The sequence below is a fragment of the Amblyomma americanum genome, chromosome 4 (assembly GCF_052857255.1).
Source record: "Amblyomma americanum isolate KBUSLIRL-KWMA chromosome 4, ASM5285725v1, whole genome shotgun sequence".
Classification (NCBI taxonomy): domain Eukaryota; kingdom Metazoa; phylum Arthropoda; class Arachnida; order Ixodida; family Ixodidae; genus Amblyomma; species Amblyomma americanum.
The window spans coordinates 36,453,146-36,514,093 of NC_135500.1; the positions used below are offsets into that span (position 1 = coordinate 36,453,146).

Genomic DNA, 60,948 nt, shown 5'->3' on the forward strand with positions numbered 1-60,948 from the left:
TTAAGAGACAGGTAGACGGCAGAGTAGGTCAGCGAACAATCGGGGGTTAATGACATCCTAGTCGAAATCAAGAGCAAGAAATGGGCTTGGACAGTGCATGTAATGCAAAGGCAAGATAACCGCTGGTTCTTGACGGTAACGGAGTGGATTCTAAGAGGACGCAAGAAGTCAGTGGACAACAGAAGCAGTGGGTAATGGCAGTGCACGACAAAAGGTTAGTGCGTGGATGAGATTAAGAAGTTCGCGGGAATACGGTGGCCGCAGCTTGTAAAGTACCGGGTTAATTGGAGAGACCTGGGAGAGGCCTTTGTCCAGCAGTGGGTGTAGTCACGTGCCACAATTTTCTGACCTGGAAAATTCTTAAACAAGTTTTATATTCACACCGGTGCTTGGGCGAGTGAAATTCCAACGAACCGAAACGCCTGCAAATCAAAACGCAAAAGAGCACACTCAAGTGGCACGTCTGACTTTAATATTGGCCTAAATCAAATGGTGTGAATGCGCGTAAGGGTAAACTATTGCGATCAGCTTTACCATTATGACTGAACCAGGCATCCGCGGTCATATTCTTTCATTCTCAAGTTGAGTTTCAGATACGCCGATTATTTTCTCTGTCGACTGAATTCCACATGAATCACACATACATAACAGTTTAGAAGTCATGGGTTTCTAGAACATCCAGTAGAAATTCTTTTCACTCAATTCATACATTTATATATTCATTTGTAATATACAGTCACTAAACACTACACAGGAAAGCAATACAGGACAGAGAAATGCTGTTCAGCCCAATCGCAGGAACAAAAATTCGTATACAAAACCAACAAAAAGCACTGAAAACACAAGAGATAGCAAAGAAAAGAACAAAGAACAAATAAACAATCGTCGAAGTTCTTCTAGGCTGAAAATACAGGTATTCTAAATGTATTCTGCTTGGCGCCGCCGCGGTGGCTGAATGGTTATGGCGCTCGGCTGCCGGCCCGAAAGACGCGGGTTCAATCCCGGCCGCGGCGGTAGAATTTCGATGGAGGCGAAATTCTAGAGGCCCGTGTGCTGTGCGATGTCAGTGCACGTAAAAGAACCCCAGGTGGTCGAAATTTTCGGAGCCCTTCACTACGGCGTCTCTAATAGCCTGAGTCGCTTTGGGACGTTAAACCCCATAAACCAACCAACCTATTCTGCTTGGCGACAGCAATTGGGAAAAAATGAGGTCTGGAGAATAATAGTGTGGGCGAAATAAGTCACGATGTTGTGAAAATTGTTTCTTCGAGTTTGGCGAACCACACGGGGATGAATGAATCGTTTTGAATTTACATTTGGTTGGCGAGAATAAAGAAGGAACAGGAATCTCAGTCTGGCAATAGCTTTCTAATTTTGCAAAGCTGTTTGCAGCTGTGTATGATGATAGCGAATCTAGTCTACGATAGGGACCAAATATTAAGCTGACTGCTTCTTTTTAACCATGTACACTTTTTTAACATCTCTTTTAAAGAAATGATCTCAGCCGACTCAACCATGTTCGATCTAAGGGCTGATCGGGAATCCAAATTCAGCTGCTTAATATGTAGAGGAGCTGCCTTTATTTATATCGAAGAATGCCGATGTCCTGTTAAAATGTCCAGTTAACATCACCGTTTATCTTAACACTAAAGTCGTAAAATTCATGAGCTTGAACTAAAGCACATCTATTTATTTCCGTATACTGTGTTGAGTGGTTGGCCCTTACTATTCTGCTGTGGCTTACCTATGACGGGCGAGAGCTAGGTGTGGGGTTTGCGATCAATAAGCAGATAGTGCGAACGTAGGGGCAATCTTCAGTATTAACAAGAGTATAGAGCGGATAGCCAGTTATCGTAATTAAGCTTAATAAAACGCATGAGTTGAAGGTTGTGCAGGCCTCCGCGCGAATACCAGTCACGATGACGAGATTTTACAAAGGTTTTGCGAAGACGCAAAATCTGCCAGTAGTAAAGTAAAAATGCAGTCTTGTCTCAATTTTTGTGGTGTAGGTTTTTTTTTTATTGTATATGTTTCTCCAAAGGCGGGTTAAGAGTATACAGCACGTTCTTTTGTTCGTTTTTTCGTTGCCTTATGTGCTGCACTGTGAATCCTTTCGTAAAAATTCAGTAAACTGTGCTGAATGGCAACTCCCGCAGATAGTTTACTAAGTGCAGTCGAGCCCAGATATATAGATCTCGGATATTTCAAATTACTGTCTACATATCGAACAAGCAAATTATCCCCTTGAATATTTTTTGTAAAAGTATAAGCGTAACCTTTTATCACGACCTCTCTTGGCGCACACATGTTACCAATATCATCTAGGCATCTAATAAAACCTGAGGCTTTTTGAAACGTCATCTGAGAAACGCCTCGCCACATGTTGAACTACTCGCGTACAAGAAACATGTTAGGTCGAAAATATAATCCTCCTCGCCCATTATGAGCCCGCATCCATCATATCTCATTGACTCATTAGAACCTGTTCAAAACCATACTACTAGATTCATTCATTCCATATATTCGCATGACGTCAGCGTTCCATTACTAAAATCAGAATCTGGCTTGTCAACACTCCATAGTCGACGCCGCATTACCAGGCTGTCCTTGTGTCTCAAGTTCTTCGTTTCTTTCCTTAATTAAGCACCGTACATCACAGCAGCGTCCTGCACATGCCGCCGCACCGGCCTTCAGTTTCAAGTTGCGCGCCCACGGGCTCGAACTGCTACACTGGCTGCTTAATTTTGCTTCCGAACCGCCAGTCTGGAACGGCCTTCCGCCTGACATAACTGCTATTACGTGCCCACCTTATTTTTCACAGCTTTTGCTTGACCGCTTCTTTTTCAATGATTGATCAACCTTGAAATGCAGTGGCATGAGCTAACTGCGGCACAGCAGTACTAGTGCGGCTAGTGCAGAAGGAAACATGAGTCAGAACAGATTAGTTGGTTATGTGACGGTAAGGTAAGAAGTTTTAAAAACATGCAGTTTCGGCACGACATAACGAAATTGGAAGATCCACCTTTAGTGCTGTCAGATTGGAGCTTCAACAATAGTCTGAGAAAATAAAACAAGGGCTCAGATCTAATCTCATTCAAGGATTCTAGTTAAGTTAGGTTTGTGTCATTTGCCATTAGAACATCCAAGCTGATGCCCCACAGGGGATTTCAACGCAAGTAACTTGGAAGACACCGATGCTAAGTACATGTTGTGGTATAAAGGTTTTGGGCGTGGTATAAGAATTATGAGGTGAGACCATGCTACATTGTAAGCCATATTAATGTCTGAGTGTTTGAATCAGTATACAGTGAATATACTTTTCTCTGTAAGGTCTTATAAGCCGGCAAAATGTAATTATGCTGACAATAAAAAAATAATAGTGCATTCTTAAGAACATTAGCAAACAGCCATTCTAGAGCACGCGAAACATTTTGGAGAACTGAAACACTGGTACTTATTGCAAGATGGCAGACCCCATATAGTCATCAGCGAAGGCATGTAACAAAACATTGAAGGGAAAGTCATAAAGTGGGTAATAAAAAGGTGTATGCCCAAGGGCAATGCCTTCGGGGACGTCCTAGATTGCAGCAAAAGGCAGGATCCATAAGAATTGGTAAGAGATATCTGCCGACGGCTGGCTGTTTAAGCTTGGATAAGGCTGTGACATGTTGCAAGTTGCGCGTCCGCGCCAAGGGTGCTGCCACGATCGAAACGATTGCAGCGATCATGGTATCGGCGGTAAACGCGGCTGAAGTTAAGCTTAATAAATGTAATATTTCTCGACCACAATAGATAAGAAAAAGACGCTTGGGAACTAAATTATATAACGAGAACTCGGTATTAAAAATAAAATATCACAGAAATGATTTGCGAAGATGGCACACCGCGTCCGCGCCGCGAGCAGCGCAGCCGGCGCAGCTGCTGATGACCGCGCGGGCAGCGCGGGCGAAAGTAGCAGGAACGAAACTTTAACGTGTCAGACGCTGCCGACGAGACGTATACACGGGAGCCGCGCAGAGTGGTACAGCACATCCGACAAGAGTGGACAGCGCTTCTTCAGTGTTCCTGCCCACCTCAGGTATTTATGAATTCACTACATATTATATCCCTCTCGGCGTAACAAGTTCGCAAAATTGCTGCGTCCTTCGTGCCTTTGTTTTGGTCGCCGTTGACTGTTGCGATTTGATACTGCCGATGGAATACAACAAATTTCGCCCGGTTCCGTTCACTGCAGCAGCTTCGCTTTTGCGAGATGCGTTTAAAAAGTGCGTTTAGACTCATTCAAAAATAAGGGGCCGCGCTCCAGTTCTAGATTGCCTGACGCGGCATTGCCGTTCGCTACTTTGTTTTTCTTGCTTACATTTGTGCGTGTGTGCCTCACTGTCTGGCTTAATCTCAAGTGTCTCGCTGTTGCAGTTTGGCTTAGGTTTTATGGAATTTAGCGCTTGCATATACATTGTGCGTGTTCTTCGTGCGTGTTTTCTGCAGCCGCGATGTGAGCGTCGCATTCAGAATTATCGCGCCGGCCTCACTAACACCAGCAGGCTGGGCCAGCGCGCTGAAACTCGAAAGCGCCCCGTGAGCTGCATACAGCAAGGCCATTGGAGTTGTTTCTTTTTTTTTCAGATGCACAGGTAGCTTTTATTGGCGATACTCGTGCTGAACTCCCCAGTGTGCCACGCGGAAGCGTTGCTCGAAACTATTGGGTACCGTAGTGCTGCCGCTCCAGACACCGCTTTTACGTGGTACAACCTGCCGCCTGCTCTAAGCATTGTAAATTTCCCTCAGCCCTCCACTCTGGCTGTCCCCTACGTTTCTCGCTCTAAGCGCTCACGATCGACTATATAATAGAGGGCACCAAACTCCCCACAGGATTCCTATCCCGTGACGCATCGCCTATCTCGTTCCTTTCTGTCGTGTCTGCTTTCGTGAAGATCCCAGAAACAGTTTCTCCTAGTTTTTGTTATGGCTTTTTCGCGCTTTCGCGGCGCTTCCGCCGGTTGGGATAATGTGAGGCCGAAGGCGCTTTAGGTTCTTTATAAGCGAGGCAGCGCCTTTTGCGCGGGCCGTCTTTTTTAATTTTTTGTACCCATCTTCTTTCTCTCCCCTCTTGATTTTTTTTTTCGCATACGCAATGCTAAGCTAGTTTAAGAAAAATTACACCTGAGCGATAAAACACCTGGTTTCGAGCCTTCTACAGTGCATTTGTTCTTTATTCAACAGTTGCTAGCCCAAGGACACCCATCAGAGTGCCCACAACAGCACCAGGGAACTCACCCTGTGACGGTAAGTGCACAAAGAAAACATGAAAATTTACTGCAAAATGCTCATTTTTTAATTTGCATAAAATCTATGGACCGGTAGCCTTGATCTTTCGTGATGGATACCGAGAGGTCTGTAATAGTGCATCAGTTTTGCTTTAATGCAAAAAATTATTTCTTGATTCTCCTACTTGCATAACTCATGCATGTCATGAAAATGTACTTATTGATCAGGCACAGCTCTGCAAATACTTAAGCTGTTTATTGTTTTCGAAAAAAACATAGTTATATGCGTACCTTTATTCACTTTGTTCACAAAGTTTTTAAATTGCTGATAACGCAACATATATAGAGCACTCGAGATACCAGTTGTCTCGCAGCAACGTTTACATGAATGTGACCCGTCTCGACTTTCTAGCATATCAGATGAGGAAAATGCGCACCCACCCCCTGCCACCTGCACTTGATACCAGCTGCAGCTAACAAAAGCATCCTAAGCTAAAAGTGGGTGCAGCTTGCCGTTCCACAGCCTGCACTGTTCACGGCACCACCAAGCTTTATGTCGTGCATATAATCGATGACGCAGCAGCTGAACGAGATACATGAGGAAATACAATGCGCCACAGTCGCATTTTTGTAAACTTCGCTTATGTAGCCGAGTATGAACTGATACAAAAACCATTACTTTTCAAGGGTTGTTGCTTTATGTCAATGTTTCACAATATTTTCATGTTCTTTAATGAACTGCTTTCTTGCCACGTTGAATTTCTGTCAATGTGAATCTGTGGTCCATAGACTGGAAATTCTTCCGACCACTACATGATAAATTTCACCTATGAATGCTCATTTCTGCCTGAGTATATTCATGAATTCACTGTATTCATTATATTCACTATATTCATCATATATTCATCACTATATTCATTCATGGGGCCACGGCACTGCTGACGAAATGCAACACAACTCACCGTTCATGCTGTTTCAGGCGCTGGTTCTGACCGGATTCTACTATCAGCCACCCGTTTCACCGAGATGCCTACCGGATCCGCAAGCTACCGCCGCTGACTGGATTCTTGACATCTGCAACCGTTGTACAGATTACCTGTGCGCACCGCAGCCGTTTTTGAAGGCGTCCAACCTCCTGACCTGGCAACACGCAACAATATCTGCTGATCAGGACACCTACATAAGGCGTGCAGTTTTCACCGTCCCTTTCTGACACGGCACTGCTCACGAAATGCCTCGCCACTCACCGTTCATGCTGTTTCAGGTTAGACATTACAAATATTCCTGTTACCGAGATGACGATGTCTGCCTCTTAGCGGTGTCGTGCACCCCCACCCCATAATAATAATAATAATAATAATTGGTTTTGGAGGGAAACCAAGTGGCGCAGTATCTGTCTCATATATCGTTGGACACCTGAACCGCGCCGTAAGGGAAGGCTAAAGGAGGGAGTGAAAGAAGAAAGGAAGAGAGAGGTGCCATAGTGGAGGGCTCCGGAATAATTTCGACCACCTGGGGATCTTTAACGTTCACTGAAATCGCACAGCACATGGGCGCCTTAGCGTTTTTCCTCCATAAAAACGCAGCCGCCGCGGTCGGGTTCGAACCCGGGAACTCCGGATCAGTAGTCGAGCGCCCTAACCACTGAGCCACCGCGGCGGGGCCCCACCCGATGTCCTGAACCGTTTTCGCACTGTGGCAACGTATATATGGCGCTTTTTGGTTCTGGGACGGGACATTGAAATTAACCCGGGTCCTATGACAAAGGCTCAGGAGGAAAACCTTGAGCTTGTTTATAACGCTGCTCAAAGGCTCGAGGCTAGCCACGCGAACATCCTTGAAAGTGTTAATAAGATCCTCACCATTCATATCGACTTGCAAAAGGATATGCAGTCTGTAACTAAACGTGTACATGAAATTGAGCTCAAAATCCAGACAAGTTCAGACCTTCTAAATGAATTTAAGTCTATAGCTAAACGTGTGGAAGAACTTGAACTTAAGAATCAGTCAACACGTTCATCGGAGGCTTCCACGGGCTGCACTGACGATGTGTCTAACATTCAGGTTAAAATTGATGATCTGGAAAACCTATCGCGCCGGTCCAACGTTCTTTCCTATGGCGTTCCTTACAAGGATAAGGCTGAAACTTGGGAAGAGTGAACGTCTCGTTAACGAATTTTTTTCTGATAAACTTGGTCTTACTGTATCTTCATTATCCCGGGCTCACCGCAAAGGCCATTTTTCAGACGACAAAAACCGGCCTATTATTGTTAAGTTGTTCAACGAAAAAGAAGTTAAATCTGTCATGAGTAGGGGCTACAAGCTCAAGAATACGAACTTCAGTATTTCATGCGATTACTATCAAATTGTTCGGAATAAACGCCGCCAATTACTCACGTATGCAAAATCAGTAAAATCAGAAGTTGACAAAGTGAGTTTGGTATTTAAGGAAGAAAGAAGTGCCACAGTGGAGGGATGCGGAATAATTTCGACCACCTGGGGATCTTTAACGTGCACTGACATCGCACAGCACACGGGCGCCTTAGCGTTTTTCCTCCATAAAAACGCAGCCGCCGCGGTCGTGTTCGAACCCGGGATCTCCGGATCAGTTGCCGAACGCACTAACCACTGAGCCACCGTGGCGGGTATGAAATTAACGCTGAGATGACAGTTTCTGCTGAGGACTTCCTTCTCGATTTCTTAACACATTCAATGGAGGACAACTGGAACCTTTTCAGCAACAAACTTGCTGCACTTATCGACAGATATACACCTGTTATCAGTATACCACACACTAACACCGCGCCCTGGTTTAATAGACACCTCCTTCGCCTGAATAATAAGAAAAAGCGTCTTCACAGACAGACCGACAAAAACAGGCACTCTGATTCCTGACAACGATACAAAAAGTGCGATAAAGATTATCACACGGCGCTTAAATCTGCTCGTCGTCATTTCTTCACCCACGATTTACCGTCAGTGTTAAAGAATAACCCTCGTAAGTTCTGGCAGACGATAAACCCTTCGAATTACCCTGATATAACTCTTACCAATGCCGAAGGAGGCAGCGTTCCTGCGGCTTAACGACGCATTCACATCAGTCTTTACCCGAGAAGAGGTTTATTCAGTCCCTGCTACTACGAATCATTATATATACCTCAATGTCCGAAATAGTTATTAGCTATACTGGTATCTTAACTTTACTAGGGAAACTTAAAACGACATCAGCGTCTGATCACCCAGGTTTTAATAACAAAATACTCGAGAACTCATCTGAAGGTATCCATCACATCTTGTCCGCTATTTTTTCACAATCCCTTTCATCTGGTTTGGTTCCACGTGACTGGCGCCTAGCTAAGGTTGTGCCTATTTTCAAGTCCGGTGATCGTTCTTTACCACTCAATTATCGACCAATTTCATTAGCTAGCTCGATTTGTAAACCCATTGAACACGTGATTCATTCGCAAGCTTTTAACTTTTTAGACAAAACACAACATCATCTCTAAATACCAACATGGCTTCCGTAAAGGGTACTCGTTCGAAACGCAACTTGCTGGTTTCATCCACGAACTTCATTCATCTGTTGATGCTGGAATTCAAGTCGACTCCATATTTCTTTATTTTTCCAAAGCTTTCGACAGGATGCCTCATAACCGGTTATTAACCAAATTAACACTTCTTAATATTCACCCTCTTGTTATTGCATGGGTTAAAGATTTTCTCTTTTCCAGGTTTCAGTTTACCAATGCCAATAACCATAATTCGTCTCTCGGGTTCGATCCTGGCCGCGGCGGTCGAATTTCGATGGAGGCGAAATTCTAGAGGCCCGTGTACTGTGCGATGTCAGTGCACGTTAAAGAACCCCAGGTGGTCTAAATTTCCGGAGACCTTCACTACAGCGTCTCTCATAGCCTGAGTCGCTTTGGGACGTTAAACCCCCATAAACCAAACCAAACCATAATTCGTCTCTCAGCTAAGTACATTCTGGCGTCCCACAAGGAAGCGTGCTTGGCCCCTTGCTTTTGTGTAATATTACAGCCATGCTCTAAATCATGCAAGTCTAACTCATTAGCCAAGAGCTAAATATGCCCATTGTTAGCAGAGTTAGCAGGTGAACTTTTCTTGGGGTCCGTACATGAAGCTATATGTAGCACTGCAGCATATTATGTTGTCCTTGGTCTACTTTTGCACTGTGAATTCTTCTGCTCAAGTTAAAGGTTGAAAGTTTTCGTTGGCTCACTTTGTGTATACTCATTGCCACACATCGATATATTTCAATACATGTGAAATGTTTGACTTCATTGCCACTTACCTGAATCTGTACAAAGCTATCGTGTATGCACATATATTGATTGATGTAGCATTTGGTAATGTACACCATACTTATACCTTTATAGTACCGTACGTTTTTGCAGTATACTGGCATTTTACGATACTGATTGTTTGGTGTGGTTGTAACCGATATTGCCGTGCCACTGATGCCTAGAATCACCACTTTTGTACATTCATTGTCAATACTGATGTATTCCTTAATAAACTGTCGTTTGCAGTGAATTATTTACGCTTTTGCTTCTCGAGCGAGCGCCCTAAGCAGCTGCTATGCAGTCGCGCTGCTTGCCACCATGCACCAGGCCAAATCAACAGACACGTCAAAATACAGAATAACGGCCTGAGGGGCAAGTTGGTGCGTGATGAAATGAACGGCGGCGCATGTGCTGTACGCATGTGGTGTCTCTTTCTTGTTAGTGTCCTTTTTTGCGCCGCCGTTCATTTCAACTTTTCACGTCAAAATACACGCAGCACTTAACTTAAATACATAGGAAATCATTCAGGAAAGCAGCGCGGGAGCAGTCAGTCACCAGTAAGTACGAAGCTTGAATCTCGCCAGCGCCCGCCAGCACCGCGAACGCGCGAGCAACCGACCGCAACCAGGCTAGGCCGCCATATTGGATTTTTGGATTGACTTGTTTGAGCTTGTCTCGGGGAGTTTTGAGCAATCCGGGCGTTTACCGCTGCTTCCCGACACCGAAACCGTCGCATTAAAAAAAAATCGGCTTCATTGGCTCTACGGGAATGTCACACCCTTGTCTTGGATCCAATTTAGAGCTATTGAATGCAAGTTAAAGTGCCAGACAACAAGCCTTACTTAAATAAGTGGATCACATGCTTTTTCAAAGGTAAGAAAAAAAGCATCGAGGGGGATTTTGCAGTGAAGGTGCATTTCGTGAAGAACAAGAGCAAGTTGGCTATTGCAGAAATGCTTCCTAAAAGCTTTGGATGAGAAAAATAAATAGGCCAAAACAATCTAGCAGGGCAAGAGTACAAAATGTCTGATGATTTTCAGCACATGGCAATGGCGAAAATACGGCCATAGGTGCCGTGTAACGACGAGTAAGAAACATGGAGGGGCCAAGCTATGATGCGGCAGGAAACTGTCTGCACAGCATGCATTAGATATGCGTACACCCTGCTTTCTGTCCTGTTGTTGCTTCCTGCGAATTTCACAAAAATTGGCGGTGGTTTCGCTCTGGTTAAACCTGGAGTGACGCGATAGCTACAGCTGTCCGAGTGGAACTTGGCCACGTGGCCAACCACGTGACAGCGTGGCGGCGTAGCTACAGGGTGGCGGCGCCGCCACAGGGTTGCGCGCCGCCACGCTGAAGGCTCGAAATGCTACCGTAATGTAGCTATCGCTACAAAATTGGCGGTGGTTTAGCTCTGGTCAAACCTGGAGTGACGCGATAGCTACACCTGGCCGAGTGTAACTTGGTCACGTGACCAACCACATGACGAACCATGTGATAAGCCACGGCGGCGCGCCGCCGGCAGCTGCTCCGCACCACGAGATCTACGTGACAGCGTGGCGGCGCAGCCACAGGGTGGCGCGCCGCCATGCTGGAGGCTCGAAACGCTACCGTAATGTAGCTATCGCTACAAAATGTACTGTCGGGTGAACCGGTGGCAAGTTGGCATGTTGAAACTGCGCTAAGGGACGGAGACAACAGAGCAAGAATTGCTACCCTGTGCAGTGGTGTTGTTTACCGTCCTCTTTGTTCCTAATGTAACTTTACCAGCTCCATAGGGCTCGTTTTACAGTCTGCTGTTTAAAAATGGTGTCAAGTAAAGCCAATCGCTATTCTTCAACCAACAAACCGCTGTGCCATACAACCCATTTTTTAATCATCGTCAAAATTTGCAAGACAAATGTACTTCTTTCGTCGCATAGTTAAATAACACAGAATAATTGCTTGTGCCACCCTCAGAATTAAAATGAATCATAATTCATATATACAGCCACGCCTCATTCGGACCGGCTTCGTTAATATGGACTCAAATTATTGAAAGTTTTTCTGGGGAAAAACGTTTTCAATGCAATTATGCTTTGTTAACAAGTAAACTCGCTGATCAGAGTGGACGGAGTGAAAATGCGTGCAGCCCATTGTCGCATGTGTTTTTGTCACATTAATGTGCAGAATGGAAGGACCGTTAAAACTTCGGATTTGAGTAAATAAATCTAACACTGCCTGAATCACATACCTTTCTTACACGCTGCAATTTCCATCACACTGCTTGCCCCACTCTCTGCGCCGAATTTTATGTTAATATGTGAACTGCCGGGCAAACCCACTTCTCCAGCTCACGCACTTTCTGGTTGCCAAAGCTCTTCTCTATCTGGTCTAAAAATCATTGTCAATGATCGGCGACTCACATCCTGGCGTAGATTGCTCATTGCACAAAACGAATTAAGCTGCTTAAATATAAAACAACGGAGCCGCTTGCTTACATTATAGCCTCACCGATTCCTACTAGCAGCCCACAATGCTAGGTTAGCACTTTTTAAACAGAGTACACCGCAGAAGAAAGGAAAAATGCAATGCTCCTGTTTAAGGCATGCGCGGTGGGCAAGAACAGAACTAGGCGCCGGTGCAAAGCGGGGAATCTTCCATTGCAAGCAGCAACAGTCGTTTCGTTCAATCTGAGGAGTAAGGGAAAGGGCTCAAATTAAATGTGGTCTCTTCTTTGGCAGGTCAACGGTTCCATTGATACCACATTGATTGAAACGAGGCAACGTCGGCATTGCAGAGCCAACCACCATGAAACAGTGCTTAGCACATTTTAAAGAACTGAGATAAGCCTTGTTATTGCAGCCTTGGAATGTGTGAAGGAATGCTGTCGTGAGCACACAAATGTGAATGGATAAGTGTGCCAGGAAACCTAGTCGATCACTGAGGAGTGTGCAAATATGCATCTTTTGAGAGCCAATAAACTATTGCACGTGTAAAATGCGAGGAGGATTAAGGAAACCTGGGAAGCGTTCTACACTGCCGACACACAGCTGATTGTGCTCACCATCGCCGTCACTGAGCAGGCAAGTAATCATGTTCGTAGCAAGCAGTCACAGGCAAATGAAGGCAGCAGATAGACGTGTGCATGTGCATCGAAGACATCTCCTTCTCAAGGCTTCAAGAATGTGTTGTTAAACAAACTGATGCGGCTCTCACAAGGAGTGCTGCTGAACAACCGCTTAAGGCCAGTAAATCCGAGTTCACGAGCTGCTCTGCCACATTATCATTGTGCACACATCATACACTTTCATACCGCTGTTCTCCCGATCGAAAGGGACCGTGAACAAAATCAACAACAAAGAGTGTCATGGCCCATGACGCGCTTTAAGATCACCGCATTTTGCGTATTACAATGAAAACCAACATCCCAATTAGACTTCATGTTGCCACGCATTTGTCAAAGCAAAAAAAAAAAGCATTGGGAAAGATTTCTTTAATTACTTTTTCTTGTTTTCCATCAAGACTCGTTATGCCCAACTTGCTCTGTGGACAGTTTTGATCGCATAAGCTGCTGCCAGAGTTTTAATTTTGTTTGCGTAACATCAAGTCAAATGCTCATTGAAAAACAGACTCATGAATTGGCACATGTTATAGTTTTCTACACTGCGAACCACCCGTGATTTAAATGCGGCAATGATTCTTGTTTGTAATCGCGTAATACCATGTTGTCACAACCTAAACGGAAATGACTAGCGGAAGTGTTTAGTCACCCATTCATCACAACAATATTTATTTCAGACAAATATAGGCACAGTCGCTAGAAATGCTGGAAATAAACATAAATGACCCTCCCGAAGATACATCTTCACGGCACACAAGTGTTTTCACACAGGTTACACAGTGCCGCCGGCCATTCGTAAACCCAGCACCCATTATCACAAAATGTATTGAATGGAGCACCAAGGCGCAGAAGCATGGCGGCGTTGCTGTTGTCAAAGCAGAAAGCAATCCGACGGCCTTGCAGCCAAGATCGTGTCACGTCGCACACATGGAAGTTCTCAAGCACAGTGCCCGCATGAATCGCGATCAAAATGGTAAGGGACACGTCATCATCATCACCATCATAATAATTTATTATCCCTTAATGGCCCCTAAGTGGGGTATTACATAAGGAGTGGGGGGAAGATCGATAACATATATATCAATGGTCCGTAATACAAGAACGAGAACAGGCATTACAATTGGAGGATGCTTAAGCTTCGTCTTTAAGAGCGGGACGCGACAGCGTGTTCCAGCGTTGGCAAGGAATCCACGGAACGCCATCGTACGTTCGGCGCGACGCCTTGCCCGGACCATTTAATGAAAGGAAACATATCTTGGTGGAAACCCGAACCGCACCGTAAGGCAAGGACAATGAAAATTAATTTGGTTTTAAGGATAGGAAATGACGCCTGTCTCACATATCTCGGTGGACACCCAAACCGCACCATGAGTGATGGAAAAGCACTTTTCTAAGTCAACACCCTATTCACTAGACCCGCCTTTGTTCATTCGAAACCATCGAGCTGCCGTGGCGGAGTGGTTAGCGTGCTCGTATCGCACTCCGGAGGCCCTGGCACGATTCGCTAACTCGACCAATTTCCTACTCGGTTTTATTTATTAATGCTCCTGGGATTTTCCGCTCACAGCCGACGCTGACGACACCGGCTTTTCTGCGACACGGCACCCTTAATGCTGTCGTGCTAAAACAACGTCATCTGATCGCTTCATCGCGATAACTGCAGCCATCGCAACGAATGCGACTAAATTTTAGCTGCACAACGGGACGATCATTTCAGCGTTCAAAAAGCACGGCGTCCGTAGTGAGCTTTCGCGGGCGCACATTTCGCTTCCTTCAAGTAAAATCACTCGCTCCTATGGCAATCACGTTCACTACGCGGACACTTTCACTGTGCTATGCAGCTCATGCACGAACAAGAAATTCACCGTGAGCAGCTGTTACTCGCCGCTGTCTGTGATGATCCTCGCAGGAATTAGGAACGCTTGCAACAGTCACAAACAGCTCCATATAAACACTTCCTTGGATCGGTTTGAAGAGGCGCTCTGACGACTACATCAGTCGCTATGAACACTCGTAATATTAACATGTGGCCAATATAATATGCTTCGCGACGTCGCTGCCACCGCCTAGGCCTCGCTCCCCAGTTGATCGACGGCAGGCCACCTTGCTCAGGCAGAAGCGAAGTGGAGGGGCCCGAGATGTCACTGACGCACGTAAAAAGCAGCCAATAGCTGCAATCCGGTCACCAGCCGGACCAGCCCATCCGAACAGAAGTTGAAATTGACGAACTTTCCGTCCGGTCGCCGGAAGGTACGGATGCCTATTACCTGGACTGAGCGATCCGTCGTCCGCTCGCCGTGCAGAAGGCGCAAAATAGCTATCGTACAACGCCCCTTAACCAGTTGAATGCTTGTCTGCATGAGAATAAAGCTGACGGCCAGGCTGTCGGCTTTCGGACCCCTAATGAGCCTTAACCCCGGCCCCCTACGGTTCCCAATGTCATACTGTTTCTTGCTCAAGTGCCTCCGAAGTCCCACAAAGGGAAGTTGTCGCCGGAGATAGCGGCCTTCCGGAGACACTTTTCTACGGTCATACTTGAAATCAGTAAGATACAGCTGTTGTATACCTTCCTCTTGAGGGATATTGCTAAACTGCCATACGTGATCTGAGAGAACCGGCCATAAGCGCTCCACCCCATTGTTATTCTTCAAGTTATTTCCCTCTCATGACCTAGATCACCGGCCACTACATGCCCTAAGTGGACGTACTCAATCAATCAATCAATCAATCAGGCAATATTTCACACTCTTATCGGTTCCAGCACATCGCTACCAATTGTGAACTGCTGTTTCCTTGCGAGACTTTTGAGCATTACTTTGGCTTTCTGCATGTTATTTTTTCTACAGTTTCGCTCTACCTGTCTTACTCATTTATCATGCTTTGTAGCTCATCTCCTGAGTGACATAGCAAGACAATGTTATCAGCGAACCGCAAATTGCTTTGGTTTTCTTTATTAATTCTTACCCCAACTGTTCCCAATCCATACCTCGGAACACCTCTAGTGAACCGGCGGTGAATAGCATTGGCAAGATCGTGTCTTCCTGCCTGACATCTTTCCTTATTGGAAATTTATTGCTGTATTTATGGAGGGTTATGGCAGTTGTGAAGTCGTTGTAGATATTTTCTAGTATTTTGAGATAACGTTCTGCACATATTTGATTTATTCCATTAGGCTGTCGCGTCATACCCTTAAGGCAGAGGTTAAGTGTCCTTTCTAATTTCATTTGACTACATCTTTTTGCTCGACAATGAGAGCGCAGAAAGCGCCAACGTGACGCTACGTGAGCCAAGCGCGCGCGACGTCACAGCAGGTGGGGAGCATGCAGCAGCTGGCGTGACGTTACAGCCAAGCGTTGCATGACATCACGGCGCGAAGCAGCTGCATTGCTACTGCCGATTCGCACAAGGAGGATGTAGCTCTCGCCTGCCGCCGCGTTGAACAGAGTGAAGACTATTGTCGCCGCTGACAAGATCCTGCCATGCGCTTTCCCCCATCGCATATTTATAAAATGGCGCCTCTCGCAGTTCTTATGCATCGTACACAGGCGCAGTTGGTGTATTTGATGATGCAGAAAAAGTTAGCTTGATTTCGGAGACGATACCACACGCAAGGACGGCAATTTATAACTGGCGATTGGGAAAAAGTGAATACAACAAGCTTACAAATGCTTAATTTTGACTTTAGGCATTCCTAACGAGTGGCCGATTAAGAAAATTGAAAACAAGCGCTCATCTTTGATGCTGACGGCTATAAATTTCGCAATATATTCTTGCATCTATAACCATAAACAAAAAGTTTATTGGTTAGTCTAAGTTAATTGGTCGACTAATATTGATCCTTATGAGAAACACAATCTCCGCCTAGCTGTGCAATCCACCTCAACTGGCCGCATCGACTTATCTCTCACAGTTTTTAAAATAAAAACCTGTAAAGGTTGAAGAAATCAACGTATATACTTGCGAATCAACCAGCCTTTCATGCTCAGGTGCTTTAACTTAATCGTGCCGTTCACTGCTTTCTCACTTCCTGCGCGTATACTCCCTATTAGTACATGCTCTCCAGAAGCTCCGATTAGGCATTGCTTTGCTGATGTGTTGGTTTTCTTGCTATAGCCCAGCTGGAGGTCCAGCCCATCTTTTCCGCTGAGCTGGAGCACTATGCGAATGTAGCATAATCCGCTTGTCACAGACCCGTGCTGCTGTGCAAACACAGCCACCCATTCTAGGCATAGGGCGCCGCCGAGTCCGCTCCAGCCGATTGAGACTAGGGCGCAACGTGAGCGGCCTGCCTTCATCTCATCTCTTTCCAACATCATTACAGATGCTGCGGACCCGAGGTTCGATCCCAAGTGCCGTCGGGTACCCACCGGTGATACAATGGGTACAAGCTTTCCCCTGGTCTGGTGCTCGGCTTATTTGGGGTGAAATGCTTGGGAACTGGGTCTTTGACCCCACCTTGAGAAATGAAAAATACCTTCCGCCATAGCGCTCTTTGGCCATAGAAGCCCTTGCGCCATAAAAATACACAATCACCAACTTTAGATGCTGCGGACCGAGAAAAAAAAAAGCCTCTAGCCGCGCTTGACGGGGTCCACAGCCTCTAATTATGACATTGGCAACAGACGAGGATACCAAAGAACTATCAAACATGCGAAAATATGGTACAAAATAAAGACATACGCAAGGATAATTACAAAATAAACAAAGAATTTAGTGAAGTATAATGATTTTAGCGAAATGCCTAAAATAATCATAAAAGTGCAGGTATGGCGCCTACCGTTTCATTTTGCAAAAACAGTGCTGTGGCTGTCAAACACTTCTCCTGTTTAGAAGTGATGGCAGCATATTGCGTAGCATCTGGCAGCCATAGTTAGTGCGTGCTCAAGGTATTTCCCTGAGTTCTGTACTGCTAGTATTACGTGCATATCGGTTACGAGTCAGGTTTGTTATGTGATCTGTTTCATTTTGTTTCATTCCGTTTGTACATCTCTAATGAGCATTGATTTATAAATGTCAGTGTGACAATGTTCATGTCATTAAAAATAGCTGAAGCAGTGCGACTATCGTACTAAGCGTTTGCAACTACACGAATTGCATTTTTTCGTATGATGTAAAGTTTAGTAATGCTTGACAAAATAATTCTACCCCTATTAAGTGGGAGTAGTTTATAAGACAAGTAAAGAAGGCCTTGAAAATTCTGCGTCTAATGGTAACAGGTGAGCAGTACCGCAGTTTGCAGAGGATACCTGAAATACTCAAAATTTTAGCTACAACTGCGTCTTTGTGAGCATTCCGGAACATCTTTTTTTTCACACAGCACCGAGAGATTTAACTTGAGGTATTATTTGAATTTTTGTAGTGCGGAGAAAAGGTATGGACTGTGCGTCTAACAGCTTTTGCTTTCCTGTTGTTTATGGCGAGTGAGTTAACGATACTACAAACATATAGCCTATTTGGCAGCAGATTTGTGCTTCCAAAAAGAAGCTCAATACCAGACCCTGTTAAATGACAAATGTGATAGATCTTTCTATGTTACCAATGTTAACCAGACCTTTGATGTTTCGTTTATCGCAGATCGTTGCCAATGCCCATCTTCGTGGCATTTCGCTTACGGCGTCACTGCACAATTCCCAGGCACGTGCAGTGGCTCGTCCTGACGACGTCGGCCCGCAGTGCCCGGCAGTCGCTAGACTGGGCCGAGGACTTCCCGCGCCTGTCGTGCAACGCGGCGTTCGCAGTGTGGCCCTCGCTCGCCCCGTGCGACGTCCCCTGGGACCCCTACGGGGCTGTGTGCGAGGGGCGCGACTCGCTGCTGGCGATGGACGAATGTGCGTCGCGGATCCACCGCTGGCCTTCCCCACAGCGGACGCTGCGCAACGCCTCCGTCAGGTATGCGCACTTCCAAGAGGGCACGCAGCAACCGTCGGCGCTGCGAAGGAACTGCCGGCCACGCTGGCTTGATATTCCACGGCTGCTTGCCCAAGTATGGTCAGCACCATTTTGCTGCCTAACGAAATGTTTGCGCAAAGCGAGGTAGAAGCAGGAACTCCTGAGTAGTTATATCCTGGTTATTCACTGAGATACCCTAAAAGGCCCAGTCGTACATTACAAGGGAAGGGGGAGAGAAATCGAAAGTATAACGCAATCCAACCAACAAATAAGATCCAAGATCTTGTAAAAATAAGCCACAACGGTACAGGAACTGATGAACTATAGCGTTCAAGAATTCCGGCAGACGAATAAGTTTTAAGCTTCTCAGAACTACAATATCATTAAACACGAACTGGGGTGTCAAAGTAACCATACAAAATTTCAGAATACAGTTCTGATAGCATGTGAAGATAAAAGCTGAAATAAGAAAACCGTACACCAACGCGCCGTATTAAGAAACAGCGCTCGAAATTTCGTTATAAGTCAACAGATATATATTGTTTCCTTTGCTTTTGAACTCATTTATTACAGCAAACGGCCAAATAGGCAAGAAACTTCAGCCTCGTGGAGGCTACTCGCATATGCGACAGCCCGAGCCCGTTGCCTTCTGTCGGTAGACGGCGACTACACCAAAATGTGCCTGGCCACTTGTGACTGCAGTTTCTGCTCGGCAGAGGCAAATTCCATGGCCTGTAGGACTCCGGCAACGTTGTTAGGGCACGGGCTGAGCTCGAGTCTCGTAAATGCCACTGTTAAGGGTCTATATGCTAACGATTAATGGTTTCATGTACGATCTTCATAATTTATTACACGCTTAGAAGCCTATCGGCCATAACACTGGGGGAATAATTCGAAGAAGGTATGATTATTATGCAAGTCAAAAAATGGAGGAAGCCTCCCAAGACGCGCCACTGCAATTTAATTGAGGATTCTGATATGGCTCCCGCTTCGTTCCGCGTGTCCCGATGCCTCTTTATTCTTCACTCCTGCGCCAATGTTTTACACTGCCGGCTTGTAACAAAATGGTGAGAAACTGGATGCGAAAGCCCAGTCGAATGGAATAAAATGTGCCAAGTCTAAGCGATCTGGGCGATGCGGTATTGTGCTCGGTAGAACAATCCATGCTTTCACATAAATCACATCGTTTCACGCTCTCCGTGCTCACGACGGCGACTCTTGTTTGCCGAAGGGGCACAGACGCGCTGTAAGTTTTCGTTGAGCAAACCTAGTCTTACTGCTCTAGATGTGTCTTGTATGACTACAAGCCTTCTTTCTATTCAGCGCCGACCGGCCTCAAAGCTGTGAGCGTATGTAATGTGCGATTCGGGCTCACTGAGCATCTGTCATGAGATCATGAGGGTGCGTATTTTTTTTTATTATTCTTTCAACCGTCATTGCGGTTCACATAGAGTTAGATGAGAAAAGCCCTAATTGCTAAATAATGCATCGCGAACAGCGTAAATCCCTCGTGCGCACCCTTTTAACTGTGTGTGTTGCCTTGTTTTAACGCGATAGCGTTCAGGAGAAAGTGTCGCAGAATAACCGGCATCGTTGACCGTGAGCGAAAAATCCACGGAAAATCCCCAGGGAAGGAACCTACAATGCGGCTAGGCCACGTGGGTCACGTAACCTTGTGGCGCCATCACAACCTGCCCGCCGGATTGTGAGCAAACTGCGCACCATGGCTGGTGGAAGTCAAAATAATGATTAGTAGTCAGAGGTTACTTCGCGAGAACAACCTGGGTCGCACGAGCCCCATTGGTGGCTGCGCCTCCCATCGCAGGGCAGTGGCGCATCGCTTAACCGCTGCACAATTGCGTCAGGAGGGGTATGAGGACTCCCAGGGATCTGTGAATATTGAGTAGAGACTCATCAGTTCTGCAGATATGTGCATTAACACATTAAGATATCGCGTCATACCCTTCAGGTGAAGCTTACGTGTCCGCTATCCAGCTTTTTTTTTAATATGGTGCTGACACGGGCTTAACATGCCCAAGAGTACTATTTTCTTAATAAGCAACGTGCCGGTCTGTTAAATGCTAACGATCAATAGTTTCATGTACTATCTTCGTAATTTATTATTCCATTCGAGGGCTATCGGCCAACAAATAGCGGTGATCATTCGAAGAAGGTATGATTATTATGCAACAAAGGAGACGAGGACTTCCAAGGCGCGTCACGCTCATTTAATTGAGGATTCTGATATGGTTTCTGTACTTTTCATGCGCCCTAAGAAAGAGCTGTGTGTCGAGCATTCATGATTAAAAAGCCCCCGGCCGATTTGGGCTTCAATTGCGACGCCACTATCATGACCACATCGCTTTGTCATTCCCTTTTGTGATAATTTTCAGCCTGCAGCTTTAGTTTGCTAAAAGATAGAGTGTCGCCCAAATGGCCGTCGTGCTTTCGATTTCTTTCGGAGCAGGAATACATTAAAAAAGAAAGAAAATGAACGAAGAGGAAAAATGGCCGGGAACAAGGGAATAGAAGAAAAGCGCCGTGCATAATAAAGGGCGTGCGGACGCATGACAAGTGCTATTATTATTTGGCGCGGTTATTTTCTTTCGACATCGTTCCACGAATTGGCCGAAGCCTTTTTTTCTCAGTAATGGACAGTTCCTGCCACTTGTAGGCCAAATGGAACTATAGAGAATCTTCAGTCTTAGAAGTAGCCTCGCAATTTCCGTCGTGCTCTTTATATCCTCCTCCCCCTTTTCAACTGCTAATGCACTCGTTGCTTTCAAAAAGAAATCTTCCTTTGCAGATTTGGAGTGCGTGCAAAATAAACTGCGTGTCCTCGAGGAGAAAGAGCACAGCATCCCGATTCGCAAGGATTTCTGCAAATTTGTTCGTTTCCATTCGTTCAATATCCCACAACTTCTCTCAACGTATATCTTGCGCTATTCCATTCAAATGTTAACCTGTTTGGTGCGTAGCCCGTTTTTTTTTTATTCCAGCGGCAGTAGCAGCCAATGACACAATTACTGATTAAAGCACCGTCGGACCACACACCAACCGAATTTTCAGCGGCGTTCGGCGCTTTTCACCAGCAGCGTGCGTCTGTTTCTACAACCGTGTCAACCGAGTCACCACAACGCGCGTTTCCTCTCGCTCCATAGCACGACTTTGACGAGAGAAACTTGTCTTCAATTTCATAGTGAACAGAAAGAGTTCAAAGCGCTACAGACGGGACAAGGTGAAAAAAGGAGACACAACAAACCAGCGTGTCTCCTTTTTTCACCTTGTCCCGTCTGTAGCGCTTTGAATTCTTTCTGTCATGAACCAACTGGCCCGGCTGACTCCCCTCTTGGTTCATAGCGAAGTTCACAGGGCCGATTTTCGTATCATGTGCTTGTGAGTGGCCACTGGTGTGCACTAAAAGCCCAGCATATAAAAGTTTCTGGAGAGGTACTCTTCAAAAAGAGTGAGTAGATCTTCCCTGTTGGGTCAATGCACTGCGCTGTTATTTGGACACGGCTAGAGACAAACGGCATCCACTATGGACGCACACCGAGGAGTTCAGCAACGACCGATGTTCCGAAGGCGATCCGCAAGAGTCCTGCATGTTTACCTCCGCTACTGGCCACGGAAATTTCTCGTCGTTATTTTGTCTCAACGAGGTGTGACACCTTCATTCAGTGCGGCGGCGATAAGCGAAAGGTCATCGTATTACGCACTGCAGTAAAAAATTATCCCTGTTTTATCTGTGCAGCCACTTGTACTCGCCTCGGTACAGTACGTTGCCTCCGGCGACTTCATCATTCGCCTCTTCTTTCTCGCTCTCCTTCGCGTTTCTCGCTCTTGATCTGTTTCCGCACCCCGTTTAGCAAGGCTACACTGTCTCCGCCGGTCTACTTCGGCTTGCCGCCTCGCTCTATCCACTATATCGGTCGACTTAGGTTGGCGCATTCTTCTTTTGCGCTGCTGCTCAACTCGCCGTCAATAAAAACCGGATACATCCCCTATTTTCCGTTTGCTGTTCTGCATGTTCCTTAAGTCACTTCATCTTTCGCCTCTGCTTTATTGCATCCGCATGTGCGCGCAAACGCGTTTCTCCCTCTCCTTCGGCTTCAGCTGACGCGATGCCTCCTCGCATTGGTTGCAGCTGCCGCGAAGCTCCTGTGAGCTCGCCGTGACGACTCACAGCTGACGACTGGAACTCAAAAAGTGCTGCAGGAACCGCTGCGCTGGTTGCCCATGAAGTGCGATAGCACTCTTCATGATACTCGCTCGGAACTCGTCTTGCATCAAGCTCTTAGCGAAGTAGGCAACGGCCCGGCTGTAGATGGTCGTTCTGGCGCACGACGACGTCTCACTTCACCGATCTTTGCGAGCCTCGCCTCGTGTTCCCCTGCTGTTTCGCTGGCGGGCTGTTGTCTGGCGGCGTCCCGCATCTGTTGTAGGCGCTGTGACTTCGCATCGTCCTGCTTCATTGCGTATCGGCTGCACGTCGACGTTTTCTTTCATGGAGCTCCTCTTCTGTGGGTGGTGGCCACTTTCGAAGTCCCATCTCGTCTGCCGTACCGACTGGCTGCCCGCTCGACGAGCGATCACCGGCACGCCGGCAATCTAATTCATCCAGCTGCAGAGAGCGAGCGCCGTTGCCAGGGAACACATTGCGAAATATGCGTGCGGTGGCTAAACAATGCCGCGCATTAAAAACATTGGCCGTGAAGACAGCCCCCGACGCTGCCAGACCACCTTCAGCCGCCGCACCTCGCCTTCCTTTTGGCGCTGCGATCCCGGTTGCCTACCGGAGGTGACGGCGCCAGGCGAGCCGGCCGGAAGCGTGGGACCCAAGGCGCTGAGTTGGCGCCCCAGGTATAATGCAACGAACCAAATCTATTCGCTCTTGCTTCCACGCTTCCTCCTCGCACTCCTTCCACGCCGCTGCGAGCAGTGTGATGCTGACTTACACGGATGCCTCACCACCTCGACCATGGAGAAAGGGCGCCATAGTGCTCTCAATTTAAATAGCTGCATCTTGATTAGAATTTACACCACCTGACTAGGCTTCATCGATTCACTCTTTCAGCGCATATCCTATGACAGTTTAGCTCTCTCTTCATTCATCCATCCTATACAAATGCAGTGATTTAAAAAAAGAGAAGCAAGCAGGATTTAAGCAACACCTGTCACATTAAATGACAGCGCAGAAATCTTTTCTTTGGAGCGCAATACTCGTTTCGCACGTCTTAGGATGCTTTTTGTGTCATTGCGCATATATGTCTTTCATTTTTGTGGCGCAAATTCCTTTTACAGATTGCTTCCAGGCTTCTTAATTCAGTCACTTGCTCTGTTTTAAGTGCCTCTGCAATGTGCTCCTCTGATTTCTTGAACCTTCTAGCGTCATTACTCAACTCTTGGTAATCGCGTATATCTCAACCGTAAGTTGTGGGAAGATCACTTACCAATGCCTGCAAAGTAAAGAGGCAGCCTTTCGACAGAAATATGTGGCTATGCACAGATGAGGCCAGCGAAAGCTGAGTGAAGCTGCTAAAAGGAAGAGGTCCTGTAGAGCGGAGAACAAGAGCACACGCTGCCAGTGCTTTGAAGTATAATGAGTTACTTCGCCCAAATACGTCGCCCAAATACACACAGCTTTTATCTCGCATATATAAAAGATATGTGAGAAAAACCACCAGAAACATTCAAAAGGTGGTCGACAGCAGACAAGACAGCAGTGACCGCGGAACGAATAAATCACAGAAAATATCATTCAAAAAAGGCCGGAGACCACAGGGCGAAATTTTTCAGAATTACTTGTGCTAACAACTGAATCAGGGAGCTTGTTGAATGATCGAATACCTATATGTAACGGTAAGGAGAGAAACGAAGTTCTACGTGTGAGTTGGAAAAAATTTACAGTATTTATTAGTTCTAGTAGAAAATTGGGCACGAGGCAAACAAAACAGGCGGTTTCGGCGAGGCATACTATGGAATATTTTGTCCAATAATAAAACACTTCCAATATTACGTCTCTGTGCAAGGTCAAAATGAAATAAGACTTGCTTGATATTAGACAAACTAGATTTTCGGCTTTAATCGCAGAGAAGGTATCGGCTGCTTCATTCTGTAGGCACCCGAGGCAGTTAGAGGTTAAAAACTATTGTTGCAAGTTAAACCGGCATATTCTAGTTGACATCTAACAACGGCTTTGTCGGCAATGGGTATAGCGTTCGTGCTAGAAGGCAAAGGCCGATGGAGCAAATTAGGTCGGGCTAGCCGATGATAATGGATTATCGAAATTGATGTCCAAGAAACGGTGGCAGTTAGATGCAGGCCAAAGTTCTTCCGGCGCTCCCTCCAAGATTAGAGATGGAATAGTTCAGGCCTTGCACGAAGAAGGTTTTACACGAGCTCGACGAAAACTATCTTATGCACCTGTTGCACACGGCTCAAGGAGGGGTGAATGCTCGGCGCAGGTACGACTGCGCCCTGGCCGGCGCCGAGCAGCGCTGCGAAATGCCCACGGCGCAGGCGCTGCTGGAAGCGATGCGCTTCTTCGGAGTGCGCATGCGCCGCGTGCACCCTGGCCGCATCACGAACGTTGGCCTGCCCGACGCCAGGGGACTGTTCTCGGGCACACTGGGCCACCTCCAACGCCGGTGAGGAAAAACGCCCCGTTTCTTCACCCCGTATAGAAGGACACTGGGAACGAAGTGATGTTGGCGCCATTCCCTCTGAGAACTGAGTTTTTGTAAGCCAGAAATGAACGCAAGATCAAATACAGGTATCGCCCACATCTGCTGTTTCCGCACATAGTCTGCGATGACCTCCACTTTTTGACCGTTACTTCTTGCATGAATCTCTGAGGTTAGGCTGCAACTGCATGAACTTCCATACGGTGATCACGGAGCCGTATGCGATTTTTACGTCTTGATTAAAATGGCGAGAAAAATAACATCCAACTTAGAAATCTTCTTCCCTGACTGAATCAAGGCAGTTTAGCTGCCGAAAAAATATCGGCAGTTGATCTTACGGAAACAGTTTTTGTTCACGACAAAAACTGCACTGAGTTGTCTTCAGGGTTCTTCTCAAGTAGAAAAATTGAACTGCCCTGCAGTCTGTTGCATTGCAGAAATTTAAAAAAAAAACATTGTTTGAACATGAGCAACTTTGTTTACAAGTCATCGTTGCACACGTGACACTTATCACGTGACCCTTGAATGAAGCCGGCAACATTTTGCAAGTCATTGTCGTCACGTGTCACTTATCACGTGACCCTTCGATTATGTCCTCAACTTTTTGCAAGTCACCGTTTGCTAACATAAGTACACATAAACAACACACTTTACCGTCATACACACCACAACGCGTTCACTTCGTGCCCCTTCAACACGCTTGAACCAACGAGCCTTCGTGGCGCCTTTTTTTGCCAGCGTTTTAGTTGAGCTAGGTTAAGGCGTGCGTTTTAGTTTGTGGAGTGGTGTTTCCTTTAACTCGATCGGCTACTGGCTGATTACTTCGTAAATAATGTATATAGCTCTTTCCTGCATATGAAGGCGTGCAATAAATACCGTGCTGAAAAAAAAAAACGTTCGTGGCGTATGCGTTGCGTGCACTCCTGGCACACAAAAAGTCTGGGTTCGAACAGCAGTGCCGGCGAACTTCTTTTTTGGAATGATCATTTTCGTGCGCACAGGCTGTGCCGACACGCTCTACTGATAGGTCCTGTACACGCTACTAATGAGACACGAAATGCTTTTGCCTAAGTTTGATAATGGCTCACAACAAGTGAAAGGTGCCTTACTAAGGCATCAAAAGGTAGTGGGAGCCAGTGCACTGCCACAGAAATTATCCGGAAAAAGTGTTGGGGCGGGGTATATGCACTTTAACTGCAAAATAAACACATGCGAAATGAAGAACCCTCCTCTTTCATATGTGTTGTTTTGTGATATCCGTTCCCACGTTAGCGGTACAGCGCTTATTGCTGTGACATGGGTCATCTGGCCCACATGATGATTTTACACAAGCATTAACCAAAACCCTCTGCACCTTACAAGACAAAAAGTTTCAACTCGTAAGGTTTAATAGCATCGCCACACCTGATCCGCAAGAGCCGGAAGCACAGGCCACAAGTATAGCGATTTATTTATTTTTTATTTATTTATCTTTTACCCACAGCGCCATTTGGCATTACAGTGGGGGGGGGGGGGGGGGGGGGGGTAAATACAAAAAAAGAGAAACAGTAGCCGAAGCATTCGCAAAGTAAGCAAAGAATAACAACATTGACGCAATGCGAATCTATGTACAGAATTTGGGGTACAAGAAAGTCAACTGTGTTGTTCACCCAATAAACCTGTATTTTAGGAGAAAGCACCAACGCAGTAGACATGCAATTTCATACGTGTATTTCACGCAGGTATACTGCGCATTGACAGGAAGACAGGTACACACAGTGGAACGCACGAAACGAGGAAGCAGCGCACAGATAACGACGCACCGTCTAGCTATGAAATGACGTGACACTGTTCAAAGCGGAATAAAAGGACTCATTTGATGAGATGGAAGTAACAACGGCCGGCAAACGGTTCCTTTGACGAATGGTCATTGGAAAAAAAGAGTCGCTGTATGCTGCCGTCCTGCACTTGTATTCAAGTACTTTTTGATCATGGTCAAGGCGTGCGGATACGTAATGTGGTTTGAAGATGTATGTTTCGCGTGGAATGCCAATGTGGGAGCAGTATATGTTATGGAAGAGTTTGAGCCTCAGCTTAGTTCTCCGCTGTTCTAGCGATTCCCAAACGAGGACTTTTTTTGCTATTGTTGCACGGAAGTTGCGTTTACATGACTTACCAAGTACGTATCGAGCCGCCAAGGACTGAACTTTCTCGAGTTTTTCTTTGTCACCTATGGTAGGAGGATCCCACACCGTGCTAGCATACTCCAACACTGACCGCACATAAGTTTTGGAAAGGAGTTCTTTGGTAGCTTGCGGGAAGGAACGAGTGTTTCGGCGGAGAAATCCTAAGGATTTGCAGGCCTTTCCAACTATATAACCAACGTGCCGATGCCAGCAGAGCGATGACGTGAAATAGACACCTAAATACTTAAATTCATCAACTATTTTCAGATTTGCATTATTTATAGTATATGTGGGTACTAGCTTTGTGCGTTTCCTCGAAAACGCCATGCACACTGTTTTGTCCAAGTTGAGATTCATTTTCCATTTTCCGCACCACTTATGAACAGTGTCAAGGTCGTTTTGAAGGACATCACGGTCAGCATTACATGTTATAATTTTATACAGGACACAATCGTCTGCAAACATCCTCATGTGTGATGCTATATTTTCAGTGATATCATTTATGTACAGTAAGAAAAGAAGAGGTCCCAAGACGGAACCCTGAGGGACGCCTGATGTTACATCAACAACATCAGATTCAGCTCCATGCACCATTACAAATTGACGTCTCGCGTGTAGATATTCACTTACCCAGGCAATTATGCGACAATCAATAATATAAGAGTACAATTTCTGTATAAGCAAATCATGTGGAACGGTGTCAAACGCTTTACGAAAGTCTAAAAAGATACAGTCGACAGTGGTGCTGGCATCTAAGGCTTTGGCATTGTCATGGGCGAATTCGGTCAGCTGCGTGACGCACGACAATCCTTTTCTAAAACCGTGCTGGTAGGGGTTTAACAAGCCATGGGTTTCAAGATGTTTTATAATACTTGAATACAGAATATGTTCGATAAGTTTGCAGGGAACTGAGGTAAGTGAGATAGGACGGTAGTTTGACACTTTATTTCGAGGGCCGGATTTATGTATCGGAACTACTGAAGCGACTTTCCAATCGTCCGGAAGGGAACTATCTGCCAGTGATTTTTCAAATATTATTTTCAAGAATGGGGCTATTGAACTTGAGCACCCCCGAAGAAGCGCATTTGGTAAACCATCCGGGCCGGGAGCCTTAGCAGTGCTCAACCTGTCCAGTAGCATCATGATGCCATGCAAGCTAAAAAAAGGATTTTCTGAGGATGAGGCTGTAATCGTGACGGGCGAGGCTGAACCGCTGGTGGTTTTCGCTTTCTTAGAAAACACTGAGGCAAAATATGCATTGAAACACTCAGCTTTATCTGCAGCATCACTGACTTCTGTTCCAGCTTCCAGAAGAGGTGGAATAGATAAGTTATCCTTTTTGTTTCTTTTTTATATATTTCCAAAGTTCTTTAGGATTTTGGCTGATTTTAATATGAAATGAATCAAAGTACGTTTTCTTCGCCTGTTTTAGTGCAGATTTTACCTCATTTGTTAGTAATTTAAGCTTATGGAATCCATTAGTAGATTGATTCTGTCTTGAACCACGGTTTGCTTCTCTTTCTTTTTGGAGTTAATATCCAGGAAGGAACAAAGCGGTTACGGAGCTCGAAAACTTTTCTTTTAAAGCATGACCAGAGCTCTGCAACGTCGTTAGCTTCAGCGATAGTTTCAAACAACATAATAACTATCTAGTGCTAGATTAATTTCCGTTATGTTGGCCCTTTCATAATTGTAGACACGACGACTGTTACAATATTCCTTCACGATTTCTAAATTTAATTCACATATGACAGCCTCATGATCGCTAATTCCCGGCACTACTATTGTTGACTCAACTAGTTCAGGTTCGTTTGTGAATAATAGGTCTAAGATATGCTCCCCTCGAGTTGGTTTGAGAACATTTTGGTTTAAGGAAAATAGGTTCATTAAATTTACCAGAGCCTCATTGAGCCCCCCGGTTGCTGGAATGCTAGCTTGCTGGTGCCAGTTGACGTTAGGCAAGTTGAAGTCACCGCCAATAACTAAAAAATCAGTTGTAATTAATTCAGTCAAAGAAGTCAGTGTTATAAGGGGATGAAATGCACTTCCGGGTGGCCGGTAAAATGAACAGATAGATAAGGTTTTACCATTATGGAGCCTCAACTGACACCATACTACTTCACACGATCCGCAATCGGTGTTTATCTGGGATGACTGAATTTTTTTGTCGACCAGGATGAACACACCCCCTCCATGGCTATTGCGATCTTTCCGGTAGCATGCATACGATTCTGGAAATACCTCACCATCGTCGATATCGCTCGCCAACCATGATTCAGTTCCAATAACTACCGATGGCTTGACAGTATGGAGAAGGCTACTGAATTCATCAATCTTATTTTTGACGCTACGACAATTCACCACAAGACACGAAAGCCTCGCGAGTGTACCGTCATGTGGTCATTCAAAGGGTACAACTTCGTTAGTGGCGTCATCGTAGATGTATTTGGTGTCATTGATAAGCAGCATGTCTAGCTTGAGTTTTACCTTATCAGTGCTGTCTGCTCTGACTTTTGCGAATTCCGAAAGATGCCGTCTTTTGCGTCTTAATGTCTCCGAATAATCCTCTGACACGCTCATTCCTGTGCCTTTGAAGCTTTTTGCGTTTTGCATAACCTTCTCTTTTTTCTTAAACGAAGAAAAATGAGCTATAATCGGCCGTTTTTTCCCCTGCTTGAATTTTCCAATCCTGTGAACCCTTTCCACTGTTGAGAGCGAAAAACCGAGATTTGTTCCGCACACTTTCTTTATAGAGTCTTCTGAATCGGACCAAGTTTCGTGCGGGTTCTTATCTTCTATGCCGTAAAAAACTAGGTTGTTACGCCTGCCGCGGTTTTCAAGCTCGTCAACTTTCGATAACAAGAATTTCAAGGTTTTTTGGTTGGCTTCACTGGACGTTTTACATGCTTGCATTTCCGTTTCAACTTTGGCCATCGAAGCAACCCGTGATTCCAAAGAATTAATCCTGTCGGTTAGAGCTTGTAACACTGAGCTTTGTTCTATCTGATTGGTCTCGATAATTTCAAGTTTTGTTTTAATTTCATTTTGGCCATCCATAATCATCTGCAACGTAACTTCTGAGTTTGGCCCTGGATTTAGCTCAACATCTCCACATACAATGAGCAAGAAAAAATAAGAGAAACGCCGCAACAATACGAATCTAAATCGTGCACGGCGCATAGGATTTGAGTGAGATCTAATGCACTCGTAGAGGGCTTGGGGTGGAACCGGCAGTAAAAACATTGTGAACTGCGAGCAGTACGGTACTTCACTGACCTGCACAAGCAGCAAAAAATGCGTGAGTGGCACTTCCATCGTCGCGCCGGTTCCACGCCCCGGTAAAGCACTGGGGATGTCCTCCTTTTGTAGGCGGTTTTCTTCGTCGTGGTCCCAATGTTCGTAGGTCGGAAGACTGCACTGGTCAAAATCAGCTGCCGCGCACGTCGTGCGCTCAGTGTCATTGGCTTGGGACACTTTACTGTAGACTGTCGATGCCGTGCACATTCCGTTCATGCTAAGCTGGGTGGCATGCTGTTTCGTAGCCACATCGGTGATAACCTGCACAAGCAGCAAAAAATGCGTGAGTGGCACTTCCATCGTCGCGCCGGTTCCACGCCCCGGTAAAGCACTGGGGATGTCCTCCTTTTGTAGGCGGTTTTCTTCGTCGTGGTCCCAATGTTCGTAGGTCGGAAGACTGCACTGGTCAAAATCAGCTGCCGCGCACGTCGTGCGCTCAGTGTCATTGGCTTGGGACGCTTTACTGTAGACTGTCGATGCCGTGCAATTTCCGTTCATGCTAAGCTGGGTGGCATGCTGTTTCGTAGCCACATCGGTGATAACCTGCACAAGCAGCAAAAAATGCGTGAGTGGCACTTCCATCGTCGCGCCGGTTCCACGCCCCGGTAAAGCACTGGGGATGTCCTCCTTTTGTAGGCGGTTTTCTTCGTCGTGGTCCCAATGTTCGTAGGTCGGAAGACTGCACTGGTCAAAATCAGCTGCCGCGCACGTCGTGCGCTCAGTGTCATTGCCTTGGGACGCTTTACTGTAGACTGTCGATGCCGTGCACATTCCGTTCATGCTAAGCTGGGTGGCATGCTGTTTCGTAGCCACATCGGTGATAACCTGCACAAGCAGCAAAAAATGCGTGAGTGGCACTTCCATCGTCGCGCCGGTTCCACGCCCCGGTAAAGCACTGGGGATGTCCTCCTTTTGTAGGCGGTTTTCTTCGTCGTGGTCCCAATGTTCGTAGGTCGGAAGACTGCACTGGTCAAAATCAGCTGCCGCGCACGTCGTGCGCTCAGTGTCATTGGCTTGGGACACTTTACTGTAGACAGTCGATGCCGTGCACATTCCGTTCATGCTAAGCTGGGTGGCATGCTGTTTCGTAGCCACATCGGTGATAACCTGCACAAGCAGCAAAAAATGCGTGAGTGGCACTTCCATCGTCGCGCCGGTTCCACACCCCGGTAAAGCACTGGGGATGTCCTCCTTTTGTAGGCGGTTTTCTTCGTCGTGGTCCCAATGTTCGTAGGTCGGAAGACTGCACTGGTCAAAATCAGCTGCCGCGCACGTCGTGCGCTCAGTGTCATTGGCTTGGGACACTTTACTGTAGACAGTCGATGCCGTGCACATTCCGTTCATGCTAAGCTGGGTGGCATGCTGTTTCGTAGCCACATCGGTGATAACCTGCACAAGCAGCAAAAAATGCGTGAGTGGCACTTCCATCGTCGCGCCGGTTCCACGCCCCGGTAAAGCACTGGGGATGTCCTCCTTTTGTAGGCGGTTTTCTTCGTCGTGGTCCCAATGTTCGTAGGTCGGAAGACTGCACTGGTCAAAATCAGCTGCCGCGCACGTCGTGCGCTCAGTGTCATTGCCTTGGGACGCTTTACTGTAGACTGTCGATGCCGTGCACATTCCGTTCATGCTAAGCTGGGTGGCATGCTGTTTCGTAGCCACATCGGTGATAACCTGCACAAGCAGCAAAAAATGCGTGAGTGGCACTTCCATCGTCGCGCCGGTTCCACGCCCCGGTAAAGCACTGGGGATGTCCTCCTTTTGTAGGCGGTTTTCTTCGTCGTGGTCCCAATGTTCGTAGGTCGGAAGACTGCACTGGTCAAAATCAGCTGCCGCGCACGTCGTGCGCTCAGTGTCATTGGCTTGGGACACTTTACTGTAGACAGTCGATGCCGTGCACATTCCGTTCATGCTAAGCTGGGTGGCATGCTGTTTCGTAGCCACATCGGTGATAACCTGCACAAGCAGCAAAAAATGCGTGAGTGGCACTTCCATCGTCGCGCCGGTTCCACGCCCCGGTAAAGCACTGGGGATGTCCTCCTTTTGTAGGCGGTTTTCTTCGTCGTGGTCCCAATGTTCGTAGGTCGGAAGACTGCACTGGTCAAAATCAGCTGCCGCGCACGTCGTGCGCTCAGTGTCATTGCCTTGGGACGCTTTACTGTAGACTGTCGATGCCGTGCACATTCCGTTCATGCTAAGCTGGGTGGCATGCTGTTTCGTAGCCACATCGGTGATAACCTGCACAAGCAGCAAAAAATGCGTGAGTGGCACTTCCATCGTCGCGCCGGTTCCACGCCCCGGTAAAGCACTGGGGATGTCCTCCTTTTGTAGGCGGTTTTCTTCGTCGTGGTCCCAATGTTCGTAGGTCGGAAGACTGCACTGGTCAAAATCAGCTGCCGCGCACGTCGTGCGCTCAGTGTCATTGCCTTGGGACGCTTTACTGTAGACTGTCGATGCCGTGCACATTCCGTTCATGCTAAGCTGGGTGGCATGCTGTTTCGTAGCCACATCGGTGATAACCTGCACAAGCAGCAAAAAATGCGTGAGTGGCACTTCCATCGTCGCGCCGGTTCCACGCCCCGGTAAAGCACTGGGGATGTCCTCCTTTTGTAGGCGGTTTTCTTCGTCGTGGTCCCAATGTTCGTAGGTCGGAAGACTGCACTGGTCAAAATCAGCTGCCGCGCACGTCGTGCGCTCAGTGTCATTGCCTTGGGACGCTTTACTGTAGACTGTCGATGCCGTGCACATTCCGTTCATGCTAAGCTGGGTGGCATGCTGTTTCGTAGCCACATCGGTGATAACCTGCACAAGCAGCAAAAAATGCGTGAGTGGCACTTCCATCGTCGCGCCGGTTCCACGCCCCGGTAAAGCACTGGGGATGTCCTCCTTTTGTAGGCGGTTTTCTTCGTCGTGGTCCCAATGTTCGTAGGTCGGAAGACTGCACTGGTCAAAATCAGCTGCCGCGCACGTCGTGCGCTCAGTGTCATTGCCTTGGGACGCTTTACTGTAGACTGTCGATGCCGTGCAATTTCCGTTCATGCTAAGAAGGTCGGATTTTAATTCATTCTTAAACAGCGCCAATCACTGCCAACTTGCCCAAATCGCAGCCTTAATTATCGGAGTCTAATCTTAACTTCACACAAGTGTAATCGCGCGCTATAGTTATCATGAGCCTATAAGACAGCAGTTTTAATAGTATGCGACGTAGCAGGCACGTCTCCATGGGGGGGGGGGGGGGGGGGGGGAAGGCGAGGGGGCCCGGCCTCCCCCACCCCCAAAATTTTGCTCAATCCCCCCCCCCCCACAGTGCTCTTATTAGGCATGTGCCCTTCCCGCCCCCCCCTCCCCCGGGCTTTATGCAGCTGCCTCGGGCCCCTCCCGAAAAAATTTCCTCGCTGCCGACGCACAGTGCGATTTCGCAATGCTGACCCAGTATGACGTAAGTAATACTAATAATACAAATCTCTTTCTTCATTAAAATGATGGAGGGGGCCGTAAGTAAAAGCTGCAGGGCAGCTTGACCAGATCCTGCAGTCCCTCTAATAAAGTCTTAAAAAATTAGTCACTGCACTTGTCCCAAACCGGTGTGACAGCTCAGCGTCGGTGCGTGGCGTATGTTGGCTTTTGCAGTGACCACCGTCTGGTGACAAATAATATGGGTCTAGTTCAGTGCAGCTATCCATCATCATAGTTTTATTTTTATGCCTATTTCTGCTGTAGAAACTCGCTTATTGCATAATATTGAAGCTATAGAGAAGCGTGCCGCCTCTCTGTGTGTCCTTAGCGCATATACTAATGGGTGTTGCATAAAGCTGTGAAGTATTTTGCACAATGCTGGCGGTTAATCTAGAAGATTTGAAGCGTTGTTCGTCTCTACAAAGACCCGGAAGCCCATATTCACGAAGAAACTCCCGGCGGCGTCGTGCACTCTTCTCTTTCGCAGCGGCCATCTGACGAATCCTGCACAGCTGCACTGCTCTGCTCAGGTGTCCTCTTATCCTCCTATCCTCTTCTAGTGTGATGCTCTACGAAACAGCCTGCAAGTAGTGCCATGAAATGAAAATTATGTACCTCAGGAACCCAGGCAACCGAAGGATGCAAGCCCGCAGGAGGCGACCATGGCTTTGCTGAGCGTGGAGTTGCCTAAGACTATGGGGACAACCGCCAGTCCAGCGCAAGCCCTTGCCGTTCACTGGGCATCGATTTAAGAGAGAGAAACCTCGTCATGCGCTTCGCTGCCCTTCAGCCGCTTCCGGGATCAGCACCGATTCCCAGCCGATTCGCTAGGCAAGGGTCTCTTCACTTCGATATCTCCTCAGAAGAGCACGTCAGCATTCACCTGCAGTGCTCTCAGATCAGTGACTTAAGACTGAACGGCCGATTGCTCCATCCCAGCATGAAGAACACGTGTGGTATCAAGGGCGTCCCGACGTGTTACTCAGAGAACGACCTTCTCGCTAACACGAAACCACAAGGGGTCCTTCAGGTACTGGGGCCACTGCATCGTGTGGCGCCTCCAGCAACGGAATCTGCCGTGAAACCTCTCAGCTGCGCCGGCATTCGTTCCCTACCCCAAGCACCCGAAGAGAAAGGATCTTGGGTTGACAAAGCATGCAGTCAACAAGTTCCCTGAAAGGCCTACTCATTGTTTTAGAAGAAGGATGGATGGCTGGGCGAGTTGGTAACGGTTCATTGTGTGTGGTACAGCGCGAAAACGAATAAAATAACAAAACAGACACCACAGACGACCGATTACTCGCCACTAAAGTTTCATACAGAACAACACAAATTGTATACATCAAAGTCATGTGAAATTATGAAACCTCGAGCGCTTGCACCAGCACTTTCATGGGGTGAATCTTTAGTTAATCATTTGACACACGGCGAGGTCCTATCAAAACGGGTATTCCCAACTGCTTAGTTTAATTCAAGTTAAGGTCATGAGTTACCTAGAAACAGAACTTCTTTGTCAACCAGCAACAAGAAAGGCTGACTCAAGAATTTAGACTGTTTCTTAGGGATAAAATATGCTTCCATTAGTTCTTGGGTTGTCTTATCCCGGTGGCGAAACAAAATCTTTGTGTTAGTGATTAAAGCGCGGCATTTTTTCTTTTCCTTTTCTTCTTTCCCGCAATTGTGACAGTGTTCTTTTAAATGGTAATACCTAGAATCTGACAGTGAATTGAGATGCTCTCGCAGACAGATGTTAATGTATCGGCTGGTCGGACCTATATAAACTTTCCTGCATGGCAAAGGAAGCTCATAAACTACAGCGCAGATAATTCATGGCCTTAACTTGAGGTAAACTAAGCAGGGGGGGGGGGGGGGGGAGGCTGCTTTTGATGGGACTTCACCGCGTTTCAAATGATTAGCTTAAGAGTCACCCCTTGAAAGTGCTTGTGCAAGTGTTCGAGGCTCTATAATGTCACATGACTTCGATGTATCAAATTTGTGTTCTTTTCAATAAAACTTTAGTTGGGAGTCAGCGCTCGTCTGTGGTGTCTCTTTCTTTTATTCTATCGCCTTTTTTGGCGCTCTACTACCTACAATGAACCATTGTTTTAGATGCCAGTCGTTTGGACAAGGGGCCAAATATTTCATCGTAAATCAGAACTGCTACCGGTGTTGTGGAATCCACGGCTTCAACGCCTCCAAATAGATTTAGTGTGTGCCAACTGCGCCAATGATCATTCAGCGAGCTTCGACGCCTGGCCCTTCCGTGTCAGCGCCCTGCACTGTCGAGTCTTTCATTATTGGTTCCGAAACCCAACCTAATGAGAAGTTTGTACCTCAAGGAGAATAGTTCTCCGCATTGGAGTCGAATGTCCTAGTTTCATTAGCGAAAAGCGTTCATTTCCCGGAGCGACCCAATCCCAGCCACACCCCATGGTCCACCGGAAGTAAGTCGGTTTTGTTCGAACTGCTTCAGCAAAACGTGGAGCCATGTTCCTGAGCGTCGGTATCACTGCCAGTGCTCTTCCACGCCTCGCAAACATGTGCAAACCAACTACCGTGATCCATAGTGTGCGCCATTCTTCATCTTTTGATCTCGTTGCAAGGGAATGCATTGCGCAGAACAAGCTGCTCAAAAATCGGGGTTTGACCAACCTTCTGCTCATTTCATTGGAAGCTCTGCGCTCACATAGCCCAGCTTTGCGACCTGGCACCCTGGAGAACTGGTCCATGAACCGGTGCTTACTGCTTTCGGGTCAAACTTTTTTGCTCTAACATGGCTGGTGTCTAACCTCACATAACTAAAAACCAGGGTGCCTCGATGCCAGCGTCGCCGTCCAGGGTGGAGACAACTTCGGCGGCGCCGCCATATTGAATCACACGGGATCAGCGGCGCTAGCGTTCGTTACGGTGCCGTTCATGCCCTCGGCGCGCTTCAGAGGGCTTTGACTTGAACCGTCTTTTTCATCAGCGTCGCACTGCGCGTCTTTTTACTCATAATGGCCATTTTAATATCCGGGGGTCGAAGACGTAATTGTACGAATTAATTTTAGGGCCCCGAGCAGTCGAGGTTGAACAATTAGTGTGCCGTCTGTCGGTTTGAAAACCAGGTTATATCATTTTAAAGATCCGTTGCCCAGCAGCTGCTTCCGTTCCGTGCGAGTGGAAGAAATTGTGTTCTTTCTTTTTCTACATGCTTTTTGGTTTTTCGAGTCCTGCATTTTGATAACAACCGCGTGTCATCAGCCACTCGCGCTGCGGTTCGTTTTGCTTTCGTCTTGCGGGATGTTTCCGTTTGTTGTGCTCGCAAAGACTGTTGTCTGTCTGATTTTTAATCTTTCAAATTATAATTGCGAGTTGCTCGCCTGTTTATTGCTCACAGGGGTGCAATTACATTTTTTTACAGGCGGGCGCTGGTATATATAAACGATGCCACCGTATTCCAACGTTGCCACTCCGCCTGCGTTTTCTTTCTCGAGGCCCACGAAAACTGATTGCCCCTCGTTGGCGATAAGGCAATGCATTACTGCAAGTCTTTGACTCATTGCATTTTTCCGACAGGTGCACAAAGACCGAGCTAGTGCTCTAGTGCTCTTGCGTGCGCTCATATGCAGATCTGGCTTGCGCCATGAGCATGCGCACCGGTTCCTCTGCTGCAATTCCTCAGTTTGTGAAACCCATTTTTGCATATATTTTTCATTGTATTTATTTTATTCAAGTCTATTTGTACTCATTATAAGCCTTTCGTATACATCTACACAAAAAGGTGAATTTGAGGTCATTAAATAGCTGCAGTAATTCTTTCCTTAAAATTTTAAATCCAAAATGAAAGCACAGTAGCGCCTCAATCATACCACCCCCGTTAATATGGACGACTTCAATTATGTACAGTTTTTCTGGGGACCAAAATTTTTCAATGCATTTGCGCCTCGTTAATATGGAAACTTGGTGTCCGGACACTGAAGAGGGGGAAAATGCACAGTGTCCAATAGAGTCCATGTATTTTTGTCTGGGTAATATGGACGGAGATGAGAACAAAACCCCTACTGCCCCGACGAGGTGCTTAGATTTCTGCATTTTGAGCGTAGAACATCCGAGGAATGAAATGCAAATGTTCGAATGGCTGAGTGATGGCCCTTTGGTGGTTTCATACTTTACAGTTGCCCAATTGACGCGCATCACCGTTTTCCATAATGCACGAACGACTGCGATGAAAACTCGCTCCAGCTTGTGCCACGCATAAAGCTGCATTCAGCAGTCATCGGCCGACTGTGTACTGATAAACGTATAGTAGCGGTCCATGAGATGTCAGCAGTCGTAGTAGTATTTGGGTCATTTAGCCACGAGACTCCTCAAAGCACATCGTACACCACTAGGCGCGTGAAGCCGCACGACATTATTTCAAGCACAATGGCGACCAGAATAATGGGTCTGTAGCTCCGAAAATCACGTCTAAGTTCAACTTCGCTGAACACCAATATGCACATAAGCAGGCCTTAATCACAGCATATTTTTTTTTCCTCGCGATTCGTTAGCACGGGCGACTCGCTTTATGGTCAGGTTTGTTTGGAAACCAAAGTGTCCATATTAATGAGGAACGACTGCGATCGACTTTTAAAAGTCACCCTTTGTGAAAAAGAATCAACCATAAACGGTTTAGTTTAACAAACTGAAATTTTTAACGATGCGTATGCGTGAAATTCCAATTTTGCCTACAAAATTGGGTGGTGATGGGTTAGGCTTTTGGAAAAATAACTGCTACCTAAAAATTGAGCTTCATTACTGCTTCAGCTTCATTTCTGCTCCGAGTCCCGGGGGAAGCGAAAACAACGCAGGCCTTTAAGGGTTGACCAGGAGCACATTGGCGCACAAAATCCCGTCATGATGACTCGGTGGACTTGACAAGCTCATCAGTCATATGGTCGAACACCCTTAAACAAGCAGAACCACCAGCGAGTAATCCGCAGCCACTGTGCCGGGAACAACGCAAGCACAGCTGCTTGCACCGAGCAACTGCGCTCGCCCGCTGTGATTCAAAATGGCGTCGCAGCGAAAAAAAGCGGCGTGGGTGCGGTCAAAGGATGGAACCACCCCGAACGGCCGCGCTGGCATCGAGGCACCCTACTCAAAACCACCGAAAGGCGCCACTTGCAATGCACTGTAACTGGTCTAGAATTATTAGTCGATTGACTTAACTGAAATTATTTTTGAAAGAAACTCGTGTTTCAAATTGGCCCTTTTAGAAGCTGGCCTGCCAAGCGGGAGATTTCCGTCTGGGTACGTTAACCATAAAAAAAAACTGTAGTTCAAAGCCTTTTCCCCTCTAAAGTGGCGCGCTATACATACATGCTCCGTGAAATTTCGCATGCGTCGTTGAACATCCCCGATCTTTGCTCTGATGTGACTGAAGTAGCGGCTGTGAAGATGAAAAATTGGCAGTGGCTAAACGTGGCTCACTCGGGAGTTCACCGAAAAGCAAGGGCGCTTGCTAAGCGTCTGAGGCTCGTCCATGGCAGCCCGCTACACGATCGCCGCAGCCGTCCTATATATACCCACACGACCACGTGGCCATGACGTGGTATCACATGGCCTTATGACACCCCCATCGGATGTGATCACGTGGCTTCACATCGCCCCATCCGATGTTATTAAGGTCAAAGGTCAATCCAAAGATGACGCAATGTCAAAGGTCAAAGATCAACTCAAGGCCAGAGGTCAACCTAAGGTCATGGTGCAGGGGTCAAGAGTTCGACACCGTAACTGTACGGCATATGGTCATACAAGGCTGACGTAGGTGGCCTGAAGTTCATTCAAGGTCATACTGCAGCCTACGCGACGACTGCTTTACCTAGCGTAGTGATGAAGCTTTTCGCTTCAAAACTCCGTTCACGAGCTCTTTCTCTCTCATTGTGCACATGAGTCCCCGGAAGACGGTAGCGTTGGAGAGGTTCCTAAAGCAGCTTTGTGGCCGCTGCCCAGCTGTTACAATTATCTGCGGTGATCACTCTGTCTGGGGCAGCAGGTATGCGGATTCCCGCGGACGATAACTTGTACACACCATTGACAATTTAGGCCTGTGCATTGCCAGTGATAGAAGCCCCCGGGTGAAGTGGTCAACTACACCTGACCGCACGGGGAGTGGTCCTTGCCCAATTTTTGTGTTTACTGCCGATTTCCGACCTTCTGCTTCAAAAATCAGCCATAATGACAGCTGCGGTAAGTATAGGGCGCACTTAGCATGCGTGTCTGGTGATGCATGCGAGAAAATTAGCATGCGTGTCTGGTGATGCTATCGAGAAAATGCTTTCTATTAAGATGGCAGCAACTACGGCAGCCTAGCAACCTGGCCATTTTCTGCCCCGGGATTTAAAACTCCGGGAGTTTTGCATAACGCACAGGAGGGTAGAGCGGAATGATGAGGAAGAAGCACTGCAGTGCCCGGAAGACGGTTTCAGCAGGCTGAATCCTGCCATTCGATGGCAAATGAACTCTAAAGGTCGCGATGGGCTTCCTTTTGTGCTACCTTGACTGTATTATCTCCGATTAGGCGAACATGGCGAGTCATTGGAAGTCTTGTCCTTCGAAGCCTTTGACACTAGCATTGAGCAAGCACAAGCCTTTTGAGTGCTTGACTGATGCGTCTGCAATGCCTTTGTACGTGCACATTCTGAAATTGAACTCTGTCCTCCTTCTACTTTGACCACGCCCGTCATGGATGCGTCGTTCATGCTTACAGAACTGCAAACTTTTCTGAGCGGCAGGCGCCACCACCAAACAAGTGTTTCACAACCTCTAAGCCGCCGCGGTGGCTAGCGGTTATGGCACTCGCCTGCTGACCCGAAAGGCGCGCTTTGGATCCCGACCGGGGCCGGTGAATTTCGATGGAGGCGAAATCTAGTGGCCCGTGTACCGTGCGATGTCAGTGCACGTTAAAGAGCCCCAGGTGGTCTAAATTTCCGGAGCCCTCCTCTACGGCGTCCCTCATAGCCTGAGTCGCTTTGGGACGTTAAACCGCCATAAACCATAAACCGCTTCAGAATCTCTCACTTGACCACAGGAAGGCGCTCCAGAACTACTTCAATGAACTTTTGAAGACCGGCGACGTTCCGCCATCTTGAAAGATGGCTTCTTTTGTTTCGGTGCTGAAGCCTGGCATAGAGGTGAAGCACATGGCCTCGTATCGTCCATTGTGACTCACAAGCTGTGCGGCTAAGCTGGTGGAGAAGCTGGAAAGTGCCTGCTTAACGTGGTGTGACTATAGAGGGAAGCAAGGCACTTCCATCACGCTTAACTGGATTCCGGCCTGGCTTCAATGCCAAAGTCGCGGACTCGGTAAGAAACACTGAACATCGGAGGGCTCGTGGCCTTTATACACCAACCAATTTCCTCGACCTTGCAAGAGCTTATGATAACGTCCTTGAAAGCTCAATACTAAATAGTTTTCAAGGCATGGATGTAGAGGGCCAGCTTCTAAAATATATCCATTCTTACATCTGGGATCGTTCGACTCGAGTGCGGTTAGGGAGCACTTCAAGCATGCAAAGGGCTGTATCGCTAGGTGTGCATCAGGGGAAGTGTTCTTTTACTCGCACTCTTTAGCGTGGCGACGGCTGGGCTTCCCGAGGCTTTGCAGAAAAATCGCAAGTAGATATGAATGTCAGTATAGCAGATGATATTGGTATTCGGTTCACCGACTACCAACACAAGCGATTAACCTCGGTAGATAGCTCGACATACCCTATTTTCCATTTGGTTCGGTTTATGAGGTTTACCGTCCCAAATAGATTCGGGCTATGAGGAACGACGTAGTGGAGAGCTCAGGATAATTTCAACCACCTAGGATTTTTTAACTTCGACTGACATCCCACAGTACATGACACTCTACCATTTGGCCTCCATCGAAATGCATCCGCCGCCTGCCGGGATCGAACCCGCGTCTTTCAGGTCAGCAGCCGAGCACCATAACAACTGAGTCACCGCGGCGGAAGACACTGCTTTCGGTACAAGATTACCTTAAGAGTTTGAAATTTTTTATATCAGTGGAAAATTGGGGAGTTTTGCGTGGTTGAAGATGGGCTTTGGCAGCTCGTGCATCCGCCAATTTAATTACATCCGATATCTTAGTGGCGTTGTTGACTCCCGTTTCCAATGGCGACGAGCTGCGACTCGACTGTAGAATCTCTATCTTCGATCCTCCATGTGATCCTTAGTACCACTGATGAACAATGGCGAAATCATCCTTCAGTAAAACGAGCTTTTGAGCAAGTTGGTGACTTTCTTGAGACATAACTGCAGCGCGAAAACCCCAAGCGCATAAGGAAGGAGCTCCTACAGCCACGGACAATCGCTGCACTCACAAATGATTTATTGCCCCAAGGCAAGGTTAATATAAAGGCTGCATAGCGCATGCGCGCATTCACTACGCAGCCTTTTTATTAACCTTGCCTCAAATCAGCTGTGAGTGCAGCGATTGTTCGCGTCTGCATGTTTTCCTTCCTTATGTGTTCGTGGCTTTCGCGCTGAAGTTGTAAAAAAAATAGTCCTTCGTCAGCGTTTAAGCAGTGCCGAAAGTTGGGCGAGTTGGTGTGCTTTTATGATGAAAAATGGCGCAAAAGGAACACGAATGACGGACAGGACGACGCAGTCAAGCGCTAACTATCAAGTGGTGAGCCACTTAACGTACAAATTACCCATGCTTTCTTCATCTGTATCACAGTTTGAACGTCTCAAAATTTTGCACTAAAAGAGCTAAAGGACAGCCCTTGTAGTTCCTCAGGTAGCCGCTAGCTATCAGGTTCTTCGTGGGTCGCTATCGAAACATGTTACCCTCCTGGCGTCATGAAGGTTATTAATGTAACTTGTTCGCCTCAGAGAGACGGCAGCCGGGCAAGTTTTTCAACAGCGCCTCCGAAAGAAATCTGAATCCCGGACTTGTTCTTTAACGCTTAGTGCCCTAGGCCTTTACTTTCGGACGAAGCCAGCGGTTAAACCCACCTTGATATTTTGAGACTGTCGACTGTACGTTGACCATTCCTCGCGTTCGCGCTGGGCGGAGTACTCCTTTGGCGGAAAATCCGTTCGCTCGTACGCGATCGTTTCGAGACAAAATATACTGATCATCTCGAAGTACTGACTGATGACTCTGTGGACAAACTCAGCGGTGCTAGTGCAGCCGAGTTCGATGCTCCATCTTCGAATACTGCCTGTAGCATTTCCGCCTTATGCGAGTCGTGTCCTCACAACGGCTAAAAGCGCTGCCACTGATCCGGCCTTACGGAAGCTAAGGTCTTGTCTGCCTCAACCTTCACAGCTTAGTGGGTGGGTTTTCTCCTGACGTAGTTTTATTAGCTCTAAGTGCTTGGTGCATAATCTGCACAATAAATGTTTCTCTGTACGTTTCGAATATAAAAGCATTGGCACGAGCAGGCGGACAGCCTCGCCCCTAAGGATACCAAGAGATTCTTAAAAGAAACAGTGCCCAGCAATTTCATTTCCCTGCGGTTTCCACTCAACCAGCGTTGTCTGACCAAGATACTAGAGGCACATCAAGTAAGCTTATTACGCTGTATTCGCATGGAATCTGCTGCTACCCCAGCGTGGATGCGTAAGACGGCCCAGCGTCGTCTCCACGGTGTTCTTCATGTGGTGTGGGCGGTGATGTAGAAACTTATCTTACGTGCTGCCCGGATTACAACGCGGAGAGGTGTGCTTTGCTCGCTTCCCTCTAGAGGGCAGGAGCGCCCCACGGTTCACTTCAAGACACTCTATACCCGCGCGGAATCGGTTAAATAGGAAGGAGGTTTCAGCATACTTCTAATTCCTTGGAGGCTCTGATCTGAACAGCAGATGGCCACACAGAACTTGGTGACCATTGTGCAGAACTGTGCGCGTGTCCATGTTAATCTGCAAGGTCATAGATCTCTGCCCAAAATTCCCGATGTTAATTACCATCTATGTGTCGCACCGGTGGAGCAGTTGCCGGCAGAATAACTGTAAGGCTATCCCTAGGGTAGCATACAGCAACCACAACCTCTTCTATAAACCAGAACATCTTGTCATATACCCGATACGGGCAAGAAAGCATTTCCCTCTTTGCAATAGGAAATACCGTCTGGTTGCTGTCTTATCCAGCTCTCCGTTTTAATTCCATAGTCGCTAGACGTCGCACTCTCTCCCAATCTCTACAGCTGACACAATGTAGCTATAAGTTAGCAAAAAACGCCAGAGTCATCGAAACTTCAAATATCCTTTCTCCAAAACTTATTCATTGCGCAAGGATAATTCGTACAGGCATTCCCGTCGCAGTCATGCAAGGCGCATTCGCTGAATAACTAATGAAGCTATTCATATAGCCGCAAACAATTCATGACTAAGGAACTTCTTTCAGGTGCAATTCTTTTCATTGTACACAGCACACAGTACTAAGATTCACCTGGTAATAATGCCAACTGAACTGTAGCTGCCCTTCCATGGTTGCTTTCTCGATTAAGGGGCTCAATAACGGCCTGTAGTTTTCCGTACAGTGACATCTACGCACCAGAAACTACAAAGCGCGTGCACGGAAAAATTCGTTGAAGGCACTTAGATATCTCTTAAGAGCGGGAAGGCTAAAGCCGTTTGCGACTCATTGCACTGATTTGAATTTATCGCGCTTGAATTCATTTCGCGACGGAAGAGAAGAGCAGCTGGCGCGAACGTGGCAGAGAGATCACGTGACATCGCGAGGTCACGTGGTATCCCGACGCGTTGCGCCGTGAGGTCACGTGACCTAAAATGTAACGGCCGGAAGCGAGTACGAGCCATTAAAGACTATCGCCTTAAAATCGGGGCGAATTTGCAGTCATCTGTCGGGGATCTGACGCAGCAGTCTCCTTGCTGCGAAAGAAACTAATCCCCGCAGAACCACAGGGCGACGTCTCCCGCCAGGCTATTACAAGATGTAGAGCAGATCTCGCCATTCCAGTAGTCCATGCGTGCCTGTGCCTCATCGCATGTCGAAAGAAAATCTCAAAATTCAGCTTCATCGCGAAGCTCTTTCCTCAAACCAAAAGTTCTTCCACCCCATGAAGAATTATTGCATGAGTAAGCAAGAAACATTGCCCAAGCTGAATAAGAAATGCATAGCGCCCCATCGCAAGTGCTGCTGAGTACTAATAGCTCGCGAACGAGCGCGAATCACAAACAGCTTTCCTATGTAGCACAAGAGGAGCCAGTACAACCGCAAAGACCGTGAATTTGCGAATTCATTTAAGCACAAGAGTACATGAGCACGTGTCACGCATAGCGACTTCTAGCTAATAAGGTGCACGAAATGCAGGTAGCCTAAAACTCCTCGGTATGCCGCAGTGCGGAGGCCTCCTCATTTGACTTACCAGCCGTCCTGTTACAGCAGAACACTTGCGAACTACTACTGCTCGGCAGGGCCTGTTAACTGTGCACTGTGACCTAAAGAATTGCAATGTCGCGAGTGATGCATTTCTGTGACATTTTCTCTAGCTTCGGACACCGGTTCGTAAGCTCTATGAAATCAACAGGATGGCCTGCATGGAGGCGCGCTTTTTTAGAACAGGAACAGTGCCTTCTTGTATATATATAATTGGTTTTTGGGGGGAAAGGAAATGGCGCAGTATCTGTCTCATATATCGTTGGACACCTGAACCGCGCCGTAAGGGAAGGGATAAAGGAGGGAGTGAAAGAAGAAAGGAAGAAAGAGGTGCACGCGGAATGGCGTGCACGTGGAATGGCTGGTGAATGCTTGCTTAGTAGACCCGCCCTATAACGAGAACGAATTCAGCACCGCCCAGCTGTCCTGGCACTGGCATCATCTCTTTAGCGCATTTAGAGCACAGCCTTACACTGCGTGCTGCTTTCTCGTTTCAAATAATTGTGTTACAAAAGAGCACGCGAAGGCAGGTTCAGTTATGTAATGCGCAGGCGGGCAGTGTCAAGCACTCTCCTCGCCTCGCGCAGGCACTTCGACCTGCACCTGAGCGACGTGGCACTGGAGCTGGAGCGCTTCCACGCGCTGCTCTTCATGGAAGCAGCTTATGTGACCAGCCTGGACTTCGTGTATGCCGTGCCGGCCGCGGCCGCGGCGCCGGGCCTCGAGGAGCTGGCCGCCGTGCTTCCAGTGCGGCTGTGGCTTCTGGCTGCGGCCGCTGCGCTGGCCGTGGCGGCGGCCGCCGTGCTTCTGCGACCCGCAGCGGTAAGCACTGCCTACGCTGTTCAGCAGACTATATGCGCAGCATACGCCTTCATCATCGCCAGCCTAACTACCTGTATGTCTCTCCCACATCTATCCAATTAACCCTGTCCTGTGCCAGCTGCGGCTACCTTCACCCCCGCAAACTTCCTAATCTCATACGCCCAAATGATCCTCTGCCTGCTCTGCTACGCGTTCATTTTCATGAGGTCCACTCCATTGCCCATAACAGAGCATCTGCGTATCACAAGTTTTCTTTATGGCAATATTTTCTGCTTAATTTCAACTAGAATATCATTAACTCACGTCAGTTCCCTAGCCCACTTTGCTCTCTTCCTCTTTTATATATTTCCTATCATTTTGCTTTCCGCAGCTCTTTGCGTTTTCTGCGATTTTATTTCCAGCCTCTTCGTTGGCCTCCAAGTTTTTACCCTGAGACAAGTAGAGCTGAGATACAACTATCGTATATTTTCATAAGGAATGATGTTGGCAAGTTGGCATCCATGACATCAAATACCTGCCAGTTGCACTCCACGCCGCTCTTATTCACCTCGGTATTTCGCTCGCTTCGCCCGGATCTACCGCCACTACTCCCGCGGATACAGGTATTCTCTTACCACTGCGAAAACCTAGCTGCCTATTGTGGACTGCCGTTTCCTTTTCAAAGCTGTTAAACATCAGGTTTATTTATGTCAGTTTCAAGGCCAACTGTTCCGCTGTGAGTGGGAATGTCCTCAATATTACGCCGCAGTTCCTCTCGTGTAAGTTACATAGCGAAGCAACGTGATCAGCAAATAACGCGTCACTAAGGTGTTGTTGATTAACCCCGGCAATTACTAACCTAACCTTATAAAAACCTCTTGCAAAGACAGGGTTAATGGCGGACAGATTGCGATTTCGCCTGGTCGTGCCCGAATGCTATCTCATCGCTTTGCCTGCGAACGACTATAGATCGCTGTGCAGTCTCTTCCACACTCTGATTCAGCAATTCTCACTTTACCACTCATTTTTTGATAAAATAAAGTGTTTTATCCACCTGCCACAGTGGACAAATTTTAAACATTGACTTTTTAAGTTAGAAGCGCGCTTTTTTCGACTTAGCACTGTAAGCTGTCTATTCCATGAGAATGCAACCAAGACGTGCTAACTAGCAGGCTGGTTAACTACCACTGAATAGTTGACATTTAGTTATTGCCGTTATATTATTTATTTATTTAGGGGCTAGTACCCCACCGTACGCAATTTCCTCATCAGTTTTCAGAGTTCAAAGACTTCCAATTTCGTCGCAGCTGCCGCAAAATAAATTCTGATGGCGCGTTCACACTTGGACATTCGGCGACGAGAGGAAGCGGAATCCGCGGCCGCCGAAATGCTGTCTCGTTCACACTTCCCGGCCACTGCATCGCCGCTCATCGAGTGTGTGTCGTCTGCTCACGGCGTTCACAGATGTGGCAAGAGGTTAATCGATGATGTCTACATACCAAAACCTTATGCACGCTTGCGTACGCTAAATGCAGCTATTTTGTCGGACGTTACGACATTTCCAACATTCTCACTTTTTAAACGCCCAGTGGCGCCATCTGGTGGTTAGAACAGGAACCATTGTTGTCAACAACTCGACGCCACTCTTAAGCCTAAAAGGGGAAGAATCGTCACCCGAAATAAAAATAAAGCAAATTTATCGCTCAAACGTTTTCTTATAGGCGAGATAAGACAAAGCGAAAGACCGCTGACTCTTTTATGGCCTGTGAACGTGCTGAAAAATGCAGTAACAGCCAAGGTAGATGTATACTGGTAGCGAAGGCTCCATAGACGCCCATTGGTCCAAAAAATGGCGGCTCATGGGCACTCCAGCGCCCCCTGAATTTTGGGGGGCAAACTACGCATACGTGACGTAGAATGACGTCACGCATACGTATGCTTTTGGCGCGAATTATAAAGCGGTCTTTCTGTAGAAACCGCGTTTTCGAGCCCGTATCTCTCGAAGGTTGCTGCCTTTCAGCGCGCCCCAACCTTTGCCAGTCAAATGTGCTCGAGTTCCTGCTAGTTATGGCCTTGTTAATGTACAATTGGGAACGCAATGAAAGTGACTGGTAAAGGAGGGGCAGCATAGAAAGGCAGCAACACTTCCAGACACTGGCGAAGCATGCATGATTCGTAGTGCAAATACTGGTGCTAGTACTTTTGAGAGCTTTTGAGTACAGCAAGGTATGATGCACAAAACACTGGCTCAAGTGCACAGTTCGCAATAGAGTGTACGGCAAGTATGGTTTTCATAGTTTCATATTCATTGTTTATTGCAGCAACCAAACAAATACAGTCACAAAGCACACCCTTGGCACACAAACAAAAAATACATGTCACAGGCAGCACAAGCAGTATTGTTTAAGTTGGCTAATCATCTCAATAGTCACAGTGCAGATAGGAAAAAGCCCTGAAGTGCCACGAACGTTGTCAGTTAGGAAATTGAAAAGTATAGAAAACAATGCTACGACAGCTTCAATTGAAGCAAACATAACATGACATAAGTAGGCGCATCAACACAGACCATAGAGCACACTGGGATTATTCTTCACATTTAATTTCTTCAGCTGAAAGAATATAGCAGGTGCGTTTACATCTGCAAGGCAATGTTAAAGCCAGCTTTAGCACCCTCAAACGTGCTCAACGTAGGAGCAAATACCATACATTGAAAAAGACATGAAGCCAAGTACGCACGAACGGGTTACAGCTATGAAACACGAGCGAACAGCCCGGCGAAACCATATCGAAGCTATCGCGCATACCTAGAGCAGACGACACACCTGTGAAAGTCCAGCGGGAATCGGTGTAGCGTGTCACCAATGGTACTATCCACGCTGTCGCAGTGTACCGCCTTGGTGTACCACGGAGCATCGTTTCTTCACATGCCGCAAGCTCATCTTGAAATGAAGCGCTAAGCGCTTCAAAAGAAGAGCGCGAAGCGTGCAAAGACGGAAAAAGACTTCGCACTGGCCGCACGCCGAAGGAAACGACAAAACCGAGAAAACTGCCGCAGCGGTGCAGCGGGCTGCAAATCTTACCGAACGGTGACAAAGAAGCGACGTGCAAGGATGACGAAAACTTCGCAAAAGGAGCATTTTGAGACCGGCGAGCTAAATTTATACGCTTTACCAGGCACGCCATCGCAGACAGCTGCCGATAAGAAATCGCCACTGTGGCCGGGTTAGCCGGGTATCGAAACAAGGCCTGCAAAGACGCGCTGTAATGCACCGCACACTCATGAATAGGGGGCAGGTCAAGAGTGTTGAAAAAATACAAAATTTGCCAGGTTTTAATAAAATGACTTACCTCTTTCATAAAACAAGGTGCTAATATATTTTTCTTTTCTATTGGCAGATTACATTCCAATTTTGTAGCTTTATCATTTCTTTATATGAGTGTTTTGCCCCCCCCCATCCTCTGGTTGTGCTGCAGTCGCGCTAAACCACTTTTCGGCCCAGCCTTCGCCACCACTATAAATCCGCCTTGTAACAGCGACGAATCCAGTCCGAAGCGAGGCGTCCTGCATCGACGGGCGCCGCCATGTTTGTCGCCGCAGGTACTCGCCTTCCTATTGGCTGACGAGATTCGGCGGATTTTTTTCCGGTGGCAGAATTCGGTCCTGGACCGATCAGCCTTTCCGCTGGGTATTTCGGCGGAATCTCTGCCGCGGAAGCGGATTCCGCTCGCTCTCGCCGCCGAATGTCCAAGTGTGAACGCGCCATGAGGCTGCACACCGCCGAATCCGCTCGACCAGAAAGAGCGCTATCCACGCTATAGGAGCACGCTTGATACATCGGAACGCCTTTCACTTGCTCCCTTCCTGTTCGTCGCTCCCAGTCGGGCGCTGCAACAAGAGCACGTGACAATCGCGCCGCTGTGTGGCACGCGCTCCTGAGTATGCTCCCGTAGGGAGCAGAGTTGCGTGAAGGTCCGCCATTTTGTTCCAAGCTCTGCAGCAAAACCGCTTCACGTGTGGCATGAGCACTTTGGAGGAACTCCTCCGCCTCCCAGCGATGGCTACAAAATACCTCCTCAGTCGGATCACAAAGCAGACTGCTCAAGATGGGAGTGGCTGGCCCCCTCCGGCTCATGCTAACCCCAAGCTTTTTAATATTTGTTCCTTCTACGAACGTGTACACGGCTTTGCGGGTCTGTTTGGGATGCAAGATTTGTCTCGATTGAATGCACCCAGGCGGAGTTGATTCTACGTTGTTCCAGACTGTTCTGGTTACTTTGCTCACCGTATCTCGAAATTTCGTTCTCAGCTTTGAACTGATTGCGGCCGACAGCGGCGGGCATTCTGTTCGATGACCGCCGAGCACGCTTGTTTCTCCTGCCGCCGCCGAGTCATTAAGTTCTTTGTGGGCGACGGTCAGCCCACCAACAGTGTCCTTTTTTTTGAAGAACTTTTCGCTCTCTTCCTCACTGCCTGGACTGCCGCCTCCCCTACGTGACAATAGGTTGGGTATGAGGCGACACGAACTGGAACATTTGACGTCAACGTGATCATATCTTCAGCTCACCATTTGGTGGCACGATGACGTCAGAACGCATGCCCAGAATGGATCAGCAGCTGCATGCTATAAAAGCGGGACTAACGCCTACCAGCTTCAGTGGACACGGCGGCATCGCCATGACAATGTCGCCTGACGTTCCGCTGTTCATGCAGGTTAGTGACAAAAAAATGGCTTCCATAGTGATGTTCTTGGTTTTATAATGCTGCCGCGTCCACGATTTGTCGCTGACTGTATATGCGACTGTTTTTCCACTGCGGGCCTGTTGTTGAGTCTCTCTGGGGATGTGCAGAAGAATCCAGGGCCTATAACGGACGATATGTGCAAGGAATTGCTCCACAATCAGAGGGAAATTTTGTCTAAGCTTACTGCGGTTCAAGAAAAGCAAGACTCTTTTGAAACTAGAATCCTAGGCATGCAGAACCGGCTTCTTTTTATTGAAACTAAGGTACAAAGCTAAGGTACAAAGCAGCAGCGGCACCAGAACAGACTTCCAGAGCGAGCTCGAGCTCTCCCACGTGCGCGGCAGCCGGTCACCGAGGCCGGCCGAACCTCTTCATCGTCGTCGATGGTGGCGCACTGTCGTCTTCTTCATTGCACTAGATTTAAATCGTCTTATGATGGAAACCAAAGAGAGATTTTTTTATGTAACACTGAAATATTGTCTTCGTGAATCACCTAGAAATTTTTGGAGATATGTAAACCACACAAAGACACAACATAAAGGTGAAGATGAACGAAGTATACCCAAGTATGTGCTGAAAATTTCAATTCCTTTTTTTTTTAAACTACAGCGCGGAAGACGGGGACTTTAAGGGTGCGCACCTCCGTGCTCACCAACGATGATGGCACACTTCAATACGTTTACGCTCCTCTGATCGCCCTCCAGTGCCTGACCTTCTGATCAACGAATAAGGAGGCCTAAGCCTTCTTCTGTGCATTAACACAAAGAAATCCACCGGCTCCGAAAACATCCCGAATGATTTCCTATATAGGTATGCTCAGTGGGGCGCTAAATATCTTGCTATAATCTTTCAATCTTCGCTTACCAAGGGAACATTTCCTACAGCCTGGAAACAAGCCAAAATAATTCCGGTTCACAAAAGTGGGAGCACATCTGACGCAGGTAACTACAGGCCCATTTCTCTTACGAGCACATGCTCCAAACTGCCTGAGCACATAGTCTGTAATCATATCTCAAATTATCTGGAAACTAACAATTTATTGTCAAAAGTACAACATGGTTTTCGTAAGAGATTTTCTGCAATAACGTAGCATGTTCAGACAGTTCCTTATATTTTACTAACAATAAATAGCGAGGACAGATTGTCATAACTTTCTTAGACTTGGAAAAAGCGTTTGATAAAGTATCATATCCTAAACTCTCGCTAAAAATGAATGTAATATTTAGAAATCCTAATTTCATTAAGTGGTTTACATCCTACCTTCAGTCTCGTGAGCAGTATGCCGAAATAAATAAAATAAATAACTGAGTAAAAAAAGCGATCTTCTAACTCAAAAAACATGTTTTAAAAATTGTGTAACGTCTTAGGAGAAGCACCCTGTGTAGGAACACTAGGCGTAGCCAGGGGTCTTCCTGGCCGCTCGGTTTCTCTTTCGCCCGTGTGCGGCCCTAAAATGCCTTACGCTACAGTGGCGACGGTAGAGGCATTGTCGAAATTCTATAAACTTATAGGGACATCACTAATAGGGGGCTACAAGTCTCTCACTTAACGAGGAACTTAACCGCGAAACCTAAGCTGATTATTCAACAGTAGTCAACTAGCCTGCCAGTCAGCACGTCTTAGCTGTGTTCTGATGCATTACGCCAATGACAAAGTAATGCTAAAAAAAGCGGTCTTCTAATTCAATAAGCATATATTTAAAGCTTGCCGACCCTCTTAGGTGAAACACCCTGAATATTAGTTGATTAGATTCTGCATATTTCTTTATAACCTATTTGATGATGTGAATGTCATCTATTGTTAGTCTAAGGTTCTTCGGATTCCATAGCGCCCGCATAGGAGCTGTAAATCGTGGGCGACGCAGTAAACACTATTAGCATCGACATTCTGCGCTCGAGCACATGAACGCACAGGCATTTTTCTCAGAGCGGGGTCGTGAACAGGTCGAAAATCTGGAGGCTACCGAACGAGGACACTAATCCGGATGATACCGTAATATATGCTGTGTAGAACTGGGGACGAACGGAAGCGCGCTTGTCAAGCCTGTCCAGCCCAGCCAGTGACTGCAGCGCGGCCACTGGCAGCTAGTTAGCAAATGCTACTAATAGTGTCAAACACACCGCGCGTCATTCCCCAGGCTGTCTTTGGGATGCAGTGTAGTGGGGCTCGCTGTCTGGAACAGCGAGATAGTGAACGCCAGCTCGCTAGCGCAAGTCGCTATCGCCACAAAACTTTGCGCGCTGGTTCTTCATGTGGTATCAAGCAAACAATTTGTGAAATGCCAGTATGGCGAAGATTTCACACCGTGTAGCACTTTGCAATCTCAGCCCATCAATTCATCGTGTTTCGTTAACTGCTACGGGCGCCGACTTTCACAGGTACCACACCTTGGCGCGCTAAACTGGCTAATATACCTTCCAGTCTGCAGCATGGCCAGATGGGAAAAACCACCAAGAATTGTAGCCACGCAGTAGAATTTCAAAGGTCGTCGGTTTCCTCGAGGATGGTTCACAAACCCTTCCTCTATTGTCGTTCGGCTTGGAAGACGGACAGGAGGCGAGCTTGTAGATGATGACAGCAGAGCATATATTTACAGCATACATATACAGAGAGTTAAACTGGAAAAAGCAGAACTGAATTTGCAAAAGAACAAACTTTGCGCTACTTTACTCATCGACCGGGCAGGTTAGAGCCTAAGTAGCATCAAGTTGCATGCTAAGCATGGAGCCCCAGCTCAGACTGGACTGGACTGCATCGGTTTACATGTGCTTTTAAGCACTTGATTAACAAAGGACTAAGGGCGGTCATTTTCAGTGGCCCGCCCTAAGCATCAATTCTCCCCTTTGGTTGGGCTTAGCCTCGAACCTAAAGTCTCGTTAACAACACGAACTAAATAAAAAAAAACGCCACCACTCTCTCTCAAGTAAGAGTATCCACACGCTCTCCCTTTGGAGCTAATCCTTGCATCAGGCACACCGCCCCCGACCATCGGTCCGCGTCGCCCGTCAGCAACAGAGGAGGGGGCGAAAGGGCCAACGATGCTGCCGCGCTACCGACGGCGGGACACAGCTAATGAGCATGAAGGGGTTTGTCTGTCGCTCCGGAAACCAATTAAGGATCGCCCCCTGTCTTCCCACATTCTTGGTGAGCACTGCCTGTCCGCCATGACAGGTGTCCGTCACGGCCCTCCTGGGAATGCGCTTTTGGTTCACGAGGCACGGCGGGAAGCTGTGGGTGCCTTCCCGGCGATAGCCCACGTCGTTAGGGGGGGGGGGGGGGGGGGTCCGTGCGTCAAGCGACCATTTTCGTTCCCCGTATGTACTCGGAGGCTCTCGATTATACTGGGGAGCGGTTTCCGCGTGTGCCGGCGTCCTGCTTCCTGCAAAGGTATGCTGCTGGAAAAGAGGGGCGGCCTTACACACGCGTTACTTAAGGCAGCATGCAGGGCCTTGGCGCAAAGTAGTTCTGCGATTAGCGAACTGCGACGGATTGATTAAACGGCTGGCGGGTGTAGCTTGCTCGCCTAGACACCGTGCACCGCGGGGGCGATGACTGGCGACTTCTCTGTCGAAAAAGCCGTGATGACGATGATGATGATATGAAAGGCAAACACAATGGTGTACCAGGAAATTAAAACCGTTTTTGTTATTTATGCATGAAATCTAACCATATTTGGCACAGATGTGTAACCTTGTAACTTATTTCAGAATATCAGTTTATTGTGAGCTAGTGCGCTAGCGCGCTTGCGCATTTTAATCTGGCTTTTCAGTAACATGTGACGCTGGGAAGCAAATTGAGAAAGCTGCCTATCACAGAACAATTCAACCTAGAAGTTACGCTGACGACGAAAAATTAAAGCGATCGTCAAGATGGCAGGAAGTTTAGGAATTAGTTCTAGTGGTGTAAGGATCCTCAGATAGTATACAGTCGGAACGACGTTTGCGGCTGCCTGCTTTGCCAACCACCATCACTATGATAACTAGTTGAAACAAGGCGGACACAGGAAAAAAAACGGACACAGCGCTTCTGTAACTGGGTGTTTCTTCCACGATATCGCAAGGAGCTAGGAGAGGAACAAGGCGAAAATAAGTAGAACAGCACATGGTTCGGTAACGATATCTTTTCCTTGCCATGGCGCACGCTCAGTCTGATATGCAAGTTCTTCACTCGTCAGGGATACCGAGAGGGCGTTTCACAAGTTTAATCCGCCTTATTTTTTTTATTAGAAAGGCTTTAACTATATATCTCCCTGATCGCTTTTTTTCTTTCACTTTCTAATCGCTAGTGTGACTGAAAACTTGGGACACAGTGTTTGCACTCTCTTCAACGGGCAACAAGATGGCTTTTAAGGGCAGTTTTTTTTTTTGCACATAGCCTTAACTTTCGAGCAGCCGTTCATTGAAGCATCCGTGTGCCCCGTCCTATCGTTTCCGCAAGGTAGCGGTATGCGCTTTAATTCTGGAAGCTATGCACCAACTTGCCCCGCAAAGTTTTTTTACCATGCAGCCCGTTCAACACAAGGTACGAAGATGTCACGGTTCTTTATGGTACAACCCTGGGGTAACTGCAGTCTTCGCAATTTACTCTCGCGCCATACCTACTGTTACGTTTCGCCTACGACGCGCGGTATAGCCGGCGCGGATGCAACGGACGCCGGGGCTTCGTTCAAAGTGGCGGTCATTTTGGCCCGTTCAGCGCTGCCGCAACGCCTCCCGCCAAGCGCGTCCAGGCAGGTTTCAATGCCACGTGTCTTGTGTGCGTGCGTGTGTGTGCATGTTGGTGCCCACGCTTGTCAAAGCGCGGCAGCCGTGGAGAGGAGCTCCCCAACTGGGAGGCGAGGAGGTCTGACCGGCGCCGGCCCGGCGGACGCGTCACGTCACGTCTCAACGTGTCCGTGCGCCGCTGTCTCGTGCGCCTCATCCCGAGCCGTTCCTTCTTGCCCTCGACTCCGAGGATATAAAGGCAGCTGCCCCGGACGCGAAAAGGGAGGCTTCGATTTCTTCCGTAGAGTAACGTGGGCACCCGTTTCTCCACTTCGGTCGACCTGACCGGCTGCTCTTTTGCGATGCTAGAATAAACAAGTTGTTCTGTTGGCAGTCGACTCATCCTTTGCCAGGACCTTCGGATGTTTGCAGCTGTGCCCCAGGCCGCCAGGCCAACGCTACCCTTGGGGCTTGCGACCCATTTGCAACAACTGGTTGCCAGCGGTGGGATCGCGACAACGGAGGCCAGCAGCGAAGATATGCGGTCAACTGTATGCTGAGCAGCACAACGACCATCCGGGATCAGTGCAACGAGCCCTGTGTGATGACTGGTTGCCTGCAGCGGAACGACTGCGCTGAATTCTTGGCTGCGAGGTTTGGTGAGTGCGGGACTTTCTTCTTCTGAGTTTTGCCAGGCTTTTGTTAGTGTCAGAAACAGAGCTGGTAATTGTGGTTGTCGTTGCTGCCGGCTTAGTTTGCGGCAAGACAATAGTAGGCAGTAGAAAAAGCAGCACTCGGAGCAGCCATGGATTGGAAGTCGTTGCGCAAACCGAAATTGCTGGAGCTTGCAAGAGAGTTGGGTCTGGATGTCTCAGACAAACTCAGAAAACCAGAATTGCTGAGGGCTATTCTTGAGTTGGAGGCTGAGGATGACGAGCTGTCGGAATGCCTTGAGACCATTGAGGAGAGGGCAAAAAGACAGGAGCGCGAACGTAAAGAGCAAAAAGAGAAAGACGAGCGCGAACGTAAAGAGCAAAACGAGAAAGACGAGCGCGAACGTAAAGAACAAAAAGATAAAGAGAAAGAAGAGCGTGACCGTCAACACGCTTTGGAAATGAAGCGTCTCGAGGTAGAGATGGAACGCGCTCGTAATGGAAGTGAGGCACACAGTGCAGGAGAACGAGTATCGTTCAAAATGACTGACCTGATGCGGCCGTTTAAGCTTGGAGAGGACATTGGTTTGTTCCTGGTTAACATTGAGCGAACGTGCGAGAAGCAGGGGTTCTCTCGGGAAACGTGGCCACAGCGCTTGCTCACTTTGTTACCCGGCGAGGCGGCCGACGTAGTCCCTCGCTTGAAGAGAAAGGAGGCAGAGGATTTCGACCAAGTGAAATCGAGTCTGCTAAAAAAGTACAGGCTGTCAGCGGAGACGTTCCGTCGGAAGTTTCGGGAAAATGAAAAAGGCAGAAGTGAGTCATATACAGAGTTTGCCTACAGGCTTATGTCAAACATGCAGGAGTGGCTCAAAGAAGAGAAAGCGTTTGGTGACCACGAGAAAATTCTGCAGTGTTTCGGGCTGGAACAGTTTTATAGTCGGTTACCTGAGAACGTGCGGTACTGGGTCTTGGATAGGCCAGACGTTAGTACAGTGGCTAAAGCCGCCGAGCTAGCCGAGGAGTTTGTGACGCGTCGGGCTCGCGGAGCTAAGGACGGTCAAAAGGGTGAATTTGGCTCCAAGTCTGAGAGGCCGAAGTTCACACCCATGAGAGCAAGGGGGGACACACGTAGTGCGGATGCGAGTGAAAGCAGTCCGACCGAACGTAAGGAGACGGCGGCAGCCGAAGCCGAACGCAGAAAGCGGTTCGAGACGAGGCAAGCGCGCGTGTGTTATACGTGCCAGAAGCCGGGTCACTTTTCGGCGCAGTGTCCAGAAACAAAAACAAAAGTTGTGTTTTTGTCATTATGCAGCACTGACGAGAACATGAAGCTTCTCGAGCCTTACATGCGAGACTTCCTCGTGAACGGGAAAGAGTGCCGAGTGCTTCGTGATTCCGCAGCTACAATGGATTTAGTTCACCCCTCTTACGTAGAACCCGATATGTTCACGGGCGAGTGCGCATGGATCAAGCAAGCCGTGGAAGCTCATAGCGTGTGTCTGCCCGTAGCAAAAGTGCTTATTGAAGGACCTTTCGGAGCAATTGAGACGGAGGCCGCAGTGTCATCTATGCTGCCCCGCCAGTACCCGTACCTATTTTCGAACAGGTCCGATCACCTCCTGCGCGAGAAGGGGCTTTTGTTTGGTGAGGCTAGCGTTCAGGCCTTAACCAGATCGAGAGTTCGGGAGCTCGCCGCAAAGGCGGTAGTTGCGGGGCCGACGTTGTCGAACAATGAGAAAGGGTCGGAGGCGCAGCAAGCTGATATTCAGAGCACGTCCGAACTGAATAAAATTGAGCCTGTAGCGTTGAAGGCACCAGGTAGGAAATGCCCGACACGGGAAAGCTAGAAGAGCTATCTGCAGATTTGCTCATCGCGCCTACGTCAGATTGACTTAATAGGTTGCTAAAAGTCAGCCGGTCGGCTTTGATAGCCGAGCAAAAAAAGGATGACAGCCTAGAAAAACATGCGCTGCAATGTCAAGGAAGGTATCGCCAAGAAAAATGCTCGTTTTGTGGAAAGAGGTGGGGTCCTGTACCGGAAGTATCTAGACCGCAGGGGAGTGGAGTTCGATCAGCTGATCGTGCCTCAGTGCTACCGTCAGGATCTGTTGCGCTTGTCGCATGGCGGTTCGTGGTCCGGACACCTAGGAGTTAAGAAGACTAAGGACCGTCTCTTGCAAGAGTACTATTGGCCAGGGTGTTTTCGTGACGCAGAACACTTTGTGAGGACATGTGACACCTGTCAGCGGGTTGGCAAACCAGGGGACAAATCGAGGGCGCCGTTGAAGTTGGTACCTATCATTACGGAGCCTTTTAGACGGCTCGTTATGGATACAGTGGGACCTCTGCCGGTAACAGCCACGGGGTACAGACACATTTTGACTGTGATCTGCCCAGCGACAAAGTTCCCTGAAGCAGTGCCGCTTAAAGAACTCAGCTCAGTTGAGATAGTCAATGCACTACTGTCCATATTTGCGCGAGTTGGTTTTCCTGCGGAAATCCAGTCAGATCAGGGCACAGTGTTTACTAGCGCTTTGACGACAGCCTTTCTCGAAAGGTGTGGGGTAAAGCTGTTACACAGCTCAGTGTACCACCCACAGTCGAATTCCGTTGAGAAGCTCCACTCCGTCATGAAGCGCGTGTTGAGAGCATTGTTTTTAGAACAACAAAGTGATTGGGAGCTGTGTCTGCCTGGGGTGATGTTTGCATTAAGGGTGGAAACTTGGGCGAGTCGGTAACGGTGATCCATGGAAAGTGAGAGTAGCGCAAAACGGGACAAAGGGACTTTGTCCCGTTTTGCGCTACTCTCACTTTCCTTTGCATTAAGGACCGCGCCGCATGCGGATACGGGGTTTTCGCCAGCTGAGCTGGTGTACGGTCGCTCGCTGCGGTCTCCGCTTCGCATGCTTCGAGACTCGTGGGAAGGCAGGGGCGACGACCCAGTCGTGGTCGAGTACGTGCTTAGGCTCCTCGAACGCTTAAGAAGGGCACAGGAGTTGTCAGGTGAAGCAATGGCAAAGGCCCAGCAGAGGGCCAAGGTTTATTATGATCGAACAGCCAGGGCCCGTCGTTTTGAGGTGGGCGATGAGGTAATGATATTGCGCACATCGCTAAAGAACAAACTCGACGTGCAGTGGGAGGGCCCAGCACGGATTACTCAAAAACTGTCGGACGTTAACTACGTGGTGAGTCTGCCAGGAAAACGGAAAGCACAGCAAGTTTACCACTGTAATCTGCTGAAACCCTATAGACAACGGGAAGCAGTGGTGTGTATGATGGTAAACGCTCCCGAAGAGCTTCCGGTCAAGCTTCCGGGACTAGGCCCAGTGACGAACAGGGAAGACACTGATCAGGTCATTAGTGACTTAATCAGTAAAGCCCCGCTGTCGCCTGAGCAGAAAACCGAACTACACCAACCCTTACAAGAGTTTCAAGGTCAGTTCTCTGAGAGGCCTGGTAGGACTTCTGTCCTTACTCATGAAATAGAACTTACCTCCCCAGGGCCAGTACGATCCAAGGCGTACCGGGTGTCACCCCGCCAGCGCGATATTATGGAGGCTGAGATAAAGAAAATGCTACAGCTCGGTGTTATTGAGGCGGGTGAGAGTGATTATACCTCCCCTTTGATTTTAGTTGAGGTACCGGGCAAGGAACCTCGTCCTTGCGTCGACTGCCGCAGGCCTAATTCGATCACTAAGGATCAAATTTATCCGATCCCTAAGATCGAGGAGCGCCTTGAGAAAGTTAGTAGCGCTCAGTTTATTTCCAGCCTAGATCTTGTCAGGGGTTATTGGCAGGTTCCACTTACAGAAGAGGCTAGTAGGTATGCGGCGTTCATTTCACCAATGGGAACATTCCGTCCTAAAGTTTTGAGTTTTGGTTTGAAGAACGCGCCATACTGCTTTTCAAGCCTCATGGACAAAGTGTTGCGGGGACAGGAAGAATTCGCTTTACCGCATTTAGACGACGTAGCGATATTCTCCGCATCCTGGTGTGAGCATATGGCACACTTGCGGGCAGTGCTAACCCGCCTGCGCGAAACAGGCTTGACAGTCAAGGCTCCCAAGTGCCAATTAGCACAGGCCGAGGTTGTCTACCTCGGTCACGTGATTGGACAGGGTCGTCGCCGCACCTCTGAAATAAAGGTGGCCGCTGTGCGAGACTTCCCGCAACCGCGCACAAAGACCGATATTCGGTCGTTCTTAGGTGTCGCCGGCTACTATCAGAGGTACATCCCCAGGTACTCCGATATCGCGGCTCCCCTGACGGATGCTCTAAGAAAAACAGAGCCCCAAACAGTCGTCTGGGGCGAGACAAAGGAAAGAGCTTTTAGCGCCTTAAAGAGCGCCCTAACAAGCCAGCCTGTGCTACGATCACCAGACTACACAAAAGGGTTCGTTGTTCAGTGCGATGCTAGTGAGCGAGGCATGGGCGTTGTACTGTGCCAACGGGAAAATGGAGAAGTGGAACACCCCGTCCTGTATGCTAGTCGTAAGCTGACCT

General features: G+C 47.7%; 1 protein-coding gene across 1 annotated transcript; it reads left to right on the forward strand.

Moving 5' to 3' along the window:
• Positions 1 to 18,258: 18,258 nt before the first annotated feature.
• LOC144129456 (uncharacterized) lies at positions 18,259 to 51,805 on the forward strand. The gene is made up of 4 exons (XM_077663637.1): positions 18,259 to 18,563; positions 25,031 to 25,213; positions 46,132 to 46,439; positions 51,696 to 51,805. Exons 1-4 carry the CDS (start codon positions 18,259 to 18,261, stop codon positions 51,803 to 51,805), a joined length of 906 nt encoding a protein of 301 aa, XP_077519763.1.
• The last annotated feature ends 9,143 nt before the right edge of the window (positions 51,806 to 60,948 follow it).

Coding starts and splice junctions, on each gene's coding strand:
- LOC144129456 (XM_077663637.1), top strand. CDS start 18,259: ATGCCCATCTTCGTGGCATTTCGCTTACGGCGTCACTGCACAATTCCC. Junction 25,214..46,131: donor CTGGGCCACCTCCAACGCCG/GTGAGGAAAAAC, acceptor CGCCTCGCGCAG/GCACTTCGACCTGCACCTGA. Junction 46,440..51,695: donor CATCGCCAGCCTAACTACCT/GTATGTCTCTCC, acceptor TTTAAACTACAG/CGCGGAAGACGGGGACTTTA.